At 45.2% G+C, this 72,089-nt stretch overlaps 1 protein-coding gene across 1 annotated transcript; it reads left to right on the top strand.

The window, feature by feature from the left end:
* The first annotated feature begins 44,326 nt into the window (after nucleotides 1–44,326).
* Nucleotides 44,327–58,080, top strand: LOC147683358 (uncharacterized). The gene is made up of 3 exons (XM_086944826.1): nucleotides 44,327–44,452; nucleotides 56,071–56,114; nucleotides 56,340–58,080. Exons 2-3 carry the CDS (start codon nucleotides 56,093–56,095, stop codon nucleotides 57,548–57,550), a joined length of 1,233 nt encoding a protein of 410 aa, XP_086800952.1. The 5' UTR covers nucleotides 44,327–44,452; nucleotides 56,071–56,092; the 3' UTR covers nucleotides 57,551–58,080.
* The last annotated feature ends 14,009 nt before the right edge of the window (nucleotides 58,081–72,089 follow it).

Genomic DNA, 72,089 nt, shown 5'->3' with positions numbered 1-72,089 from the left:
GGAGAATATGAAGAAAGACAAGGAGTTAATTACCCTAAGAGACTACATGGAAAAAGGATGGCCGAATAAAAAGAATGAACTTGAAGCCAGCATTGGGGATTACTGGGAAGTCAGGAACGAATTAAGTGTCATTGGAGGAAGAATCTATCGCAATAACAGGGTGGTACCACCCAAGGACCTCAGGATGAAGGTCATTGACTTGGCACATAAAGGCCATCTGGGCCGTAGCACTACCAAAGCCAGGGTAAGGTGAAGTTTCTGGTTCCCCAGGATAGATGCCATGGCTGAACAACTTGTAAAGGAATGTGGGGCGTGTGCCAGGAGAGACAAATCCAAGGCAGTGCAAAAAGCACCTTTATCTCCAGTAAAAGTGCCAACTAAACCGTGGAGCAAGTTGGCCATGGACATCATTGGACCAATGCAGGATTTAGGAGAAAGGAAGAGACTCATGCTGGTCCTGATTGACTACACAACACATTGGATCAAGCAGAAGTGTGTTCACAGTGTCACCACCAAGTTGGTGATTGAGTTCTTGGATGATGTGTTCTGTGAAGAGGGTATACCTGCGACCCTTGTGATCGACAACGGGGTGCAGTTCACCTCAGAAGAAATGCGAGATTTCCTCAGGAAGATGGACATAAAGCATGAGACTACAGCCTTGTATTGCCCGAAGGCCAATGGCCTAGTGGAGCGTGCTAACAGGATCATCAAGGAACATATCCAGTTAGCTGCCACCAATGGACATGACATTAAAGGTTCACTTAAGAAAGGTCTGTGGGCATACCACACCTCACCTAATAAGGTCACAGGCATATCACCTTTTGTGGCATTGCGTGGTAGAGAACCCTGCACTAAATTTAATCCCAGTTGGTTAAGTGGGGGCGAGTATAGAGAAGTGGATCAGGAGGAAGTAGGAGAAAAGATCAGGCAACACCAAGACAACTACAAGCAGTGGTATGACAAAAACATGGGGTGAAGAGTGGCAAGTGGGAGGTAGGTGGAATGGTACAAGCCAGGAAGAACAAAAAATTGGGGGCCACTCAAAGCAAATACTATTCACCTTGCAAAATTGTCAAAGTGTTAAAAAATGTGATCCAACTTGAAAATGGTCAATGGTGGAGTTTTGATAACATTGTAAGTGCACTTGCGTAATGTACTGTTCCTGGTTAACCTCCTTTCCAGTCCCTTTTGCAATTTCTTTGTTCCCATGAATCTGGGTATTGGGTTGTTTTTCATTGTCACCCCATATGGAAGGGAGATGTGTTGTAACTGTATTTTCCCAGTGGTATCTTCCGTCCACCCCTTTCCCTTTGGCCCCAGTTGGTATTCCCCACGCGAAGCTGATAATAGAATGTTGGTGCACTCTTCAGTGAGGAGAGTGGATGGTCAATAAACAAGTCTTGACTTACCTTGGCGTCCTGTCATCTCTTTCGGAATTCCTACACTGGCGACGGATCTGCGCAGGGGGCAGTCTTGGCCATCTCCCCTTTGTGTACTCTCTTCACACGAGGAAAGATAGAAAAGAAGAAGTCACAGAGAATAGAGGTATTGTTGTATGAAGGGTACTCCCCTGTAAGCAAGCTTTGTGAGGACGTTCAGGAAACTTAATAAAGAAACTAAGACTGGAGCATGAGTAAATCTGTGTGGACTTTGAAGAAAAAGGACGACGGGAATGTGTGTGCAGCTTAGGAAAAGCATCCCGTGAGTTAAGAAGTGGGACGAGAGGTAGTGAGATAAATATCAAAGCATTGCCATCAGAGGGACTCTGAAGTGTTGTTATCAGTTCATCCCCTGCATATTTTTTATTCACACGGAATTCCCTAGAGCATAGATAAACGGAGTTGTGCGCTAGGCTAAAAGCAAGGGAAGTAGCAGCGCATCAAGGCTTTTGAAGATTGACTTTCGATGTTCTAGGGTGAATGTATTGGAAAATATGGAATAAGTAAAACCATTACCACGTAAAGTCAACTCTGCTGGAGGAAAGCTTACCTCATAGTGGAGTGTGTGAAGCGGCAGGAGTAGTCAGTCGGAAACTAGGCACGTCAGGGAGAAGAGTCGCGAACAGCTTCAGGTGTTTGAGTCAGCGGCTCAACGTCTTTGTAAGCAAGTCACAGTCATCGTCTCATCATCGGTCGCAGTTTCTATCAAATCTCCAGCGTCAAGTTGGTCAGGCAGGCGTCAACGAAGCGTGTGGGAAGCGAATCTTGTCAGCAGCCGTGGCGTTCTCTGGCAGCTTAAGTTCAGTCAGGATGTTCTAGGGGGTCAGCCGACAAACCGGATTTAATCGATGTTCCCGGTGCACCAGCCACTTTGAACGGGGTGTGTTCAAACCAGGAAGCAGTTTTGTGTCGGTGACAACAAAAAGAGGAGCCGGCTCGTCTTTTGGTGTTTTACAAGGTGAAATTTTGCGCAAAGATGTACTTGTCACTTAAAAGAACAGCTGAGTTACCCCAACTGGTTGTACTTTTATTCAGCTGTATGCAAGGTGGTGAGTGTACTGCATGAGACCTGACCTTGTGGAAAAGGAATCTGTTTAATCTACCCTCCTTGGGTCAGGAACTGCAAAGTTTTCATGGGACCTGCATTAGAATTATTCTAATAATTCAGAAAGCTCGTTGGGTTCAAAATTTATGTGATGTTGTGAACTTCCCGGTTCCCATATTCATGTGTAGTGTGAAAGAGGTGTAATATTTTTCTTGTTGAAATCTTCCATTTTAGCCTGCCTTTGAAAGCCATAGTGGTTGAGTCCACTCTCCGTTTACCTATTTATCCAGGTAATCATGGCGGCAGCAAGAATGAGCCAACCCCCACTGTTTTTTAATGATATAGGTGAACCAGAAATCAGTTGGAAGGAGTGGGTGAAATTGTTCGGATCTTACCTAATAGCGGTAGGGGGTGAGAAATATAAGGCAGAAAGGAAAAAACAGATTTTACTGCACAATTTGAGCATACAGGGGCGCAAAGTGTATGAGTCACTGCCATTGCAAGAACAGGAGGGGGAGTTGGAAGTAGACATAGATGTTTATAAGCAGACCATGAGTAAATTGGAAAAACATTTTGGTGATAGGGTAAATGTGGTGTTAGAACGCCACAAGTTCTTTAAGAGATGCCAAGGAAAACAAGAGTCAGTGCAGAATTACATTGCATCGCTGTGAGGCCTTACTCAACTATGTGAGTTTGGTAATCAAACTGATTCCCTCATAAGGGACCAGCTTGTGAGATGCACTAATAACCCACGCATCCAAGAGAAATTACTGGCAAAAAACCCAGGGTTAAGGGAAGCTATCGAAATAGCTAAATCAGTTGAGCAAACTGCAAGATGTATTAAAGAAATGAAACCTAGCAGCGAGGTTGTGGCTTCTATTAATGATGAGGAGGACAGGAATGATGTGTTCAAGGTGAAGTTAAAAGAGAACAGTAGCATTAGAGGAGAAACCAAAGAGAGGGGTCCCAAATGCTACAGGTGTGGCAGCAATAATAATTTTGCCACCTTTTACCAATGCCCTGCCAGGTATGTTACCTGTAAAAAATGTAATAGGAGCGGGCATTTGGCGAGAGTATGTAGAGATGGGGAACTGCACACCAGAGATCAGGAGAGGAACATGGAGAGGGGTACAAGTAAGGCAGTAAAGTGCATAGAGCAGAGAGGCAGTAAGATAATTTTGCATTTAAAGGATCTTAATGGTACCATAAACTCTATATATCCAAAGTGCGATGTATTCATCGATGGAAAGTGTGTAGAAATGTTCGCTGACTCATGTTCACCGTACACCTTATTGAACAAGGATGATTGTGTGTCTATGGGTAATTGCAATGTGAATGAATTAAAAATGCCTGATATTTCTCCCACAGGATACAACAAAGGACGTATACCCCTGTTAGGCATGAAAAATGTACAGTTACGTTTTAAGGACAGGAAAACTTATGGAACAGTGTATGTGGTGAAATCAGGGTCCAATCTTCTGGGGTGGGTCCACCAGAAAGAGCTGGGTATCATCTTAGACCCTAATAGTGTTGAACAGGTTTTGCTCACAGATAGGTCCCAAAAAGGTGAAAACATTTGTGAAGAGTTCAAACAGCTATGTAAAGAGGAGCTGGGGTGTTTGCACAAGTTCCAACATAGGATCAGGTTGAAATACAATGCGAGACCAGTTGTACATAAACTACGCCCTGCGCCACATAAGTTAAAAACTCCCTTGGAGGAGGAGTTGCGCAAGCTATGCGACTTACAGATAATCCAACCTATAAGCTGCTCAGAATGGTTGGCCCCGATTGTTATCGCGGCCAAGTCCAATGGGGAAGGGATTCGTCTCTGTGTGGATTTGCGCAGTCTCAATGACAATATATGGGTGGAACGACATCCATTGCCAATAATAAATGAAATGCTGAGCACAATGGGTCCTGCAAAATACTTTATAGTGTGATAGATCTAGCCATGGCATATCACCAAATTGAGCTTCATCCAGAGTCGAGACCACTCACGGCGTTCATCACCCCTGTAGGGGCATTCCTGTTTAAAAGGATGCCTTTTGGGCTGCCGTCTGCAGCAGCCATATTTCAAAAAGCTATGCAGAAGATCTTGGAAGGAGTCCAACGTACCATGTGTTTCCAAGATGACATACTGGTCTATGGTCAGACCGAGGATGAACATGACACCGTAATAAGACAAGTCTTCAGTAGACTCATGGATGCTGGTCTAACTGTGAAGAAGGAAAAATGCAATATAAAAGTAAAAGAAGTAGAATACTTGGGACATTCGATATCAGAAGATGGGTTCAGACCCAAGAGCAGTTTGATCCAGGTGGTAAAAGAGGCTCCAAGTCCCAAGAATAAAGAGGAACTAAAGTCCTTCCTCAGACTCATGGAGTATATGTCTAAGTATGTTGACAATTTTGCTGCCAAGTGTGAACCGATGAGAGAGCTCTTGAAGAGGAACAAACAATTTATATGGAATGAACAACATGATGCGGTGGCGAACTCATTAAAGGACGATTTGATAAACTCACCGGCGTTAGGTACCTTTGATGCATTCAAGAAGACAATACTGGCTACAGATGCTTCTAACAATGGCCTGGGTGCAACCTTGATACAGAAGGATGGGCAGGATGAGAAGATCATCGCTTTTGCATCCAGGAGTCTCACAAATCCCGAGCGGAATTACTCAGTAATCGAAAGAGAAGCCTTGTCCTGTTTCTGGGCTGTAAGACATTTCAAGTTTTTCCTGTGGGGCTTAAGATTCACCATCCGAACTGATCATAAACCCCTTCCCTTCATATTTTCAGTGAAGGGGCTGGAAAATTGCACTCCTCGTAGCAGCAGGTGGATTCTTGGACTGGAACATTACAACTTCAAAGTAGAATATGTTCCGGGCAAGGAAAATAAAATTGCAGATTTCCTGTCGAGGTCACCATTACCAGAAGTGGAGGCTACAGAAGAAGCTCTCGACAGTCCCATATTAATGATGGAGATACCTGCGATCACGGAAAAGGAATGGGAGGAGAATATGAAGAAAGACAAGGAGTTAATTACCCTAAGAGACTACATGGAAAAAGGATGGCCGAATAAAAAGAATGAACTTGAAGCCAGCATTGGGGATTACTGGGAAGTCAGGAACGAATTAAGTGTCATTGGAGGAAGAATCTATCGCAATAACAGGGTGGTACCACCCAAGGACCTCAGGATGAAGGTCATTGACTTGGCACATAAAGGCCATCTGGGCCGTAGCACTACCAAAGCCAGGGTAAGGTGAAGTTTCTGGTTCCCCAGGATAGATGCCATGGCTGAACAACTTGTAAAGGAATGTGGGGCGTGTGCCAGGAGAGGCAAATCCAAGGCAGTGCAAAAAGCACCTTTATCTCCAGTAAAAGTGCCAACTAAACCGTGGAGCAAGTTGGCCATGGACATCATTGGACCAATGCAGGATTTAGGAGAAAGGAAGAGACTCATGCTGGTCCTGATTGACTACACAACACATTGGATCAAGCAGAAGTGTGTTCACAGTGTCACCACCAAGTTGGTGATTGAGTTCTTGGATGATGTGTTCTGTGAAGAGGGTATACCTGCGACCCTTGTGATCGACAACGGGGTGCAGTTCACCTCAGAAGAAATGCGAGATTTCCTCAGGAAGATGGACATAAAGCATGAGACTACAGCCTTGTATTGCCCGAAGGCCAATGGCCTAGTGGAGCGTGCTAACAGGATCATCAAGGAACATATCCAGTTAGCTGCCACCAATGGACATGACATTAAAGGTTCACTTAAGAAAGGTCTGTGGGCATACCACACCTCACCTAATAAGGTCACAGGCATATCACCTTTTGTGGCATTGCGTGGTAGAGAACCCTGCACTAAATTTAATCCCAGTTGGTTAAGTGGGGGCGAGTATAGAGAAGTGGATCAGGAGGAAGTAGGAGAAAAGATCAGGCAACACCAAGACAACTACAAGCAGTGGTATGACAAAAACATGGGGTGAAGAGTGGCAAGTGGGAGGTAGGTGGAATGGTACAAGCCAGGAAGAACAAAAAATTGGGGGCCACTCAAAGCAAATACTATTCACCTTGCAAAATTGTCAAAGTGTTAAAAAATGTGATCCAACTTGAAAATGGTCAATGGTGGAGTTTTGATAACATTGTAAGTGCACTTGCGTAATGTACTGTTCCTGGTTAACCTCCTTTCCAGTCCCTTTTGCAATTTCTTTGTTCCCATGAATCTGGGTATTGGGTTGTTTTTCATTGTCACCCCATATGGAAGGGAGATGTGTTGTAACTGTATTTTCCCAGTGGTATCTTCCGTCCACCCCTTTCCCTTTGGCCCCAGTTGGTATTCCCCACGCAAAGCTGACAATAGAATGTTGGTGCACTCCTCAGTGAGGAGAGTGGATGGTCAATAAACAAGTCTTGACTTATCTTGGCGTCCTGTCATCTCTTTCGGAATTCCTACACATCTCCAAATCATTCCACCACTGCCCCATGGTAATCAGATTAACTCAGGAAGCAGAAAAGTATCTGTAAAAGTCAAGAACACTCACAGAGAAAGGAATATAACAGCCTAGAAAATGAATATTACAAACTATGATTGACTATGTATACATCTTTACTAGTTAAATAAAAGTCACCATATTACACTCTTGCAGGGATTCTTCTCTGGAACAGAACTATGCTTGGAACCATAGAACATTAGCAGCTAGTCATTGACTCACCATACCACCTCAGTATCTATGAGTCTGAGTCCGACTAGCTATAGTGCCTCACTTACCCTCCTAACCTTACCAGATAAGCAAGTGAATTGGCACCCCAGAACACAACCCTCTTAGGAACCATGGTAACAGGCCCCATCCTTTCACTCTCTCACTCGTACGTGTCTGCAATAAAATAACCAGGAGACAGGAAGGAAGTTTAGAATATTTATTTAAACTATTATGCTCTGAGATGCAGTATACATGCCACAATTAGAAAACAAATTCATACAAAAAATATTGTTAGCATTATTAATAATTCATACACCATAAAAAGACCTGTCATTTTATAGGACATAGGAACCTAACCCCTCCCCCCCTGCTACTGACGCTAAATGATTATATGTCAAAGATCTCTGGGATTACTGGCGGACCCCATACCTTAGCATTCACAGATAGACGTGTCTTCCTGGCTTATGTGCTCATCTATATGAAAGGACATGTGTGCAGACAAACAACAGCTGCATTCTTGTATTAGGCTAGTGCCTGGCCATAAAGAATAATACAGACTTGTTGTTTGACCTTGTCTATGGTGTTCAGACTAAATCCCAGGAAAAGAACAAAATGTAAAAACATATGCAGGTTCCGTGTGAAAGTACAATGTGACACAAAAGCAATCGTGTTTATCTAATAACGCGTGTGAAGGAAAAATTAGGCCCACAACGTGCACTGTTAAGCTAACAGAGGGAAATCTACGCGGGGCCATGCAGAAAACACACAAAAACACTAATCAGATAGATGCCGCTAAAAATTCCTCCAAAGAATTGTTCAGGATTTTGTTGAAACTGGCCTTGCACAACTAAGGCCACTAGCAATCAAGCACTTTGCAACAACATTATTATTTCTAAACAAAGTAAAATGAATTTCCTATGATTTCAAATATCCAATTGTCATTTCAGATATTGCTCAAACTCAAGTAGGAACTGAAATAGCACATACTACTCAGTGTCATCAGACCACCTTCTCTGAACTCGCCCCTCTTCTACCAAAACAAGTCATTGATTTATTTCAAGTTGTTAAGTCAAGATCCCCTCTGGATCCTTGTCCTGTAGCAGTATTCAAAATGGTCTCCGAGTTAATGGTCGAGAATCTTGCCACATGTTTAACTCTATGTTAAAAACTGGCCATTTACCAAAGGCATGGAAGAAGGCTTCTAATTTTCCACTATTAAAAAAACCCAACCTAAATCCCAATAACTTCAATAATTTCTGACCCATCTCGTGGCTCCCCGTCCCAGCAAAGTTAGTTGAAAAGGCCAAAAAAGCTCAATTATCCAACCTCATACAGGAACATCAGTTGTTAGATGTCACACAATATGGCTTTAGAGGAGACCAAAGCACAGAATCTGCTCTGATTAAATCTTTGGACGAAATCAAAGAGGCCTTGGACTCTTTTGTCCCTGAGCTTTTCTCACTCCCATGCAGGGTCCTCCAGGGGTCCTCTCTCCGCCCTACTCTATTTAATGTTTACGTGTCATTAATGGAGTCTCTTAATTGATCATTTGGTTCCTCTCTTACCTCGTATGCCCATGACATTCAAATTGTTGTGTCATTATCTATTCAGGAAATTGAAACAGGGGTTACATTTTATGGTTGCATGCTGGCCATTAGCACGTGGATGAGCAATAACTGCTTAAAAATATATTTTGATAAAATGTAAAATGTAAGTGATTATAATTCTGGTCTCCATCCTGGTGGACAGATGAATTAGGATCCCTGCCTACTCTGGCTAAGGAAGGAAAAATAAACTAGGTGTCCTAATGGACGATAAACTCACCTTTGGTGACAAGGTTAACTCAGTGACGGCCTAACCTTCTTCACACTGAGGAAGATTAAAAATTCTTTAATCTTTAATCCGATATTGCCCTCAAGCTGCCCACGCCTTCGAGCCGCCAACAGTGGTATACAAGTCACCACCTGGTTGAGCCACAAGACATCAATAGCCACATCCCGGGGTCAACATGGCTGATGTGCAGGTCCAGACTGGGATTGCCAACCAGCCCTGGTAAATTACATCCAACCTGCCCCGGTGGGGGGTGGGAGGGTTGGCGGAAACACTGCTGCTGCGCCTTTGTTACAAGAGGTCGAAAACCGGCCTCCAGTAACAAAAACAGCCCCCACTGGTCCAAAACCGGCCCCACTTCCAGCCCATCGGGGAAACGCCTGATGCCCGCTACGGCCAGTCCGGCTCTGCTGAAGTGGCTGTTAGGGCTGGCAGGTTGATGCATGGGTCAGATTCTCCAATATTGAGGGTCCAAAAGAGTGATTTTTCCATTACTCAGTCACTCCAATGTGCCACAACCTCTGTGACTGGCATGCAGGACCGTCGTTGCACGCTGGAAGGTGGGCACAAGCCCAGTGTATCAAGAACAGCTGAAGTCGCTCGAGGGAGGAACATTGATGTACAGCCTATTATGAAACAAGCCCCATGCTGCTAATGTGTTTTCTTCCAAGTTGAAGCAATTCCTTCATTTTGGCTCCTACTTCCTGCTGGTAGTCCCTAGATTTAGACAGGCTCTGTGTAGTGGGGGAAGGGGGTGAAAGGATGAGGTACATGCTCCTTCTCTTTCTTCCTGTACATGAAATGTACTCTGTCTTAGCCTGTGTGAAATAGAGGACCACTCTATGTTTAGTAAAGCTCCTAAAATTCATCTATTTTATTGATTAAATTCATATGTTGTCAGATGTTGTTAGCCAGTTTATCGTCAAGATGCCTTAGAGTGTTTATTGAACTTTATAAGTGCAAACTCAAATCATGCATGTATAGATTTTCAATATATTTAGTTTGTGCTCTCAGGCACTAAAAGCAGGGCTGGGTGCTATCTAAGAAGAAAATCTAGCAGAAATGGAGATGGAGATGGTGTCTGATGTCTTACTTAAGGGTAGAATCAGAGACAGCCCAGCTATGTGAAGGCTGAATATATCATTACTGACTAAGTAGAGGCATACCTCTGCCACCTATAGGAAACTCCTTTATGATCAGTATATCAGAGTGCATTGTAAGACATATGGAGAGTTTGGTTTAATATATGACTTGTGTGTTTCATCTCTGGGATCGTGTCTATGCAAAGGCAGTACACTCGTTTTCCCCTTGTGTAGGCACTTGAATGCTGTGTCCTATCTCATTTGCAGCAAAATGCTCGCGAAATCCTGTTCTGCCGTCAAACTATGCATGGATTTATCAAAAACAGCATAACTCTCAGATTGGATATAAAAGGTTAGCATTGAAAAAGCATTGCCCATGAAAACAATGCTTTGTAACATTGATAAACTGGTAACCATGTTGTTTGCCTGATGTCTACCTTGTGCCCTATATTTATAGCCAGGATAATTGTTATAATTAGCGTAGACATTTAGAAACAGCCAATATAGAATATATGGACATTCTCAAAGGAGTTTTGGAGAAATGTTAAACAAATGTTGCAGTTTATAATTCACATTTCCCTTGCAGGATTTAAAAACATTGATATTTTAGTGAATTTGACACTTTATATACCAGAGGCTTCTGAACAGCATTGAAAGCAACATGTTTGATATTATAAGATATGATATTAAGAGACGCTGTTTCTGTTGGAGTGACCACTTTTCAGGTTATTGCTCATAAGCCACACTCTGTCTGTGTTTTGGAGCTTAAAGGAATACCTGCATCCTTTGTATGCTAGAACACCATTTGTTACAACGTTATTTCAAGGCAGTTACATTTTATAACAGTTCTTTAGGCCTGGCAGCTTCCAGCTTGGATATGGTTCTGTCATCACATATAAGAATTGCTTGCTAAAACAAGACTTTTTTTCATTTAGAATAGTGCAGATGCCTGGCAGAGTAAACAACTGAGGGTAATATTGTCAACTGATTGGCATTCATGTGTTCAATTACAGAAGGAATGAAAGGTGCATGAGGAATCCAACGCAAGACTTGTCAATCACACATCCCAAACTCAGGTCCATTAACCCAGTGAGCTCACTATTCTGAGGTACATGCGTGTAGCCTCAAAAAGTATATGCTGGAACGATTTGAAGAAGCAACTGAAAATGGTTGTATGATGGTACAACGCATGCCTCAGAAACGCGTGCCTGAACCACGCGGTCTCAACCACAACCACATCTTTACCACGCATGCCTTTACCACACATTTCTTTACCACTCACATTCATGGTAAAGACATGATTGGTGAAGGGACATGTGTGGTAAAGATCACACCCCTGACACCAGCTGTTAGACCTGACATCATTGGCTTGAGTCTCTCCTCCATTTTTTTCTGTTTGCCTCCACTGTTTTTCGATGTTTTGCTGGTATATGCTTTGGGCGCCGTGCCACTGCTGATCAGTGCCACAGCGCAAGTGCTCCCGATGTTAAATTGATGTATCGATTGTATCCATGTTTGGCTTATTTGGTTTACTGTCAGTCCCTAGTCTAGTGCACCAGGAGTGCCGGGGCTTGTAGATACAAATGCCGCTCGTGGGCTTGCAGCACGTGTTGTGCCACCCACAAAAGCGGCCTCGTAAAAGAATGTCTACGGGTGGGTCGTTGCGAGACCCACGTGCAGTCTGGTACTGTCACGCTGACTGCGCAAGTATACCTACTTGCCAGTCCCCCAAACCTTCCCTTGACTTCATGTGAGTCACCCCTATGGTAGGCCCACGGGCAGGGTGCATTGTAAGTATAAGGTAGGACACGCCTGACTAAGTTGGCATGTCCTAATAGTGAATTACAGCCATCGTCGTTCTTCACTATTGCGAGGTAGCCTGTTCTCCATTAGTTAGAATGGGCCGCCGGGATTATTAATGCTATGATCCTAGCTGGCTCGGGGAGCATGGTGCAATGTCGAGTTTGGAATCCCTGAACTCGGGGTTTAATTACGCATCCGTTGGTGTGGATGGTTTTTGGACTCTGGGTTTGAAAATAGCACTTTTAGAAAGTGTCTATTTTCTTGTCTAACCATTTCTGGTTTCTGCTGGTCTTGCGTGTGTGTGACAGGAGCTGGGTGGCTCCAGAGGTCTGGATGAGTCAGTGTGGATGAGTGGGACATTTACGTTGAGAGTAGGGGGAGAGTAGTTGCTGATAGCCTGCCCTGCCTGATACAATGCTGGCTCCACCTCCTGCCAAGCGGCTGATGGCTCTGTGCCTGCCATGGACGATCCTAGCCCCACCTCCTGCCAGGAGGCCGATAGCTCTGCTCCTGCCAGTGTCGATGCTGGCTCCACCTCCTGCTGAGCGTCTGAGGACCCAGCCCTGCTCAGTGAATAAGCCAGGTGCTTCTGCCTGGCTCCACCCACAACAGACCCAGGATGTTGGAAAAGTCCCCGGCATCGACAAAGGGATCAAAGCTGAAAAGGGGTATAAGAGAAGGACCCCTGAACTAAGAAATCAGATCACTTCTGACAAGGAACCCTGTAACCAAGGACAAGAGGCCTGCTGATCTGAGGACTTGCCTACCCCTTCTGCCAGAGTGCTGTTTGCTGGGGGGAATCCTGCAGTGCTTCTTTATTTTTGCCAAGGAACCAGGAGAGAGGAACTGTGTGTGTACTCTCACGCTTGCTAAACAAATCTCCAAGGACTGGAAGAGTGCCAGTCTCCTGCTGAAGTCACAGGGCTAAAAGACTTCATCTGCTTAAAGTGCTATTTGCTGGAACCTGTGAATCCAGCACCTCTGAAAGAACCAGCAATCTCGACGCCGACGGACGTCGCCGAATCCAGCTCGACGTAGTGGGTAACGGCCCCAGTGGCCCGCTTCCTCGACGACCGGCCGCCGGGCCCGATCGACGCCAGCAGCAACGCCAGTGAGTAGTGAGTTCGGCTCCAGCTCCAAGGGACCTCGTGTCTGCACCGCTGCTGATCGCATCGCCCTCGTGCCCTCTCGACGCCGTGAGCGCTGCTCACACTTTGCAACCGCATCATCGACAACGACGACTGCTGAGGCCTGATCGACACCGAAGATGCGACGCCGGATTGCTCGACGCCGCTGATGATCGTGTGCTTCATTTCCCTAAGGTACTGTGTTGTTGGGGGTCCGTGTGACTCCGGGCTCGACGTAGCGCTCCTCGCGGTCGACGCCGAACCTTTGGATTAACTTTGCCTCGACGTCCTGTAGCCCCCGCGTGGGTTACCTTGTTGCTAAGAACTGTGTTTCCAAGAAGAAGATTTGCTTTGATACTAAAGACTTTGTGCTAAAGAAGAAACTACCTTTGAACTATTTTTCCCTTCCCAGAGTATTTATTAAGATTGTGTACATTTTTGTGTCGTTATTTGGTCTTGTGCTAAGCCTTATATAAAAATACTTATTTTTATAATACTACTGTGTCGTGTCCATTTGTAGTGCCTTCACTTTATTACTGTATGTGGTCATAAATGCTTAACACACAGCCTCTGAGATAAGCCTGTTCTGCTCTGCCAAGCTACCAAGGGGGTGAGCAGGGGTTATCAAAGGGTGATCCCCTTGCCCTGACTGGAAAAGGTGTGTCCCTATTTGTCAGAAGTGCATACCTCTGCCAACTAGAGACAGTCGGTTCTAACATTGGACACAGCGGTGAGGATTTGAACCTTGCATTTATGACCCATGTACAGTGATTAGTGTGCGCTACATAGTGAAAGCAGACCATAGCGCAGTCACAATCTAATTTGGAAGGATCCTATTTTTGGTTCTCCGCTTTTCTGAAGCTTGATTTTTTTAACACTGCCAGTTTTGACCATGAGTGACACCGGAGTCACTACCCCTGTTGTTGTTGAGGAGGAATTCGACAGAGCGAAGTTAAACGACTACAGATTGGAGGAGTTGAAATCCTTTTGCAAGAAGTTTAAAGTTCCTACCAAAGGTCTCAAGGCTAAGGAAACCTATCTCAAAGCATTGCAGGCCTGGTTGGAGGCCAGAGATCCCACTGATCCGGTGGTGGTACCGCCAGTGGAAGGGGAAGAGGAGGCACCAGCGAATGGGCCTGAGTCCTCTCCCGGAAGCAGTGTTTCCTCCAAAGGTCTTTCCCCTGAAGAACGAGAAGAAAGGGCGAAGGAGCGTGCATACAACATGGAAATGGCAAGGCTAAAGATAAATGGGCAGTTGGAGTTAGAAAATGCAAGAGGTAGAAGAGAAGCTGATTTGGAGACCAAAAGGTTAGATTTTGAAAGAGAGAAGTTAGCTTTGGAGCGTGATACCAAGTTGAGGGAGTTGGACATCCAAGCTAAGAAGTTAGAGTTGAATCCCTCTGGTGGCAGCATCCCATCTGGGCCTGCAGAAAGTAAGTTTTACTTTCCCAAAGATGTGATAAAAGATTATCATAGGAACAAAGATATTGGTCAGTGGTTTAAAGCATATGAGTTAGCATTGTTGGCCCACCAGGTCCCTGAGAAGAATTGGGGAGCGGGGTTGTGGGGTCGCTTTGTGAATGAGGGGAGAGATACCCTGTTAGACATGCCTGTTGCGGATAGGATGTCGTATGCTCATATGAAAGATGCTTTAATGTTGCGGTATGGCCTAACCCCCGACAAGTACAGACAAGCTTTTAGAGAATGTAAGAAGTTGCCTGGTACAACGTGGGTTGAATATGTGTCTTATTTTTGCAGAGCCATGGATGGTTGGGTAAAGGGCAGCAAAGTGGAAAGTTATGAAGCTCTTTATGATTTGTTTGCTTGGGAGCATTTGTCTAATAACTGTTTTCCAGAGCTGCGCCAGCACCTTATTGATAGCAAGATATCTAACCCTAGAAAACTTGCTGAGGAGGCGGACTGCTGGGTCAGTACCAGGGTCCACAAGGGTCCAGTGGGAGACTCAGCCAAAGGTGGGCAGGGTCCCCAGCAGAAGAGTGGGGGGGACAAGGGTAAACAGAAGGAGTCCCAGAAAGGGCCCCAAAGTAATCCCCAAGGGAACCAAGGGAAAGGTTCCCAGCCTCCCCCTGAGAAGAAGCCAGTGGCCCTGACGGGTAAACCTGTTCATAGGGGCCCCCTAACCTGCTACGGTTGTGGGCAGGTGGGACACCGGTTTTATGACCCCCAGTGTCCCAAAAAGGATTCGAATGCACCGCCGCGTGCACCCCCCGTCAGTTGGCGAGTGTAGCCCTGGGAGGGGAGGAGATGGTTGTCCATGGTGGGAGGGGTCCCGCAGAGATGTCCCTGATCTCGCTAGGAGACATGCAAATGGTCCCTCCACCCCCTCTGCCTAGTAACACTAGTAAATATAGGCAGTGGGTGACCATTAATGGCCATAGAGTGGAAGCTCTCAGAGACACCGGAGCGAGTGTGACAGCTGTCAAGTGTCACTTAGTGTCCAGAGAGCAGGTGGTTCCCCACGCATTCCACCCTGTGATAGCTGCTGACAACTCCCAGAAAGAGTGTGAGGTAGCTCAGGTTTCCTTTGAATGGGGGGGAGTTTCAGGTACTCTTCAGGTTGCTGTGAGGCCCGCCATGCCTGTCGATTGTCTCCTGGGCAATGATTTAGAAGACTCCCCTTGGGCTAAGGTGGAGAGAGAGGCGCACTTGAAAATGTTGGGTGTGCCAGAGTGGGTGTGTGCAACCACTCGATCGATGACAGCAAGTAAAGGTGTTGATGGGGTCCCGGAGCCTGAAAGTACGGCCCAGGACCCCGCTGTGAAGAGAAGAGGCAGGAGGCGCGGGAAACCGGCCCCCGTAGTTCCCGTGGTCCAGGAGGAGGTAGACCCTGAGGGGGATGCCCTGGAGCCCACAGGGGAACAAATTGCCGAACTGGGAGACCTACCCGAGCTGACCCATTGGCTGCAGGATAGTGGTCCCTCCAGGGAGGAATTCTGTGCGGAACAGAAAGTGTGCCCTTCTCTTGTGGGCATGAGGCAGCAGGCCTCAGCCCAATCCTCAGGTGATCAGTCAGGATCACATTTTGTGTACTGGGAGAATGACCTCCTGTATAGCGAGCCTAAGGCTGCTGAGCCTGGGTCAGCCCGTGTGCTGGTGGTACCCCAGCGCTTCAGAGCCTTCCTACTGGGTTTGGCTCATGACGTTTCGTTAGCTGGACATCTGGGGCAGGACAAGACCTATGACAGGCTTGTCACCCATTTTTATTGGCCTCAGATGCGTAGGGATGTAGACATCCATTGCAAGACTTGTCACACTTGCCAGGCAAGTGGGAAAAGCGGAAGGAAGCAGAAGGCTCCCCTCAAACCTTTTCCGGTGGTCAGTACCCCCTTTGACCGGGTGGGTATTGACATTGTTGGGCTCCTGGACCCCAAGACAGTCCTGGGCAACAGGTTCATCCTGGTCTTGGTGGACCATGCCACACGGTACCCGGAAGCCATCCCTCTCCGAACAGTGACGGCCCCCGTGGTGGGACGGGCACTGATGGGTGTTTTCTCCCGGATGGGGTTCCCCAGAGAGGTGGTGTCGGACCGAGGGACCAACTTCATTTCGAACTATATGAAGTCTCTGTGGAAGGAGTGTGGGGTAACCTACAAGTTCACCACTCCTTACCACCCTCAAGGAAATGGGCTGGTTGAGAGATTCAACTGGACCCTGAAAGGCATGATCATGGGTCTTGAAGAACCAATGAGGCGGAAATGGGACGTCCTCTTGCCATGCCTGTTGTTTGCTTACCGCGAGGTGCCGCAAAAGTCTCTAGGGTTCAGCCCCTTTGAGCTCTTGTACGGTCACCCGGTAAGAGGGCCTTTGAGTCTGGTCAAGGAAGGCTGGGAGCAATCTCCCAGGAAACCTCCCCAGGATGTATACAGCTACATGCTGGCCTTTCGGAACCAGACTCGGCGCTTCAGAGAACTTGCTCAGGCAAATCTGGAGGCCAGCCAGGAGGAGATGAAGCGATGGTACGACTGGAACGCCACTCTGGTAGAGCTTCAGCCTGGTCAGGAAGTGTGGGTCATGTCCCCTGTGGAACCTTGTGCGCTCAAGGACAGGTGGACTGGACCGTTTAAGGTTGTGGAGAAGAAGAGCGATGTCACCTACCTGGTGGACTTGAAATCTCCCAGGAACCCTTTGCGGGTCCTGCATGTCAACCTTTTGAAGCCCCACTTAGAAAGGTCCGAAGTGGGCATGCTCCTAGCTACAGATGCTGGAATGGAGGAGGAGAGTGAGCCTCTTCCTGACCTCCTGTGTGCTAAAGAGCAAGACGGGTCAGTGGATGGTGTGGTCCTTTCTGACACACTGACCCTTGAGCAGAAACAGGATTGTCGCCACCTGCTGGGACAATTCCCAGATCTGTTTTCCTTGGTTCCGGGTGTCACTCATTGGTGTGTCCATGACGTTGACACCGGAGACAACCCTCCTGTGAAGCACAAGGCTTACAGGGTGACTGACAAGGTTCGAACATACGTTAAGGAGGAGGTCTCCAAAATGTTTGCGTTGGGGGTGGTTGAGTCCTCTAGCAGTCCTTGGGCTAGCCCAGTGGTCTTGGTCCCGAAGGCTGCAGCGCCTGGTGCTTCACCGGAACTCCGGTTCTGCGTGGATTACCGAGGACTCAACTCGGTCACGAAGACTGACGCGCACCCCATCCCCAGAGCTGATGAGCTCATCGATCGGTTGGGGGCTGCCCGGTACCTTAGTACGTTTGATTTGACGTCTGGGTACTGGCAGATCGCCTTAACCGATGGGGCAAAGGAGAGGTCAGCATTCTCAACACCAGATGGGCTATACCAGTTCCGGGTGATGCCCTTTGGGATGAAGAATGCCCCTGCCACCTTCCAGAGGTTGGTCAACCAGGTCTTGGCTGGACTGGAGGATTTCAGTGCCGCCTACCTGGACGACATCGCAGTGTTCAGCGCCAGCTGGGAGGAACACTTGCGCCACCTCCAGGAAGTGTTGTTGGCCCTGCGCAGAGCAGGCCTCACAATCAAAGCCAGTAAGTGCCAGATTGGGCAGGGTTCTGTGGTGTACTTGGGGCACCAAGTAGAGAGCGGTAAGGTTGCCCCCCTGCAACCCAAGATTGATACCATCCTGGCTTGGGCGCCGCCCAAAACCCAAACTCAGGTGAGAGCCTTCTTAGGACTCACAGGTTATTACAGGAGGTTTGTCAAGGATTACGGTAACATTGTGCACCCCTTGACTTCGCTGACTTCCAGGAAGCAGCCACGAAACGTGATCTGGACTGATGCCTGTCAAACGGCCTTCGACACCCTGAAAACTGCAATGTGCACAGCACCTATACTCCAGGCACCCGACTTTTCGAAAGAATTCATTGTCCAGACGGACGCTTCAGAGCATGGCGTGGGGGCTGTTCTAGCTCAGGTGAATGAAGAGGGCCGAGACTTGCCTGTAGCCTTCATCAGTAGGAGGTTACTTCCCAGGGAAACGAGGTGGAGTGCGATAGAGAGAGAAGCATTTGCTGTGGTCTGGGCGCTGAAGAAGCTAAGACCCTACCTGTTTGGGACTCACTTCCGGGTTCAGACAGACCACAGGCCCCTCAGATGGTTGATGCAGATGAGGGGTGAGAATCCGAAACTGTTGAGGTGGTCCATTTCCCTACAGGGGATGGACTTTACGGTGGAACACCGCCCTGGTACAGATCACGCCAATGCTGATGGTCTGTCCAGATTTTTCCGCCTTAGTGATGAAGACTCCCTAGGTCAAGGGTAGTTCTCCCCACATTTCAGCTGGAGGGGACACGTGTTAGACCTGGCATCATTGGCTTGAGTCTCTCCTCCATTTTTTTCTGTTTGCCTCCACTGTTTTTCGATGTTTTGCTGGTATATGCTTTGGGCGCCGTGCCACTGCTGATCAGTGCCACAGCGCAAGTGCTCCCGATGTTAAATTGATGTATCGATTGTATCCATGTTTGGCTTATTTGGTTTACTGTCAGTCCCTAGTCTAGTGCACCAGGAGTGCCGGGGCTTGTAGATACAAATGCCGCTCGTGGGCTTGCAGCACGTGTTGTGCCACCCACAAGAGCGGCCTCGTAAAAGAATGTCTACGGGTGGGTCGTTGCGAGACCCACGTGCAGTCTGGTACTGTCACGCTGACTGCGCAAGTATACCTACTTGCCAGTCCCCCAAACCTTCCCTTGACTTCATGTTAGTCACCCCTATGGTAGGCCCACGGGCAGGGTGCATTGTAAGTATAAGGTAGGACACGCCTGACTAAGTTGGCATGTCCTAATAGTGAATTACAGCCATCGTCGTTCTTCACTATTGCGAGGTAGCCTGTTCTCCATTAGTTAGAATGGGCCGCCGGGATTATTAATGCTATGATCCTAGCTGGCTCGGGGAGCATGGTGCAATGTCGAGTTTGGTATCCCTGAACTCGGGGTTTAATTACGCATCCGTTGGTGTGGATGGTTTTTGGACTCTGGGTTTGAAAATAGCACTTTTAGAAAGTGTCTATTTTCTTGTCTAACCATTTCTGGTTTCTGCTGGTCTTGCGTGTGTGTGACAGGAGCTGGGTGGCTCCAGAGGTCTGGATGAGTCAGTGTGGATGAGTGGGACATTTACGTTGAGAGTAGGGGGAGAGTAGTTGCTGATAGCCTGCCCTGCCTGATACAATGCTGGCTCCACCTCCTGCCAAGCGGCTGATGGCTCTGTGCCTGCCATGGACGATCCTAGCCCCACCTCCTGCCAGGAGGCCGATAGCTCTGCTCCTGCCAGTGTCGATGCTGGCTCCACCTCCTGCTGGGCGTCTGAGGACCCAGCCCTGCTCAGTGAATAAGCCAGGTGCTTCTGCCTGGCTCCACCCACAACAGACCCAGGATGTTGGAAAAGTCCCCGGCATCGACAAAGGGATCAAAGCTGAAAAGGGGTATAAGAGAAGGACCCCTGAACTAAGAAATCAGATCACTTCTGACAAGGAACCCTGTAACCAAGGACAAGAGGCCTGCTGATCTGAGGACTTGCCTACCCCTTCTGCCAGAGTGCTGTTTGCTGGGGGGAATCCTGCAGTGCTTCTTTATTTTTGCCAAGGAACCAAGAGAGAGGAACTGTGTGTGTACTCTCACGCTTGCTAAGAAAATCTCCAAGGACTGGAAGAGTGCCAGTCTCCTGCTGAAGTCACAGGGCTAAAAGACTTCATCTGCTTAAAGTGCTATTTGCTGGAACCTGTGAATCCAGCACCTCTGAAAGAACCAGCAATCTCGACGCCGACGGACGTCGCCGAATCCAGCTCGACGTAGTGGGTAATGGCCCCAGTGGCCCGCTTCCTCGGTGACCGGCCGCCGGGCCCGATCGACGCCAGCAGCAACGCCAGTGAGTAGTGAGTTCGGCTCCAGCTCCAAGGGACCTCGTGTCTGCACCGCTGCTGATCGCATCGCCCTCGTGCCCTCTCGACGCCGTGAGCGCTGCTCACACTTTGCAACCACATCATCGACAACGACGCCTGCTGAGGCCTGATCGACACCGAAGACGCGACGCCGGATTGCTCGACACCGCTGATCATCGTGTGCTTCATTTCCCTAAGGTACTGTGTTGTTGGGGGTCCGTGTGACTCCGGGCTCGACGTAGCGCTCCTCGCGGTCGACGCCGAACCTTTGGATTAACTTTGCCTCGACGTCGTGTAGCCCCCGCGTGGGTTACCTTGTTGCTAAGAACTGTGTTTCCAAGAAGAAGATTTGCTTTGATACTAAAGACTTTGTGCTAAAGAAGAAACTACCTTTGAACTATTTTTCCCTTCCCAGAGTATTTATTAAGATTGTGTACATTTTTGTGTCGTTATTTGGTCTTGTGCTAAGCCTTATATAAAAATACTTATTTTTATAATACTACTGTGTCGTGTCCATTTGTAGTGCCTTCACTTTATTACTGTATGTGGTCATAAATGCTTAACACACAGCCTCTGAGATAAGCATGTTCTGCTCTGCCAAGCTACCAAGGGGGTGAGCAGGGGTTATCAAAGGGTGATCCCCTTGCCCTGACTGGAAAAGGTGTGTCCCTGAAAACTGTTCCTTTTCCCCCACCCACACCATAAAAACGATGCCAACTCCGCCCCCTGATCCCTAAAAACTGCCCCAACACAATTATGTAATATGTTGTTTTGGGTAGTGCTTACTAAGTTGATTATTATGTAGCTCCAAATAGCAAGAAGACTGTTGATCCTGTCCATTTAGGACTCTGGGCACTTTACCACTGCTATTCAGTGCTAAAGTACATGTGCTCTCTCCTTTAAACTTGGTCAGATTGGCTTACACCTGTTTGGCATATTTAATTTACCTCTAAGTCCTTTGTTCAGTGGTAACCCATATAAGGAGGGCCTGTAAATTAAATGCTACTAGTGGGGCTACAGCGCTGCTTGCGCCACACACAGAAGTAGCCTTTCAAACCTGTCTCAGGCTTCAGCCACTGCAGGGCCTCTGTGCTCAGTTTACTGCCACATTGACCTGGCATTGAATGTTACGTGCCAAGTCTGGAACTCACCTTTTACTACAAAAAGGTCACCCCTAAGGTAGGCCCTGGGTAGCCCTATGGGTAGGGTGCTGTGTAGGTAAATGGTAGGATATGTTATATTATGTTATTTAATCTTGTACTGCGAGCAGATACTCCGAGGATTGTCCTGGTGCGAGCCCAAAAAGAGGGAAATAATAGATACAGAGAAGTTAGGTTCAATTAGTCAAACAGGTAGGTCTAGGTCTTAAGTTTTTTTATAATAGACCAAAATCCTGAATTCTGTGGAGAGCCAGTGGAAGTGAGTTCCAGATTGTAGCCTCTCTAACAGCAAGTGAGCTGCCCCTCATTCTTGTGAGCTGAAAGAGAGGAATATGGACCAAGAAATGAGATGATGATTGAAGGTGTCGGCCGGGGGTGTAAAACAGGAACCTCTTCCAGAGGTAAGAAGGGCCAAGGGTATACAGAGCGCGATGGACCAGAGTCAGTGCTTTAAATTTGACTCAATTGACCACCAGCAGCCAATGTAGTTGACAGAGATACTGCCAAACACTGCTTCTCATTGGGATGTTAAACACAAGTCTAGCAGCAGCATTCTGGACAGTCTGCAGTTTCCAAAGAAGATAACACGGCAAGCCGGTATACAGAGCATTCGCATAGCTGAGTCGAGCGAGTATCAAGGCCAAACTACAATGCCTGCAGAATGCAGCCGCAAGGCTGGTGCTTGGCATCCCTAAATATGAGCCAATTGCCCACAAACTTAAAACCATACACTGGCTCCCAATAGTAAAAAGGGTGCAGTTGAAATCGTTGTGCCTGGCCTATAAGGCGCTTCAGGGATCAGGCTCACAATTCCTGAAGACCCACTTGAAACTGTACGAACCGGCCAGACTTCTTAGATCCAGCCAACTGAAACTAATCAGAGTCCCGAAATGTAGACGGGCCAGTTGGGGCGGAAGAAGTTTCTTGGTGCACACAGCATGGGCCTGGAACCAGCTGCCTCTATCTATAAAAAATAGCCCATCTGTGGGGTCCTTCAGAAAAGCAGTCAAAACTTGGCTATTCACTGCGGTTATCTAGGTTGCCCGTCTCAGAGGTTTGCAGTCTGTCATAGTGCCAAGACGCCTCCGGGCATTCGCGCGCTTTACAAATGGATACATCAAATCAAATCAAATCTAACCACTATTTCCTTAGCTGCTCTAGGGAGAAACAGGAAAACATTCTTGAGGGTTTTAAGTAGCCCAAAGCAGGTCCCCATCAACTTCTAAATCTGGATAAAGAAGGATAGATATTTCTCCAACCAGACTCCCAGATTTTTTGCAGGTTGCCCCGAGGAGGCAGGCACGGGAAACTCCACTGGCCATAAAGAGTCTCGAAATTGGGGCGGGGAGATCCCATACAGGAGAATTTCGACTTCTCCTTATTGCAATTAAGCTGTGCTGAGGAGAGCCACTGAAAACCTGCTGTCCATCAGTTTTTGTTTTTGTATTTGTCACCGCGAGTGGGACGGGTATGTTCAGACGTGAGTCATGTGCTCTCCATGCCACTGGAATGAAGCTATCCTGGCTGATGAGGGCTAAAAGCCCGAAACCGGTCCTAGGATGCTTGTTTCCAGTCCAAGGAGGACCTGGCTTGGCAGTTCGGGCTGGACTGTTCCCATGGGGCACAGGGTCAAGACTGATTTGCATATGGCTGGGTTCAAACTGGAATGGCATGGTGAGCAAAAAAATAGATGGATTTAGGCCTAAATCTCTGTACTGGGGTGAATGTATGACATTGTTCTACATTCTGTCCATCAACTGCTGTTTTAGCACTTTTAGAAAGCAGGCATTTCTATGTGCCTATAAATCTTTGTGCTTTGCAGCCTGACTCTCAACAATGTCTGGTTTAGACTGACAGGAGCTGCTTGTGCATCCACTCTGACAGTCACACAAAGGAAGCTGAGGTGTGCCATGCATATCCTGATGGCCCATTACCAGACTGATGGGTCTTTCTGTTCTAGAGTGGTGGGAGTAGTTGTCACTGACACTTGAATAGGGCTGTGCCTGCCTTCTCACAATGCTGCCTCCACGCCCTTTAGTGTGTCTGGGGCCAGGGTTGGGATTGAATGAGGGCAATTTGCACTTCTAAAAGTTCTTTTAAAGTTACCTCCACATCAAAGATAATTTTAGTATAAGTACAGGGGCTTTGATGCAATGAATTTAGACACTCTGTTCATCACCACCCCGTTTTCTGAATGAATTTAGACACAGCATGGGACTTGTAACCAATCGCTGCTGGCTTTACATGCTGCACATTTCCAGGAAGAACTATTATGCTTCTAAGAGGAAGCGCCATTGTACTTTGCTTTGTTGTGCTGACCTACTAAGAAGGACGGCCTCTTCCCCTACAAAGGACTCTGTGTGCTGGCCTGCTGCCTACATACCGGCTTGTGTTCCCAGTGATCTCCCTGGTTGTGGTGGCCTGCCCTGTGTTACTGACAACTTAGTACATGGGGAGCGCTTTGTGCTTCCTGGTGCTGGAGAAGGGTGAGAAAAAGATCCCCCTTTCAATAAGGAACCCTCTAAGACTAGAGTGTGTAGACCACTTCATGGGGGATTTGACTATGGCCCCAAGAGATAGCGCATGGTGTGCACTTTCTTTTGACCCTAAAAAGGAGAACCACGTAGTGAGTGCTTGGTGCTGCATGATATTTCCCCAGAGAGATGCATTGCATGCTGGTAACACCGTAGCCGCTATGGAAAAGCAGTGCAGCAGGCTCTCCACCATTGTTGGCCCTACCCTTCTCGAGGAAGCCAGGGGAGGGGAACTGCAGGTACAAGGAAGGCTGTGTTCGTTGCAGCGCTGCACCACACGCTCGTGGGCTGCCACCATGTACTCCAGCACACACAGGGGAACCAACAAGGTGGCCCGCCAATTTGGTGTGTGTGCCACTTCACTCCCCCTCTCAATGTGGCACACCTGTGGGAAAATTTCGACTTGGCTCTCAGGATGAGAAGGAATCCTTGACGAAGAGCCTTTCTTGCTGAAGCCAACAGTCCCTGTAGCTCCCAAATAGAAGAGCAGGAGCTTCTGTACCATGTGTAGGGGTTGCTCAAAGGAAGTACCATAATACCGCAAGAAGGAGCACAGAGGCTCCTGTGCCTGACGAGGCACCATCAAATTTCCACATAACATGTAGTAGGTACCCTGTCTCCTACGCTTGTGTGGTGATGTTGTGTAACTTATGTACTGCTAGTGATATTTAATTATGTAAATTGTATTATAAGCCCTAAATATTATTGTATGTAGTGTTCATGCCTGTTACTGACAGGATAATGACTACTCATTCAGGGGTTGCTTAGTGTGCACAATAATGCTTTCTTTCACGATGTTTGGTGTTATGCCTCAACCTAACTACTGCATTTTTATGGCCTGATGTTACAATACGTTTGTAGTTTGGATGCCTGCTTTGTCAGGCTAATGAGTACGGATTCAGGACCTGCTTAATATGTACTGTGATGGTGTTTTGATGACATGTGCCACCTAGAAACCTTTCTCTTATTGCACACACTGATTGGCCTGGGACAATTGCCTAGTTGGCAATGTGATTATTGGGTTATGTGGATTTGGTTTATGTTTATATGCAATACAGAAACATATTTTGATATAATATTGTATGGAGTCTCTTTTTGTAGTGTATTCATTGTGTCACTGGTGTGTGTTGCACAAATGCTCTACATGTTGCCTCTGGGATAAGCTTGACTGCTCTGCAAAGCTACCAAGGGGGTAAGCAGGGGTTGGTTGTGTAATTCCCTTATCCTGACTAGAGTGGTGGGTTCTGCCTGGCTTAGGTGCATACCCCTAGCCAACCAGAAACCCCATTTTGAACACAGACCTAAATAGAGAAAAAAATAAAGTCTTATTTTAAACTTATGTTATTATTCTTATGATATTTTTTTTAAATATTTTTTATTGCAAAGTCATATAGATATTTTCAATCACAGTACATAATTGGGCCTACAACCCTGAGGCCGGCATGCATTATGTCTTATCTTATCTTATCTTATCAAAATTTTATAAAGCGCTCGCACACCCAAAGGTTTCATGGCGCTGACCAACAGGGGAACTAACTTACAAGAGGCCATAAGCACTAGGCCGCAACCTGGGTGAACAGCCATGTTTTTAAGAGCTTCCTAAATGGAAGAAGGGCGGTGCATGAGCGAAGCTCCAGGGGGAGAGAGTTCCATAGCTTGGGGGCAAGGGTGGCAAACCTACGGCCTCCCTTGCGCACCAGCTTGTAGCGAGGGACAGTCAGGAAGATTTGGGAAGCAGAATGAAGGCTGCGAGAGGGGGTGTACCTAAGAAGAAGTTTTTGAATGAACTGTGGGCCAGAGTTGTGAAGGGATTTGAAAATCATGCAGGCCGATTTGAAACTGACATGGTGTTGAATCGGAAGCCAATGGAGCTGCCTCAGAAGCGGTCTGGCGGACTGCCATCGGGGATGGTGATAAATCAGTCTCGCTGCCTGGTTTTGTGCCAACTGTAGACGTTTGCTGAGGGTGACAGGCAGACCAAGATAGATGGTATTGGCGTAGTCTAAGTGAGACAACACCAATGCTCTTACAACCTGCGTCAGAGCAGATCGAGTGAGCATCCGACTGATCTTCTTTATTTTCCGTAATTGAAAAAAGCAGGTGGACACAACGGAATTGACCTGAGGTTTTAAGGAGAGCTCGTCATCGATAACTACCCCCAGGCTTTTGACTGATCTAGATGGCGCAGGTGGGGACCCCAGCTTAGATGGCCAGTATTGGGGGCCCCAGATACGGTGACTATCGCCGAACAGGACCAGTTCCGTTTTTCCCGGATTCAGCTTGAGTTGATTCACATCCATCCACCGGCAAATGTGGAGCATGGTGTTTTGAAATTGGTGGATTGAATCAGGGGAGTTATCAATTGTGAAAGTGAGCTGCAGGTCATCTGCGTAGTTAAAGGTAGTGACTTTAAATGAATGAAGGGACTGAAGCAGAGGAAACATGTAAATGTTGAACAATAGCGGTGAGAGGGAAGAGCCCTGGGGAACTCCACAGGTAGTGTGGAGTTTGTGGGAGGAGAAAGGGGGGAGTCCGACCGCTTGAGTGCGGTCGCAAAGAAATGATCTGAGCCAGTCTAGGGCACGGCCGCAGATGCCCACCGATCTGACACGGTCGAGGAGGATGTTATGGTCGACCGTGTCAAACGCGGCCGACAAATCTAGCAGGACCAGCGCTTGAGGTATTCCCAAGTCAGCACTGAGGCGTAGGGAGTCCAAGACCGCTACAATAACTGACTCGGTTGAATGGGCTGGTCGAAAACCGGCCTGTGACGGATGTAACACACCTGACTGTTCAATAAATAGTGAGAGGTGGGAGGTGACGTGCGCTTCCAGTACCTTGGCCAAATACGGAAGCAGGGAAATGGGTCTGTAATTCGAAAGGGTATTGGGATCAGCTCCTGGCTTTTTCAGGAGAGGCAGTAGGACTGCATCCTTAAACGATTCCGGTACAATCCCTTGGAGCAGAGAGGTGTTGAGAAGACTCAACGCCGGAGTGGGGGCAGCGGTAAAAACCGTCTTTAGTATGTGGGGGGGGCAGCAGTCATGTGGGGAGCCTGATTTTACCCTATTTAAAAGGGATGCAAGGGTAGTAGTGTCCAAAAGAGGAAAGCAGTCCAAAATTGGATGGTTAGGTGGATGGGCCAAGACAGGCAAGTCCGGGACAATGGCAGGAATGCTGGATTTGATTAAGGCAATTTTATCCAAGAAATATTGATTCAAGGTGTTACAGAATTCTTGACTGGCAGCAGGTTTACACTCAGTTCTACCGGGGTTCGAGAGTTTTTTAACAATGGAAAAGATCTCCTTAGGGCTGTTGTTTGATTGTTCAATTAAATTGCAGAAGAACTTAGATTTGGCAGACAGGATAGCTTTCATATAGTCTGCGCGGGCAGTCAGGTAGCTGGCCCTGTCAGGGGAATTATAGGTTCTCCTCCATGCACGCTCTTTTTGCCGAACAAAGAGCTTTTTTTCCCTCAGATCCGATGAGAACCATTTATGGGCTTTGGAATGCCGAATGGTGTTGCATTTAATCAATGGGGCGTGGGTGTCGCTAGCAGCCTTGAGCCAGTTAAAGACATCTGACTCGGCAGAATTGAGGTTCAAGTTTTGGGCTGGTTGCGAATCAATTAGACTTTCCAAGAAAGCAGGGGTGTCTAAAGTACCCCATTTCCTGATGAGTCCCTGTTCAGTGACTGCCTTAGTTGAGGGATCAGAAATGGAGATGTTGAACTGGATCAGAAAATGATCTGACCAGATGCACGGCGAAACTGTGGGGGGAGAGATGTCAATGTGAGTGCTCCAGACTTGGTCCACAGTGTGCCCTCCGACATGGGTCGCGTCATTGATATGAGGCAGAAAATTGAGTCCAGCAAGAAGCTCCGTGAGCTCCGTGGCTGCAGGGCCTCCCTTCGTACAATTGAGCCAGTAATTAAAATCGCCAATGAGCAGTATATTGGAGTAGTCGGTGACCAAGGAGGACAATTGATCACATAAGGAGAAAGGAAAAGACGGCATGTTTTGGGGGGGTCTGTATAGCAATATGCATACAAGAGGTCCCGAGCTGGATTCAAGCTTAACGACCAAGTTTTCAACTTCGGTAAAATCAAGCGGTGCCATCTTAAAAAAGGTAAGATCCTTATTAATAATCGCGGCGACTCCCCCACCTGCTTTCCCTGTTGCACGGTCTGCCTGGAGGATGTAATAATTGTCGGGTAAGGCAGCTAGAACATCAGGGGATGAGCCGGTGTTGAGCCACGTTTCCGTTAGGAAAAAGATGTCCGGTTTATGATCAGTAAGAAAAAGGAAAATGTCCAGGTGATGTTTGGGGAGTGACCTCGTGTTCAGATAGGCAATGTTAAGGTGTCGAGTAGTGGTAGAAGTGGGCTTCAGAGATAAGGTGTGATGACACTGGGGGGACGAAGAAGGATGAGTGCTGGTTGAGGGGAGAGAAATACCTAATGAGTTCAGCATCCCTTGGGTTGCCCGGGGCAGAGAGCAGGCAGACCCGCGGAGACTCAGCAAGCTTTCAGAGGAGTAGGCGATACGGGCAGCGGATGGCCTGGGCCCTGGGCCCGTCCTGGCGCGGACGGGCGCAGACGGGCTTTCCTTAGGCGCGTCCGCTGCACGCGTCCGCTGCGCGGCCGGGGAGGGGGGCACATTATATACAGTCAGGCGAGCGAGTTACAAAAGAACTACAGCGCCGACCCTGGGCTACTCCCAAGATGGCTGCTGCCCTCCCAGTCCCTATCCCTGTCACAGCGTTCAATCGGCTGCAGCGAGGGAGAGACAGTAAGAGAGAGGGAAAGTCGGGGAAGGCGGGCAGATTCAGAGAAATAGAGGCGCAGTGCAAATAATGTGCAATAACACTGTCAGAGCGGTAAAATGCGGATAAGTCCGCCGAAATACAAAAACAAAGTTAAAATGTACAGCAGTAGTTTTTAAAACATAGAACAAGCAGTGACACACAAATGCTCCCGGCTTTTCGCCTCAGGAGTGAAGAAAGTAGCCTGCTAGGTTGTGCGGATGATCCAGGTACAGATATTCTAGCCTTCCCCAACCGTTGAGGCATTATTGGTCATTCAGGATACCTATTCATAAGGAACGGATACAATATATACCAAAATACAATTTGCATTTTGTGTTTTATGTATAACTAATAAACTTCACACATAAGTCAGTATGTCAACAATTTATACATGGTTTGCTATCTGGTATCGACGCTGCCCTGCAAGAGATCAGTTCTGCAAGTCTCACTAAGTTACATCCTGCCTGCGCACCCCCCGTCACTAAACCTCGTTGCATTGAAAGCAATCCCGTACCCCTCACGTGTGCTGCCCTCCGTTGTCCTTGACCCCTATTCAGTGTCCTCTTCATCCCCAGAGCTATCAAGATCCTCCTCCGGCAATGGCTCACAAATATCCCCTCTGTACGTGTTCCATGGTTGCCAAACCCCATTCCATTTACGCGAATTATCTCTTAGTTTGTATACTGCCCTTTCCGTCAACATGAGCATATCCATGTTTCTGCTCCATTGTGCCAAGGTGGGGAGTTCCGCTGCCCCCCATTTTTGTGCAATGTCCCGTTTGGCTGTCATGAGGCCTATCGTGGTCCATAAAATGTGAGATCTGTAGGTCCCCATACATTCAATAGGCATATACGTGGGGCCAGTGTTAGTGAGGTGTTAAGTGTTTGAGCGATAGTGCGGAGTACCCGCTGCCAGTAGCCAACAATACGTGTGCAGCTCCAGAGTGTGTGTATGATTGTGCCCTCTTCCCCGCAGCCCCTGAGACAATAGGGATGGTCTGCCCTCTGCAATTTGTGTAATGTAGTTCTCGTATAGTATACCCTATGTAGGATTTTTAGTTGTACCAGGCGGAACTTAGACGATATGCCAGCCTCACGCAGGGATGCAATGGCAGCGTTCCAGTCGGAGTCATCGAAGTCTCCGACTTCTGCCGCCCATTTGTCCTTCAACTTTTCCAGTGGGTTAGGTAAGTTATTAATCAATTTACGATATGTTAAGGAGGTTGCGCCTTCCTGCATGAAGTCCGTGAGCAGACGGTCTTCCAGCGGGGAGGACGCTGGTGGTGTCACATTCAGTGGGATCGCCGCCTGAAGGGCATGTCTGATTTGTATATACCTATACAGCTCATTATCTCCCAGTTCGTACTGGTCCACAGTGGTGTGAGTTTCATGATGGTCCCTTCCCAGTGTAGCTTCGCTTGCGCCTTGTACCATAGCTGTACGGTATGTTTGGTGGGTCCTATGAGTTTCGCCGCTGTGCCCTGGTGATACAGAGGTGCTAGTAAACTGTTGGTACCTAGTTGTGCCCTGTCTGACTTGAATGCTGGGTCGTCCTGTGGGGCGTGTACCCACTGGTTGAGGATCTTGAGTTGGGCCACCCAGTAATACAACTGCATATTAGGCAGTGCAATTCCGCCATCGTACCAGCTTCTGTTAAGTTTCGTGTGAGATATTCGGGCAGGTCAGTTTCCGCAGAGGAAACTCAATATCAGTGCAGTTACCCTCTGGAGGAAGTTGGCGGGTACTAATGTTGGGGCGTTTTCAAGTACGTATAGAAAGCGCGGTAGCGCCATCATTTTAAATAATGCTGCTCTGCCCAGCAATGTTAATGGGAGTTCCTTCCAGTGTTGCACGTCATTACGTAGTCGAATTAGAGGGGGTTGCAGATTGAGTGTGGAAAACTCAGAGGCGTCTCGAGTGACATGTATTCCTAGGTATTTAAAGGAAGAATGAGCCACCTCCAGTGGGCAGGATTCCGGCAGGGGCGGGAGCGGCCCTCTGAGCTCAAAGAGTATCGATTTAGACCAGTTGATAGTGTAGCCGGACACTCGCCCATGTGAGTTGCATATTGCTAGGAGGTTCGGAAGGCTATTCTCTAAGTCTGTGAGGTATATCAACATATCGTCCGCATATAAGGACACTCTGTCTTCCCAGTGTTGATCCCATCTAATCCCCCTCAGAAGCTGTGTACTCCGAATAGTGACTGCCAGCGGTTCTAGGACCAGTGCGAAGAGGAGGGGCGAGAGTGGGCATCCCTGTCGAGTTCCTCGTCCCAGGCGTATGTCACGCGACGTGTGTCCATTCGCCACTACCCTGGCAACTGGGTCTTTGTATAGTAACCTGATCCATGAAATAAAGATGGGCCCGAACCCCATACGATTAAGCACCGCGAAGAGATAGCTCCATTCTACCATGTCAAACGCCATTTTGGCGTCCAATGGCAAGATCGCTGCTGGTTCCTTCAACAGTGGGATTCTCGCCAAAACTCTGTGCACCCTACGAAGATTCAAAGCCGTGCTTCTATGTGGCATAAAGCCGGACTGTTCCGGGTGGATCAGCTGACCTAAGCACGGCATAAGCCTGTTCGCCAGCACTTTCGCTATTATTTTGGCCTCCTGGTTCAGGAGCGAGATAGGTCTATAGGACTTACAGTCGCTAGGCGGTTTGCCTGGTTTTGGGATGGCGACTATGGTTGCCATCCGCTGGTCTGGGGGCAGCGTACCCTTTTCTCTACTCTCCTCATACATCTGAAGTAGGGGTTCACTCAGGGATTCCGACATGGTTTTAAACCATTCAATGGGCACCCCGTTAGGGCCCAGAGCCTTACCCGAGTGGAGGGAGTTAATTGCCAACTGAATTTCATCAGTCGTTAAGGGAGCGTCGAGGTCCTTCGCCGCCTCCTCTGTCAGCGCCGGCAAAGGCACACAGTCGAGGGCGGTTCGGGCTTCATCCTCCGTCACTACCACTGTCGGGGTGTATACTTCACTTAAGTGGTCGGCCAATGCATCTACAATTTCCTCCGGCTGGGTGTGTGCTATGCCATATGCGTCAGTGATTTGCAGTATGTTCCTGCCTCCCCCCTGTTTCCTGTCCAGCCACGCTAGGAGTTTATTGGCTTTATCCCCAATATCGTAGACTCTGTGTTTAGTCGCGGCGATGTCCGCCATGGTCACTCGCCTCAGATGGTCGTTGAGGCGGCGTTGGTGTATCTGCAAGGCGTGTAGTGTGTCTTCTGATGGGTCATCCATATGGGTGGTGTTGGCCCTCTCGAGGCCCAACTCCAGCTCCAAAGCTTCCCTTCTTTGTACTCTCTTGTGGTTTGTTATCGCCGCAATAGCCTGTCCCCTGAACACTGTTTTGTATGCTTACCATAGTATTGAGGGGGAGGCTACAGAGGACTGATTCTCTACAAAATATAGTCGGGTTGCTTTCTTCAGGTCTTTGCTAATTTTAGGGATTTTAAGGTACCCTGGAAAAATCGGATAGACCCTTGTACATTTGGTGCCTGTACTAGACATGGTCAGAGTGATCGGCGAATGATCCGAAATACCCCTCGTCTGTATCTGTGCTTCGACAATGTTAAGGAGGCCGTTTCCTAATGTAAGAAAGTAGTCTATCCTTGAGAGGCTATTGAGGCTATTGAGTGTCGCCGAGTAGTAAGTGTACTGCTGCTGTTCCGGGTGTAGCAGACTCCACACATCCACCAATCCCTGCGCTTCTAGAAAATTCTGGAGTTTGCTAGGGCCATCTGTGTGTGTTCGTGCGGGGAACCGATCAAGGGTATTTGTGAGCGTTGTGTTAAAATCTCCGCCTATGAGTAGTTTTCCTTCAGGGAGTTCTAATAGGAACTTGCCGAGGTCTGGCAGCGCCACGGCTTGTAGCGCCGGCGGAATGTAAACGGAGACCACGTTTAGTAGCCTACCCTCCCACTGGCCATGTACCGCTGCGAAGCGGCCCTGGTCGTCTATCTTCGTGGATTTCACTATGTATTGGGAGGATTTTCGCAGCAATATGCCTGTGCAACGTGACCCTGAGGTGAATTCTGCGTGCACTATCATGCGGTATCCTCGCCTATCCAGAGCCTGTGTGGCCGCCCCCACCAAGTGTGTTTCTTGCAAAAGAACCAGGGCGGGTCTCTGTCTCTTAATTCCTTGTAGCACCAGGCACCTTTTGATCCTATCGCCCAGGCCCTTAACGTTCCAGGACATAATTTGCAGTGGGGCTGGTGGGGTGTGACTATTTACCCTGGCCATAAGAATCGCTGGTGGCGGGGCCCGTAAGAGACCATAGTATGCAATCTCTCCCTTGTCCCGCGGAGGGATCTCGACAAGCAACGAGGCCTTCTTGCCGTGAGTGAGGTGTTGTGTGCGGGTATGCACAAAGCAGGTGCGACGTTATCGTACCCATTGCCATTCGGCCTCCCCAGTGACATGTGGTGCTGTCCAAAGGCAGTGTCATACCAATCAGCATGTGCGTGTGTCAAAACCATAACTTGTAGGACCAAGTGGTCCCGAACGTTAACCATCCCCTTACCCCTACTCACCCCCCACCCTGCCCCCCTGCTATACGGACTCAAAACTGCCCGCCCACCCAACTGAGCAGAGTGCATGCCCCAACCCCAAAACATTGTACTTGCGCGTCGGGGTGAGGGACTCTCCGCAGTCAGCGGTCTCTCAGTCTCACCCCCGGAGGTCCATCACCCAGTGTCCAATGGCGGGTGGCATGTGAGCAGCACAATAAGTCTAATAAATTGTGAAAACCTGGAGATCATTGATCTTCGTTGTCCTCTTGTCCACCTTCATCTCTTAGGGGTGAGCTGCTCTCCGGGCCCCCTCCCGATGCCTGGGATTCCGGATGTCGCCTTACATTGTGGCCCTTTGGATGTCGGTTGGTTCGCCGAGAGTGAGGGCCCGGCTTCCATCCCTCCAGCCAGTCTTGCACTGACTCAGGGGTGTCAAAGAACCATGTCTTATTTTCTGCTACCACCCTGAGCCTAGCCGGGAAGAGCATGGAATACGGGATCTCTCGTGTCCTGAGTTCTTTCTTTACCTCGAAGAAGGTTCTTCGCCTGCGTGCGACATCCGCATTATTCTTATGATTTAACGTGGGTTATGTTTCCAGTGTTATGCAATATTTATCTCAAATTGCTGTTTTGTTTAGGTAGGGGAATCTTTAGTAGATCCATTAGCTAAAGTGTAGTAATGCTTGATAATTAAAAGAATCAAATGTTGACACTATATCCTGGAATAATTAAGGGTCATATCCAGGAGAAATCATCCCAGACTAAAATGCTGTTGAAACGTCCTCAAATTCACAATGTGTTATAAATGCACCCACCATTGTATCGTAACCAGAAATATGCCAAAAGACGGACTGTGGCTAAGTCTAGCAAGGCTAGACATTCAAAAGTAAAGAAGCGTTTTTTAAGCCAATCCATGAGGTGCTGGCTGCCAACTTTTGACTTTGCCAGTGTTTGTGAATGATTTTTGTAAAACTGTACAAGGGGACTGTTAGACCTGGCATCCTTAGGGAGGTGTTTTCCAAACCTTTTTACATTTAGCCTCACCTTTCAGCCTCAGGGCTTTTGTTTGCCTTAAGACTATGAGCACTTAGCACATTACCACTGCTAACCGGTGCTGAAGTGCCTGTGCTTCTCCCCTAAACAAGGTGGCATTGGTGTATACCTGAGTGCCATGTTTGTTTTATTGATAAGTCCCTTATAAAGTGGCAATTATATACCCAGGGCCTGTACTCCAAATGCTACTAGTGGGCATGCGGCACACGAGCCAACCACATAAGTAGCCTTTCAAACCTGTCTCCAGACTGCCACTGCAGTGCCTATGTGTACAGTTGACAGCCACTTCGATTTGACATTTAAAACGAATTGCCAAACTTTAAACTCCCCTTTTAACAGATATAAGCCACCCCTAGGGTAGGCCCTAAGTAAGCTTAAGGGCAGGTAAAAGGTAGGACATATATCTTTATGTTTTGCTTGGCCTGCCAGTGACAAACAGCCTATTTCATATTTCACTACTTTGAGGCCTACCCCTCTCATACGCCAGCTTTGGGAATTCCTTAATATACTTTTGAGCTGTAATTCCTGATCAGTGAGGATGAGCATTTTCATATTTGATATGTTTAGAATGGTAATCATAAATCCTCCTCACTGTTGAAGTTGGATTTAACATGACTGTTTTTAGAAATGCCACTTTTACAAAGTGGACATTTCTCTGTACTTACTGTTCTTTGTCAATGAGAATTAAACAAGGACCCCCTGGGTAGTGAGATACACAGACTCCTAGGGCAGGGTAAGAACCAGTATGAGAAAAATAACCTAGGCCGTCAGCAAAAGTTAGTGAACAATTTGTCCAGACTAAACAGAGAGAGAAAAACAATGACTTGTGATTCTATATTAAAAATATATTTAATTTGCATAGATAAAAATCATATAGTGACTACAACACGTTGAAACTATATGATACAATGAAAACGACATAACACATGATAATTACCATAAATAAACAAAAAATGTAAATCATAGTCAGTACAGTTAAAAACAATTCATACATAAAGTATAGAATATAAAAAGGTGACAACAGAACTCCTGAGTTCTGTTGTCACCTTTTTATATTCCTGAGTTCTGTTGTCACCTTTTTATATTCTATACTTTATGTATGAATTGTTTTTAACTGTACTGACTATGATTTACATTTTTTGTTTATTTATGGTAATTATCATGTGTTATGTCGTTTTCATTGTATCATATAGTTTCAACGTGTTGTAGTCACTATATGATTTTTATCTATGCAAATTAAATATATTTTTAATATAGAATCACAAGTCATTGTTTTTCTCTCTCTGTTTAGTCTGGACAAATTGTTCACTAACTTTTGCTGACGGCCTAGGTTATTTTTCTCTTACTGTTCTTTGTGCCTGACAGCCTGTCTCCATAACTCTTCTAGATTGGGTGACAGCTACACTCTGCATTTTGAGCACTCATCCGCATTCTGATAGCCTTCCTGGGCAGGAAGGGGGAAAGGTGGCTCACATTTACATCTGAATAAGATGTCCTGTCCTCACACGCAGAACTGATATAACCCTCAGGGATATACAAAAACTTCACCTTTCTGCCTTTGCAGTAGGACTCGGTCATTAGCGAGTCCGGCAGTTGGCAGTTGATAAAAGGAGCAACCACTTCTATTTTGCTGCGGATCGAGTGCTGACGGTGGCAAGGGCCAGCGCTCCCACCTATACTCCGTTGAGATTAATGTGTTTGCAATTGCCTCCTTTCCCAAGCAGCAGTGTCTACCTGAAATGCGCTGCCATGGTGACCAGGAAAAGCATGGCTCGTTGGCCGTCTATGCACAAGGAGCAGTGCAAGTACTCAGTCAGAATATCTTTATTCGACTTAATCAAAGTCATACAAAGAAACAAAAACAATAAAACATGACACACAAAATATACTTTGAATTCCTAACTAATAAAAGGCTACAAGCCCAATATACATTATAAATACTATTTACACAAGTTAAAAAAGGTACATTTGGGTATACATGTAAAATTCATTTAGTTAATAATCTCTTCAGGCGGGCGTTGGCCAACAGCTTTCGTCCTTACTGCAGCGACTAAAAAATTGGCAAGACTAAATGCTGTACTTGGATTAGTCATGAGCTGTAGAAAGAGCAGCGCGGGGCGCACCTGTGTGAACCCTGCGTCTTTAAGTACGGGGAACAGATGTTTTTTCCTCTGCTCATGATATAAGCTACAGAACATGACGAAGTGCATTGTGTCCTGCACTGAGAAATGATCACAGCTGCAGGGAGCGGCTAGCTCTGGCTTCTGCCAACCCTTAAAAGAACCTAGGTGAAAGTGAATTAAGTTAAACCTAAGTTTGGTTAATAAAACCCTATGGTAAGGGATAGTTACGAAACGAAGGTAGGGCGCCAAATAAGGATCGCTGACAAGTAGATAGTGAGCCCTTACTGCGGGTTTATGTAACTCGACTGACTCGCGGCATGCTTCCTTCCTTTCTTTGAAGGCTTTTTTTGTGTTGGCGATGTCCTGGGCCGTAATTTTCTCTGGGGAACAGAAGAGTTCTGGACGACCTAGTTCCATAAAGGATTTCCTTAAATAGGCCAACCAAGGAATTTTACAGTGGTGGTCCAAGGATAAAACATCCCTCAGGATTTTGTGATTTAATGGTAGATCGGCATTTAGCCACATTTTCAACCACAAAATCAGTGGTGCGGCACTTAGAAGATCTGACAAATAAGGCAATCCCACCTCCTTGTGGATGGAGTAGGTTGGGGTTGATTGAGGGACAGAGAGGAGAGATCTTATAAATCTATTTTCTGCTCTCTGGATGGGGTCAAGGTTAACATAACCCCACAGAGGCGATCCATAGGAAGCGATGGCGACAGGTTTGCTCTTATAAATCTTCAACATCGCTTCCATGGGCCTGGCGCCTAGCTTACCCGCGAAGCCCAGAAGTGCAGAGGCGGATCTGGTGACGGCCAACCTCTTCGCGCTTAACTGTGGACCCCAGGTGCCTTTCTGATCAAACAACACTCCCAAGTAGGGAAAAGTGGTTACCTCAGTAACAGGGATCCCACTACAAAAAAAAGATTTATGTCTTCTCTTCCCGCACTCTTTACCCATTATCATTGTGTGAGATTTAGACGCATTGACCTTTAGGTCCAAATTTTCCATAAAGGAACCGAAAGAATTAAGAAGGACCTGCAGGCCAACTCCCGTACGGGCCATCAACACGGCATCGTCCGCGTACAGGAGTGCCGGAATATGTGTATCCCCTGCACGCGGAACATCCGCGCCCATGCCCCGCAGGTGCGCACCCAGACCATTGATGTAAATGGTAAATAGCGTAGGGGCCAATATGCAGCCTTGCCTGACCCCTTTCAAGGATCTAAAAAAAGGGGTGCACCTACCATTATTGGACACACGTACAGCTGCGAAAAGCTCCTGGTGCAGTGAAGCCATGAACGCGACCAGGGCTTTGTCAATTCCCAGATCCAACAGAGTTAACCATAATTTGGACCTATTAACGAGGTCGAATGCGGACGAAAGGTCCATAAAAGCCAAAAACACCGAGCCCTCCTTAGCCACTGTGTATTTAGAGATGAGTAGGTACAGGTTGATACATTGCTCAATCGTACCTTTCCTCTCTCTAAATCCATATTGAAGTTCGCACAGCCCACCACAACCCTCAACATTCTCCCTCAACCTAAATAAAAGGACTCTCCCCAAGATTTTTACAGTGGAGTCCAAGAGGGATATAGGCCTGTAGAATGCTGGGTCGTCCCGCTGACCTTTATTTTTATATATGGGAACGATGGTGGATTTGGCCCATGAGGCTGGTGCTGAATTATGGTTAACTGCATTGAACACGTTGGACAGCACCCTCGACCACATTTTAGGAGAAAACATAAAAAAGTCGGCCGGAACTCCGTCCGGGCCAGGTGCCTTGTGTTTAGTAGTTTCCAAGAGCGCCCTTTCTACCTCCTGGGGGTTGAAAACAATAGGGCTTACTGGCCCGCTGAGCAGAGGGCACCTGCTAATGTCCTCATCGGCTACATCCTCACCATATACGTTTTTAAAATGAGACAGCCATTTGTCCTCGGTGATCACACAGTCCATTGGGGAGTTATTGTCCTCCGAAAAAAGGGGCTGCTTAATGATTGACCAAAATCTTCTACTGTCCTTCAATACCGCTGCTGATAGAAGGTCGTCCCAGGTTTCGCGTTTAATGCAGTCTTTGCGGCTTTTTACTGCAGACTTGTAGATTTTCCTTAGTCTCGCAATTTCCTCTTTATCTCTGGGAACCATTTTTAAAGCCACCAGCAAGTCTCTGTGTGCCTTTGAGCATGCAGAGTTGAACCAACGCTTATGGCCTTGGGACCCCTGCAGAGGTTTAGCTAAAAGCTCTTTGGAGACTTGTGCGCATAAATCCTCATAAGCTGGCACCATGAGGCTCCCTTGAGTATCCGGATTTTGGCACAACTCGACTTGAATTTTTATTTTAGGGAGGCATTTTTTATAAAAAGTTTCTGGGATCACCTTCGCCCATTTTAATCTTCTGTCTTGATCTTTGGTCCTTAGGGGGTGTGCTCGTTTTACAGAAGATGGCGCCACCCCCATCGAGCTGCCCCACTCCACTTCAAGTTGTACAGGGTTGTGATCGCTGAAGTGGGTTACGACCGTACTGTAGGCAGTGGTAGAGGTTAAAATGCCAAGAGAAACAAAAATATAATCTATCACTGACCCTTGGTGACCGCCTGTAAAAGTCGGCATTCTCGGCCCTAAGTTTGGTTCGTAAAGATTATAGTTTGCAAGTAGATCTTCGAGTGCTGACGGTGGCAAGGGCCAGCGCTCCCACCTATACTCCGTTGAGATTAATGTGTTTGCAATTGCCTCCTTTCCCAAGCAGCAGTGTCTACCTGAAATGCGCTGCCATGGTGACCAGGAAAAGCATGGCTCGTTGGCCGTCTATGCACAAGGAGCAGTGCAAGTACTCACCGTCGCTCCCTGAAAGGAATCAGCCTCTACGACACAGACCGTGCCTACGAGGCCCGCCCATATTCCCGCCAGTCCATTTCCTAGCATCAACCTCGACGCTGGGCACTCTCCGGTCTTGGAGCCTCTAACCAGCCAAGTATAGTTTGTAGCAGGGCCCCGGAAGAAAACATATAACCAGTGAGCGAGCACACATGCGTGGCTAAAACTGACTACGTTCACCGGTCTCGAGGGACTTGGAGCTACCTCGTGTTATTGATGATTCTATGAATGCATACTTCCTGATCCCTAACTGTGATTATCATTGCACTGTGAAAGTGCCATAAAGAAACTCACATAATGTTACGTGTGCAATATATGGAGCTGATCCGGGTTGCTAGGAAGGATTATAAGCTCTCCATTAGCAAAGCCAGGAAAGATTGGGAGGACCAGTTCTGGAGCAACCTAAAGGTAGCTATTGCGGGGAGGGATTCTAGTGGTTTCAGGAACCTAGTAAGGGCTAGGAATAGGCCTGAGAGCACCCTCATAACATGTAATATTACTGGTCAAACGTGGTTTGATCATTTTTCTCTTTTTTATACCTCCCATCTAGATGACAGGCAGGGGCCGACTATACCATCTCCAATGGGCCCCACTGGGGAGAGCGAGGCTCATCCCTTTACAGTCAAGCAAGTGGAAAACGTGATAAAATCAGTAGTGCCGAACAAAGCAGCAGGCCCTGGTGGGATACCGGGGATCTGCTCCGCCTCAATTGCAGTGAATGGGGGAGGCTTATTTCATCCTTACTCAATGCTATCCATAACGGTGCAGCAATTCCAGACTCATGGAAGGGGGAAGAGGTCGTCCCGATCTTCAAAAAGGGGTGTCGGGACGACCCTGCCAACTACCGTCCTATAAGCCTAATTGATTCTACACAGAAGGTTGCAGGAAAGGTGGTTCTTGGGAAAGTGCTGCAGTGGGTTGCTGATAATAAAATCCTTTTGGATTACCAAGCAGGATTTAGGACGGGTACAGGGACCATCGAGCAGGCATTCAGATTACTGCTCATAAATTGGAAGGTGGTTGTACTAGGCAAAGGCAGTCTTTATCTCGCTTTTATTGACCTAAAGACTGCCTTTGACCTGGTGCCCCGGGACCGTCTGTGAGGGGTATTATCCGAAATGGGGATGCCCGGATATATCTCGTCTTTATTAGTGAGGCTCCATACTGGAAACTTTTCTCAGGTGAGGTGGGGTACCCAGGGACAGAAGACAGCTAGAATTCCAGTGAATCGGGGTGTCCGCCAGGGATGCGGCCTTGCCCCTACTCTGTTTTCACTTTATGTGAACGGAGTGGTGGAGCATCATTTGAAAAATCCAGCTAACGCACTCTCCCTGGCGGGCAAGCGAATACCAACTCTCCTATTTGCGGATGATACCCTCCTCATCTCTAAGTCCCCCGTGGGTTTACAGAGCCTTCTGGATAGCTTCCAGTCATTCTGCACCTGTAGGGGCTTATAATTAACACTGACAAAACAAAATACCTGGTGATGAACCCCCCCAAAAAACCTGGATGCCCACATGTCCTGAATCTTATGCCTCTGCAAAGAGTTGCGGAATTTGATTATCTAGGTATTCGCTTATCTGACACCATGCAGTGGAACCCTCACCTCCAGAAGATGTTGTTAAGTCACGAAAGGGTAGTGGGGGTATAACCTAAGGAGCAGCGCTCTTCCTCTTTCAAACCTATTGCCCCTGTGTTAGATATATACAAGGCAAGAGGAGTTAGTGCAGCCCTCTATGGGGCAGAAGTCTGGGGAACCCTTAATATTGATCAGCTATCTAGATCCGAGAATAAATTCTTGAAGGATTTGATTGCCCTCCCTCAGAGTACCCTGACGCTACCTTTGCTACTTGATACGAGATGCTGTTCAATCAAAGACCAGGCACAACTCCGCCCGTTACTACTTTGGGCCCGCCTATGGAGAGTCCTCGAACTAGCCAACTATGCGGATGGGTTGTTGGAAGTATTGTTGACTCCTGGATGGTCCAAAATTAGGTGGCTCTAAGACGTTACATTTGTACTTGGCGAATTGGGGCTCGGGGATGCTTGGGCATCTAGATCTGCTCCCCCTAAAACTGTCCTTAAGATCATCTATTGGAGTTGGGTATCCAGTATAAAAAATTCAGACCCCAAATAAAGTAGAGCAACCACTGAGTTTCTTAGGATCAAGGACTTGCCTTTGCGGGAACCCTATCTTGATATGATTTCAAAACCCACAGACCGGGCTCTGTATTTTAAATTTAGGGTAGGCATGCTTCCAGTGGGTGAATTGACTGCACGCTGGAAAATTCCGTCTCAAACCTCACCCTTCTGCTTATTTTGTACGTCTAGGGTAGAGTCTGTTGCCCACCTTTTATTCGAATGCCCGGCATATAAATCCCCGAGAACTAGTTGGTTAAAACCAGTATATAGGAACCTAGGCACCAGACATCATATTGTCGCATTGCGAATTTTGATGTCTGACCCTCGGCCCTCGTATGTGTGTGGCTTATCAAAATTTTTAAGATGGGCATGGTCGATCAGATCCAAAAGGCTTAATGAAATTGTTTAATTATGGTCATTCTATTTAGACCTTTTTAATGTATTTTTAATGATATATCTACTATTTTAAACTGATCTGCTGAAACATTTTATATGTTGTGGTTTTTAAGTTGATGTTCTATGTAATGCTTTAAAAAATATGTCTTATAGAAATAAAGCCTCACTGACTGACTGACTGACTGGCAATATTTACTTAATACCAGTAATGTGATTCTTTAAAGGTGGGTAACTTGAAAAGTATACATGTGAATTTTACCATTTTGGTCTAATGTAAATAATACAGAAAGTTATTTCTCATAAACCTGTGTGGAGTCTTTTTATGGTGTTTTCATTGCGTTACTGTGTGAGTGTGCTGCACAAACCCTTTACACATTGCCTCTGTTGCTAAGCCAGTCTGGACTATACAAACTACCATAGGGTGAGCACATGTTATCTTCTTTGCGTATCTAGCTTACCCTGACTAGAGCGGTGGGTTCTGCCTGGCCAGGGTGTGCAGCTTACCCAATCAGAAATCCCATTTCTAACAGGGACTACTTTTGTGTATAAGTGCACATTGTGCAAGAGCTGAATGCCGTCACTCAAAATGAAGCTAGCCCCTGGCTGAAGTGGGCAGGCCTATTGCCCCATTCTGTATGCATTGGTGGGCAGAAGTATATTGTGAAGGACACAACATCAGGCCAATGGTTTAAAGCCCCTTTATGTATATTATAAACATAATCTTAATAAAATCAAAAGGTCTTTTCTAATGCTACACCTTAAGGCGGGACATAGAAGGAGAATACAATCGGCCTGCCAACATAGAAGAAGACCTACTCTCTTCAAGCAGACACAAGTCTTTGTTATATAATAAAGTGTATTTTGTTCAATATATAATACATATATACCAACACGTGTGTGCTCTTTTCATAGAGTGTCTGGTTAATCACAATTAGGGCTCCAGGTTTTATGGTATTTATTAATGTAATATTTGCATCTGTATTTATACATATTTATTTTTTTGTCATTTTATCAATAGTTATCCATATTTCTTTTGTGTTCTGTGAATAAATGAAGTTGTAATATGGTATATTTCCACATTTCATTAAGTAATAAATACTTTGACGCCTGTCATGCTATAGTAAATTAAGCAGCCAAATATAACATAACAATACACCCAGAGCTAAATATTGACACTATAATACAAATAGATGTTGACATATGTTGCTATTTAATGAAACCTCAGGCTCAACCTATTTTTCTTAACTCCCCATGACCTCTATCTGCTGAGTTGTTGGCCTGGAATTAATGGAAAGTCACTCAAAAGAAGCCCAATTCCCTGTATTTTTACATTTTTAAACATAAATATAGACAGGAAACACATTGTTTTAGGTCTGTATTTATCTGTAAAAATCAGTAAAAACGGAAAACTGGGAGCCTTATTCATAATGTGTCATGGGGTGTGCCATCACTTTAACAAATTAGTCTGTAACGAGACATGACCTTGCATTCTGTTTGCTCTGGCTTTAGATGACATTTCTGCTAGACTCTGCGCTCAAATGTTTCAGATAACCTGATACTGGGATTATATCTGCCATAGGGTTTACCATGGGTTAGGTGGTAAGAGGCTGGGGCTTGGATCGGCTCTACTACAACATGTAGCTGGAAATCCGTGTCCCCACAGTCTGTGCCTCGATTTGGTTCTGCAAATTTCTGGACCTGATATTTCTTCTCCCACAGTCCAAACCGTAGTTTAGTTCTTTAAAATCTAAATCTAGGCCTATGCCTGATCCAATAAGTTCTCTCATGCCCGTGATCTGTCTAACTAGAGCTTGAGTTGGAATATATTTCTGTGCACTGTAGCATCTTGGAGTTATTTTCACAACAGCTGGATCGCGGAGAAGCTACTTTAGCGATAGTCTGAAGAACCTGTGATTATTTCTGCCATAAGTAGGAGTCTGCACCTAAGATATACCTAGCCAAAAACACAGCCCTAAATTGACAATGCACTACAAGTACCAGAATGCAAAGAATAAGGTGGCCTGATCCGGAAACCCGAGAGAGCTCTCTCATAGTGTGGATTGACGCTTTAGTTCTTAGCAAATATAAATCGCTCTCCTTCTTCATGAGGCGCGCGTAGTTTATAACTACCTCCACACACATCACTAGACTTAAAATCACGAATTACCCAAAGCAAAATGATTCTCATATTAGCAAGTGGTGGCAGAATGATTACTTCCGGAGCACACAAATCAATGTTAAGTGTTTTCGTCCATCTGGCTCTCTCTTTTGCCTCAACGTCAGCATCAGTGATCAGAAACAGGTGATAAAAAGTCTCAGGAAGACGCAGCTCCCTCCACTTCTGTGATTTACGCTTCATCCTGTAGTGCGGCGTCTTTGCGTGCTCACAATAAAACCTCTGAGCTCTTGGTTTTCACGGAGACCGCCGGAACTGTAATATTCCCCAAAGGTCTATATATAAGGTAAGGTTTTTTTTGCACTGAGTGAAAAAATGATGCTTTGACTTGTACGTGTAAAAAACGGGAGGATTCCAGAGGTCGACTGTCCTACCCTATGCAGCCTTAGAGCATCACTTTTAGAAATGACCTTCCTGACCCAGCTCGTGAAAGAAGTTGAAACTGTTATGTAGGGTGACCAGATGGGGTACATGTTTCCAGGTCACCATTTTCCTTTCTTGCCCTTTGCGTTTGCATATTATCAGGTGTGTTAGTCCAATTAGCTAATTTAAAACGAACCAGAAACTCACTCCCAGAATGCACTGATACGTAAAACCAAAATCCAGGAATTGGACCGTGCTCTACCATGACCAAGAGCCATCTGGTCACCATCTGTGAGAGTTTAATGAACTCGGGGCTGGAGGGGTCATGAATGGTGCCATTGCCACATAGCCTCTTGCCACATGTGACTTCTTTTTAGATTTTCTGTCTTTTGACCACCGTCATCTTGCATTCTGGGACCTGTAGTTGTGCTTTTACTGTTCAGCATGGGCCTAAAAACCCAGCTTGGCATTTGATGCGGACTGTTAAGGCTTCTCGCATGGCATGGAGCAACTTTACAGAAAAATAAAAGCTTTCACAAAGACCTTCACACAGCTCTTTGCGCCTAGAATCTAGGCCCTAGATGTTCGCATGCTTGAAGCCGTAGGGTTTAGCTGATGGTGTTAGAAGATTATTTTTTCAAAACCTTTGGACCATCAACCAAAAGGCACCGAGTGCTAGCTTGTGGTGCAAATGATCAAGTGATATGTAATTTGCATTGCCTAAAGTTGTTTTTCAAGAGGCTTCTTCAAATTTTGAAAACATTTATCCGAGTGCACCCTCTGTAAGTTCGCCCAAGATTTCAAGCCTCCAGAAACCATTTACCAATTGTTAACATTCCTTTAATTATTGCGTTCTGGGAACTGCATTGGTTCGTGTTAGATAAACCAATTAGATGTCTCGCATGAAAACAATGTTTTTAAAATGTAAAGACTGGACTGGAACGTGACGTGTCTGACGGCACTGCTAAATTTTGAAATGCGTGGTTACTGCTAATACAGACAGATTTCATGGTTTGTCGTTTGTTGTAAATGTAAAAATACCAATAAAAATGTTTTTTAAAAAAATGCCAGTCTCTCACTATAGGGAAAGGGGAAAACATCACAACGTTATTGCTTAAAAAATATATATATATATCCACGTAAATTGAGGGAACGTACCCAAGGGACTGCATATTATGAGCTAGAAGGATATTACTAAAACCTCTCCAGCAAAGCACGTTGAAATTGATGTTCATGAGATTAATTCAGAGTTTGAGACACATTACAGAAGAAAATGTTTATAAAGTTATGCTGTTGATCATAATAAGTAAAAATTGGGTAAGGGCAAAGGGCCCCGTGGCTGGAGCGGTCAGGTGGCGTCTGTCTCTGGGTGCTTTCCTTGTGTTTCTGCCCAGGCTTCTGTGTTCCTCCCTCCCTCCCTACAGCATCCTATATGAAACGGTCATATTGGTGTTGAGTATGCTGGGTGTTTCATCCGTGCCGAGCAGGGAGATTGAAGGATAGGTGATAAGAAAAGATGGCGGAAGACTATCTAGAGAGAGGGGATGTGGTGTGATGCCGACTTTGGAACTGGGGAACCAGGTTCGAGTCTCCACATTCTGTCAATCTGGGAAAATCTCTAAATCTCCCAAGCCTAAAAAAACAAGTGATAGATGTGACCTTATGTAATGTAACTGGTGCTCGTGTAAACCACTCCACTACCTTCGGGTCCAGTTCGCTCTATATAAAACTGCAACAACAAAAAAACACTGGTAGCAGAGGAAGATGACTGAGTAATGGGTAAGGGAGATCCGGGGTCAGCAGCAACCAGAGATTGGGTGAGCATTCTTCCTCTGAACCTCGTCTGGCTCAAATGGTTCCTCTGTGACTGTCACCTTCAAGGGATCAGTTTGTAGTGAGCCGTAATACGATCAACTGTGAGTCATGGGGTGACCATCATCTGTGCCATGTATCGCACATCCAGAGGCCGCATTACACATGGGGTGCATTTTCCTTCATTGCTCCGGCGCACTTTTAAAAAGGTACGCCCGGTGCAATGAAGGAAGATGCGCCGTATTATGGGGAATAAACTGCCCCCAGCGGCTCCCTGTTTCACTGTGCAGGTGGCAACCCGCCTGCACTTTTAACCACATGCGTGCGGGGTTATTTTTGTGCTACGCGTAACATGACGAGCTCAGCATCAGCACACGACCACCATGGCTGATGACGAGCTGACCTCGTCATCAGCATCGAAGGGGTTAAAGGGGAAGAGAGATCCCCTTGCAGGCAGGTGCAGTCACTGACTGCACCGCCTGCAGGGTAATGTCTGGGGGTGCATAGGACCCCCTTTAGCCCCTGCAGAGGGCTCCTCTCAGGTGGTGCACCAACCATGCGCTACATTTTAGGTGATGCATGATTACTGTTGGTGCGCCTCCTGAGGGCTTCTTTCCCCTGCACCCACGCCGATAATACGGACGAGTGCAGAGGCAAAAGGAATCCCTCATTAGCATGGGGCACGCCCCCAAGCAAATGAGGGATCGCCCCCTTGAAGATAGCTCTGGCTCTTTGTGTGCTATTGGTATTACAGAAGGAGCCACACATCCATCTGCACCCCTTCTGTAATATCAGAGTGTCCCTGGGGCACACAAAGCGGGCGCAAATGCCTGTTGCGCCCCTGGAGAACTTTATGTAATACGGCCCCAGGGGTGCAACTAGACCTGAATTTTGGGGAGGCTGGCATGCTAACACATCGGACAATAGCGCAGAACAAGCATTTCCAGAAATGGGGTCAGCGGTATCCTCCTAGACCATATAAGAAAGACGTGACAGCTGATTGCTGCTTAATCTTTCCAGGCTCTCCTCCATGGGTTCTGCCCTTACCAAACTCCATCGGTTTTCTGTTGGCACAATAACTGCTTGAAAATCTATGTGCTTTTGCCATCCAATCCTTCACGGGAGAGGTTCCCAATACTAGACACCTTTAGCGAAACCTTACCATCCTGGAAGAAGCCTGACTTTTACAGGAACTGCTCTTGCAGAGATCCCCTTGGTCAAGAAAGCTCAATTAGGAGGATGTTCTTTTAGCTTTCTTGTCTCTAAAATCTGGAACTCTCTGCCCCCATCTCCAGTGGCGGTACAAAAGGGGGTGGTAATGGATGGAGCATCTGAACCAATCAAACACTCACACCCAGTCAAAAGATCTGGGTTTAATCCATCACCATTCTTTAGCCCACTCTGCCACCCCAGTTCAGACATGGCTATATGCAAATCAGTCTGACCCTGTGCTCCGTCCATCACCACCCCCTTTTGTACCACTTTTGGCCGCCATAAGTGTGGCAGGGTATGCTCAGACGTGAGTCCCTTGCTCACTTTGCCACTGGATTCAAGCAAGCTGGGCTGAAGACTGCTCTCATCCCACAAAGCCTCAGCCTTGACTTCCCACAATGCGTCATACAAAATCTTTTGTAACAGCAATTTGTACAATTGGAAGGAATATGCAGAGTGGGAACATAGGGGATATGGTAAAACTATCATTTGTAGTGCAGTAGGTTTGAGCTATTGGCGTCGCACACAATGATATTGGTTAGATTTTTTTTATGGAAAAATATCCCAGCAGTAGCATAAGTAATACAAAAAAATCCACGAAGCAAGACTGGTGTGCAGTACCCCAGGCTGTTACTAGGTGTCCCTTAATGCAATTATTGAGATAAACATTGCAGCTGAGCATACATTCCATTTTTTTTATATTGAAAGTAAGATTTGTGTTAGCTTGCGTTTTTTGAAAATGCACAATTGTAGATTTAGCTAGATAATCAAAAGGATTTCAAGGCCTTTAGTGGTTTTAGATACTAACAAGATATTGTTTGTGAACAGCAACGCTGGAATTTTGATTCCCCAGAGTACTGGGGATTCATTGTTGCAGCCCAATAGGTATTCAATACAGCCATTAATAAATAATCAAAACAACGAGGGGGCAAGTACGCATGCTTGCCTAGCTTCCTTATTAACTCTAAAGGGATCAGTAGTTCCCCTATTTCCTCCCCAATGGATTTGTGCAAAGTTATCACCATGGAGACAGATAATATCGAAGAGGACCAGGAAGCCCTAGGTCTCTGAGGGTCCACCATAATTATCTAGGGACCTTATCAAGTGCCGCCTTCTCAACAAAAGCGACATGGAGACTACCCCTATTTCGGTCAACCTCTTTCAACCTAATTAGTTGGAACCTGAAACCCTGGTCAAACATACTGGTTATGGTTCTAAATCCATCCTGGAACTGAGTCAAGATCTCGCTTTCATCGATACCGGAAAGTATCCAGTCATGTATTGGCTTATAAAAAAATGTTCTGGCTGGAATCAATAAGACTGATTGGCGGATAGTTCACTGGGTCTGAGTTTTGAGCCTTTCTTAACCACATGGCTGCTAGGCGTTTTCCCGTCCTGCGCTGAAGCTCCAAAATAACCATTATTCATGACGAGCTGGCCTTGTCATCCGCGCACGGCAGGTAAGCGCCATGACGAGCCCAGCTCGTCATTAGCTTCGAAGGGGTTAAATAAAAGAAGGATCTCTGCACCTTTCCATGATGGAGGCATGCACCCAGCATAAGGGTGTTAGCAACACAAATAAGGTGCCTAAATGACTGGCTTGAAAATGAAAAGGTCCACTGGAATATGGTCCAGCCCGGGGCATCTCCGAACTTCTGTTAACTAATGGCTTAGTTGGTTTATGACTACAAGAATGTGACTGTGCATTGTGATTCTTCAACCTATTTTTACGTATGAGTTGTGCTCCACAGGATTACTCCCCGCTCGGGAGTAAACAAAATTACTAGCAAAAGAAGCACAAACACTGTCGAGTGTCGGTGCTACTTTCGTTAGTTGGTTTATGGCCAGTAAAGAGACCCTCCACTTTGGGGGGTGGGGATCCGATTTATGAGATATCAAACAAAATGTTGGAGCGAGCAATGGACTAGACTTATCAGGGATCTTAGAGTGGGGGAGAAACTAAGAACTACTATATAAAATATTTAAAATGGTTCACCCAATTCTGAGGGAGGATAAGAGATTCAGGCTGCACCCTGGTTGTGCTGGAGTCCTAAGTCCAGCAAAGTATGTAATCAGGCAAAATGTTTGGGGGAAAACAGCCTAGGGTTGACATCTCTACCACCTACCCTACCAGGAGGCTTGATTTCCCCCTTCTGGCACAGTCCAAGGTAAGCTAATGACCTATCCTCCACTGTGTCACACATTTACAGAAAGTGAACAGACTAGAGAAGGCAGACACCCTGATGAGGAAGGTGCAAAATCAGGTACCTGGTGTAGTGTCAATGGTCAAGCTGCCCTCAAAAGGTTACTTGCCAGGAAAAATAAATAAAATATGGCACTTTGTGTGGTCTATGACCGCACTCTGAGTATTTAAACCGATTTCTCAGAGATGAGCAGGAAGCGTCAGTTTCCATAATGGTATATTAACGAGACGCAAAGAAAAATAGATTGAGGATTACTATACTCCCAAGGGTGAACAGTTGAGACCGGAGATCATTGAAATGAAGCCTGCCAAATGCCAGTAGCTATATACTGCATCAGTTGTTTTTGGGGAAATTTCACCCAATAAACAAACTTGTCAAATACTCCAATCATCACGGGTCTTGAAGAACTGTATAAACATAATGTTAGATTGTGGTATGAGGTTTCCAGCGGCAAATTTATTGAGTATTAAACTGTTTCTTTGTTTTGGAATTACACAAAAGAGTACCCTGCCAGGGTTATCTCACAGGGGAATACCAGGACGGGTTCCCTAAGCAAGCGCGGAGATGCCCCAGGGTAAGTCGTGCGCTATATAAGTTTCATTCATTTCATTTCATTTCATTAATGTGTAACAATATAAACATGTGCGTAGCACATTTCACAGCCATGCACGCTTGCTTAGAGCTCTACAGTGCTGGATAAACTTCAGGATAGTTGCCTGTATCAGGAAATGCTTGTAATTTTGTGAGCGAACCTGGGGATGAATGGGTATTGATGGCCATATACGCCTTGACCTGGCTAAGGTCCCAGGCTGCAGTACTTCTCATGCATTTGAACCCCTTCGCTGCTGATGACGAGCTCAGCTCGTCATCAGCCATGGTGGTCGTGTGCGGATGACGAGCTGAGCTTGTCATCTAACGCGGCTTTTCAAAAAAAGCCGCACAGCGGAAAAATAACCGCCGCAGCGATGCGGTTAACCGGTGCCTCAAATTGTCAAATTGAAAGTTGAAGGTATTTTATGAATGAGATTTTTAGCCAACACTCCCAGTGTGTTTTTTATTGGTTTGTTTTTAGTTTTTTAAAACCAAACCTGATCAACATTGTTTGACTGTATTCATGCTGGCAAGATCTTTATACTGTATATCTGTAAACTTCGTGCAAGACCCAACTTATATGATTACTCTAAGGACCCCAGTCCTTGTTGTTATTCACCCAAGCTCAAAGATGCACACATTGGCAGCCTTCCCCCAACTATCATCCAAAAGGAGTGCTAAGGCTCTACCTCTGGAACCTTAAAAAAACTTTATTCAAAATGAAGGCTTGTCTAAGGTGTCATTGGTAGCTGTCTCTCGGAACTGAATTTTTTTAGTACCACTGATTTTGTATGTATAGATATGTTTGTTGCTATTTCAAATTTTTTTAATTATGTAGTCCATTTTATGAGTGCCCTGGCACTACGAAAACTCTTTTGTAAGTTATCCTTTTTAACTTTTCAGTGTTTGTCATCTTTTAAAACATTGAAATTTGCAGCCTAGATATGCATTTACATCGGAATAAACAATTCAGACCCAGTATTCTAATTTAACATTAATTTTACAAACCACCAAAGTTCGCCTTAGACTTTTGACACATGGTGTAAGTGGATTTAGCTGTGCTAGTTGTAGACCATGTGGTTTTTCTTTTCTTTTTCCACATATTTTGTAATTCGCCCATCATGTCAGTTTGGTTGCACCAGTACAGATTTTACGAAATTCTAATCGTCATACACTCTAACAATATACTAATCAAATATGTGCAATGCTCACTGCATGTGATAGAGTACCCTAGACCTGAACTTTTGATACTCTTTCATTTTAGCAGCTTTTTTTTAAAACAGATGAATATAGGTTTTGTATAGATGCTGCATTTGGAGACAGCTGCTGCACTATCAAACTCTGTAATCTTGTCTTCATTTAGGAACTGAGCTGCCCAATGAGTAACTTCCATAGAGTGCTGATCTGTGTTAAAAACCAGAGAGAGTCTCTCTATCCTGATTTTGTCTCGCAATATTCAATTAAAAAAATACATAAAAAGCATTTCTTTGTGAATTTGTTTGCTTAAGTAATCAAAGAATCAGGAAAGTGTCAATTTTACAATATTGATGAACAAAATCTTTGGGTCATGATTGATTTGGAAGTCATTGTCAAACATGGAGAATACAATCCTATTCACATTCACCACTAGGGTTTGCTTAACTTATTTCAGGTTTTATGTTTAATTAAAAATTTTTTAAAGTGGTACCCATCTTCTATATTGGGGCTCAAATCAAATGCAAATAATGTGTACCTTGCCCCATATCCTTATTGTGACACAACTCCAGAGTCGCTCAGGTTCATTTTTTTTTTAATCGTAAAAAATGTACCAACTTCAAAAATCGGTGTCTGCTTGTTTACAAGAATCATAGCTCCCCCTCATGGGGAACAGGGCAGTCTAGGTTGATATTGTAGTTTTTGAAATTGGAACATTTTCAGGTATAGAGGCCATTAAAAGCTGTTATCAACAAATCCAATGATGATACATTTAGGTAGTTGTCACACAAATAAATGTTGTTGTTCTTGTGTTATCCTTGTTCCTGCAACTGTTCCAAATATCTTCTGAGTTATACTTTCAATTGTATACTTGACATTCAAAAGCCTTAAAGCTTTGGCTTACATCATTATGCTATGTCACACTTTTACCCCTTTTACAAATAATCTAGCAGACAGCATGGCCAGTTGATACCATTCTGCATCAGTCGATAAGACTGTACAGGTTTTTGTTGCGGGCCAACTTGATCTTAAAAGCAATACTGTGGCTGAGCAGTTTATCATGCAAAAAAGGCCAGAATGCAGAAGGTGTGGAGGGTGAAACTGTTTACTTTTAGAAGTGAAGCTTGCGCTCTTTACAATACCTTTATTGTCTGCATCTAGCTCCTGGTCTTCAAATTTTGAAAATGTGTTCTTGTGGAAGAGCCCAACAAAGTTTAGTGCTCAGGGCGTTGTTGGTATACTTGAGCCTACTCTCAATTTAGGCTCTTTAGGCATATGTTTTATCACTTTAATGAGCTGGTCTTCTAGGGTAATGCTGTCTTGGTTAAACATGGTTGCTACGTGGTAAGTGAATGTTGCAACTTTATCATTGTTGGCTTTGTTGGTAATGTTAGCGTTTGTGGTTTGGCTGAACTGCATCTGGTCAGTACTTTTTAGATTCCGATACATGTCTCTGGACCCCTTCACACAATACCTGATTCACAAAGAACCTGGTTACATGTGTGGATTAAAAAAAACATGTTTACCCTAGTTGCAGACTTCTTGTTCTTTGAGGCTCTTTTGACCTTTGATTTTTTATTTTGAAGGATGCTGCTTCCCCTTTTTCATTTAGTATTATTTTTTTAATCATTATTACTATTCTTATTATAGGGAGCTGTCGGGTTCCTCAACCGTGATGCTTTTCACATCCTTTTACTACCTGTGTTTTGCCTGCACACAAGCCCTGCTCATACTTTAAGACATTTGAAAGAACAGGGGTCCACCATTTTCAGCCTAACTAATATTCCCTGCATAAAGACAGGCTGCTGAATGTTTTTATGAACAACCTGATGACTTCTTTAATATTTTCTGTTGCATAGTGGCCTACAGTGAACCTTGACAATAACTTTCCAGTAGTTAAAGGACAATGGCAGATACTAGACGTCTGGTCTTTAGAAATCTGTATGTAGTCATATTGATATTGAATATTGACCATTGTGTTATTTTTCCTCATGACCTGTACCCATCTTAAAAGTGGCAATAAATATCCCGATCCTCTGTTCTTCTAGAATATCCGTATAGATGTAGAGAGTATAGAACCTGTAGTTAAGATAGGGACACAAGTTGTCTCACTCTACTGTGCTTTTTATATGTTGAACGTTCCCTAAAACACTGCCTAATGTACCCATACGGATAAACTCTGTATTGAGTATGGGAATTCTAATAAACATCTTACTCTTGGCAGAGCTACATTTGGTATGTTTGGAGGTAGTTCTGGCATCTTGAACGTTGTTCAGATCCATAAATGCATCCCTGCCGTATGAGGCTGGCTAGGCTCTTGCATAATAACCGCATCAAACAACGATTGGTCCAGAAACCCCATAACTTCGTACTCGTGCGAGTTAGGAGCTGTTATAGACTCTTCTGCATCTTCATCTCTGGAAACTTTCAGCTGTTTTTTTTTTATCTAGGAGGGCTTTTGTAGTCCTTGTTGAGGGATATCCGTTTGCGGCTAGGATTTGCAGAACCCCTCATTAAAATCGGTGTTGTGACCTGTATCTTTAGAACTGCTTTACTGTGAAGACTGCTCTATTGGCGTAGGTGTCACCCTGAGTTAATATTTATTGATGGTGGCCTTCTATTTGTAGCAGTTATATTTTTAGCGATGTCGTTGAACTTCTTTGTAACAATGGTGCAGCTACTTTGCTGTAGGTTTTCTGAGGATTTGGCGTCGGCTGCAGAAGGAGAAACTTATGTATCCACTCCACAAAAAAGGGCGTACTTCTCTACATCACATGATTTTTAGGGGGTGGGATTTGTGGGTTATATCTCAAACTGGTCACATGATCTTCAGAGTCCTGGTGCATTGGTGACCTCACGGATGGGCCAGATGATGCAATTAGGCCACTTGACTAAGCCAATATCGCATGACCATCTACAGGCACATGACCACCATGGTCATCTGACAGAGTAACACCACTACCGGGGAGTGATCCCCCCACCCCAAGGCCTGGCTACAGAAGTGACATCACTTCCCAAGCAGGGTATAAATCTACAACACAATGGACCACCGACCCTTGCCATGAAAAGCAAATAAAGACCAGCAACAATTTCTTCTTCTTCTTCCCTGATGCCACCTTTTCCACTACCATAAATTACCTGTCTCTTTATTTCTCTTTTATGGGTTTATTTCATTCCTGCTTTCTCCCTCAGTTGGGTTTTTACCTTCATTCTCTTCCCCCTCCTTTCCTCATTTTGTGTCCCCTCCCCCCTTATTGCTCTGGGTCAAAGTCCGATTAGGTCAATTATATGCTGGTCCTCAAAAAAGAGAACCGATGGACACATGCGTACCCAGCTCAAATTAAACACTGCCTACATGCAACCCTTGGGGTGCAACCAGTTTATTAGCCTACAGCAGTGGTAAAGCTACTGTAAAACACACTGCTCACCAGTAAATGCCAGGGACTCCGTTTGAACTGCAATGCCTTTTGGTTTCTTACAGTCATTTTTTAATCTCCCTTTATGGTAACGTGATATTTAATGTAATTTCCATTATATGCTGTGAAATATACCAATCGATAAAATGCTAAGTGACGCAGCTGTTGGGTAGTACATCTGCTTTCATTTTCTAAATGTGTATAATAGACACCCAGACATACCTGCAATGCTTTTTCCATTGAACTCCTAATATTAGTTGTGATAAGTACACACTAAAAGCTTCTTGCCTTACATACTGCTACAGACAGCACTTCTTTCTCTCTGACTCGAGGGACTTCTAGTATAGGCCTAAGGTGCTGCAGCCTGGGATAGAACACACTTCTCTCTTTGTTCTTTGTTTTTGTTCTTTGTTTTTCTCTTTCTTTCTCCCTCTTTTTCTCTTTTTCCCTCTTGTCCCCTTTCTTTTTCCCCGCCCTTTCTCTCTCTCTCACGCCTCTCTTGTCTCTCTCACGCCTCTCTTGTCTCTCTCACGCCTCTCTTGTCTCTCTCACGCCTCTCTTGTCTCTCTCACGCCTCTCTTGTCTCTCTCACGCCTCTCTTGTCTCTCTCACGCCTCTTGTCTCTCTCACGCCTCTTGTCTCTCTCACGCCTCTCTTGTCTCTCTCACGCCTCTCTTGTCTCTCTCACGCTTCTCTTGTCTGTCTGTCTGTCTCTTTTCTCTCCCTCTCTCTTTTCTCTCTCACGCCTCTTGTCTGTCTGTCTGTCTCTTTTTTTCTCCCTCTCTCTTTTCTCTCCCTCTCTCTTTTCTCTCCCTCTCTCTTTTCTCTCCCTCTCGTTGAATTTAGTTTACACACTACTACGCTACATTTTACTATCAGTAATCCAAATCTATAAATTAGCAGGTTGCACTAATACTCATGTTTCACTGGTCTTTGTATAACCTCAGGTTCAAAACCTTTAATTTTCCAAAGACGATAAAATATGTTTAGTTGGCTTTTGGCTAATTGTAACGTTTGCTACATTTAGTGCGTAAATAGCCATATCACGTTTTAGCATTACAAGAGAAATGAAAGATTTTTCCTGAAACTCATTATGTTTTATTCTCTATTAGGATCTTGCAACACCTTCAAGAGATGCCACGCTTGCTGGAGGAAGGTGAGTATTCTTGGTTAGCAAAAAAGCTGTTGATTGCTTATGGGCTCAATTAAACTTTTCGGGCAGTAGACTTGATACAAAGAACTTAAGTTTCTCTTGATTACTGGTGTTGGCAAGGGGTTATAAATAAAGAAGAAATAACTTTTAAGCTAAACAGTAGCCTGCTTGTCTTTAGGCTGTATGATTCCATGAAGCAATACATGAAAAATCTTCTTCTTTCAACAGAAAGTGGGACCATTAAGACAACGGAGGGCTTCCAAAAGAACGATACAACATGGGATGCTCAGAGGAAAAGGAGAAACCCTGTAAAAGAAGAAATTCTTCCCACAGAAATGAAAAGGAGAAACCCTGTAAAAGAAGAAATTCTTCCCACAGAAATGAAAAGGAGAAACCCTGTAAAAGAAGAAGAAATTCTTCCCACAGAAATGAAAAGGAGAAACCCTGTAAAAGAAGAAATTCTTCCCACAGAAATGAAAAGGAGAAACCCTGTAAAAGAAGAAATTTTTCCCACAGAAATGAAAAGGAGAAACTCTGTAAAAGAAGAAATTTTTCCCACAGAAATGAAAAGGAGAAACCCTGTAAAAGAAGAAATTCTTCCCACAGAAATTGCGTCTGCAGAAGACCAACAAAACCACCCGCCGTTACACATGTACCAACCGTATGAATGCTTTATATGTGACAAAAAATTCAGTCAGCTGTCCAGTGCAAGGCGGCATCAGAAATCCCATTCAGCGATAAAACCCTACAAGTGTACAGAATGCTGTCTAAGTTTTACTCAGCTTTCTTATATGCACAAGCATCAGATGACCCATTCTGGGGAGAAACCATACCAGTGTACAGAATGCTTTAAAAGTTTTACATGTAGCTCCAACCTCCATAAGCATCACAGGACCCATACAGAGGAGAAGCCCTATGAGTGTTCTGAATGTGGTAAAAATTTCAGTCAGATGTGTAATCTAAAGAGGCATGAGGAATCCCACAAAGAGACAGCCACTCAGAGCCAGCAACTGTATCGATGTGAAGAGTGTTTAAAAAGTTTCTCCTCCAGCTCCAGTCTCTATAAGCATCATAAGAGTCACACAGCAGAGACTCCTCATAAGTGTCAGAAGTGCGATAAGCGCTTCGCTTGGGCATCACAACTGATTGATCATCAGAGATCTCACACAGGAGAGAAGCCATACCCCTGTACAGAGTGCAAGAAAGGCTTCCTTTGCCAGTCTGATCTGACAAGACATCAGAGGATCCATACTGGGGAGAAGCCGTACCCGTGTACTGAGTGCAAAAAGAGCTTTGCGCAAAACACTGATCTTTCAAAGCATCTGCTGACCCACACTGGCGAGAAACCCTATGAATGTAAGGAGTGTGGTAAGCTCTTCAGTCAGATATCAAACCTGAGGCGCCATCAGAAATGCCACTCTCAACCGCTGCTTGATTAGTGAGACAGTACCATTGTTAGGATGTGTAATTAAAGTATCAATAGGAACTCAAGTCTCAGAAAACAGAAGATGATCTGTACTTGACCAGAAGATTCTTGTAACATTGACTAGGACAACAAGCAGACCGGAAATGGACATGCTATTCCTGTTCTGTGGTGAAGCCGCAGAATCGGAGACCAAAAACCCCTGTACACCGTTTTGATATGAATACAAGACCTTGGTTCATGTCTTTTTATTGATTAAATACAAAAGCAATATTATTCAAATTAATACGTAAGCAGGCCCAGAAGGAATTTGCAGTTGATCATAGCACCACCAATACAGATCACATCAAAATTTCCAGAAGATGTTTGGACTGCAGCAGCTTCACCTCAACCTGATCACTTTTATTAGCAATTTCCATAATGAAGGAAATGGCATGAAACCCTTCATGATTTTTAGAATAGGAAGCATTAATAAGATCAAGACTAAAAAGACTGACTTCTCTTTGTAAAAATAAAGAATCAATCATTATGATACAAATACGAAGGAAAAAATTCTTGATTTGTAGATTGCCCATCATTCTTGTTCACTACATACAAAATACAACTGAATGGTAAAGGATGGGATTCACACTAGGTCCGGTATGAGACTAAGAGCAAGAAGGCCATCCACTCGATAAGGGAAACTGCATAGGATATACAATATTATACATAGCAACAGCGTCCCAAGAAATGGGAGAAAGGCAGAGAACAGACACAATCCAATCAAATCCAGCGGGAGTGATGAGAAAGTAGTCTGGTAGAGAATGTCCCCCATTATGCACCAATTGTAGTTGATCTGACACACTGGCTAAAAGGAAAAGGTAATGGAGCCATCTGGAAGGAATTGCTAGAGTAGGGTTTTCATCTCGGTCTTGAAAACCTCAAGACTAGCTTAGATCTGCTTGATTGAGGGGGGGTGGACGGGGTTTGATTTCACAACCTGGTAGCCCATCCTGTGTATGCTTGTTTCAGGGTTCTGTTTTGCAGGGAGGAAGGAATTTCAAGTAGACTGGTACTGGTGTTAGAAGGGAGCTGATGACAACCGGAAGTGACCTGTTTCTTAGAGAGATGGATCATATTCTTCATGTGAAATGATTTGTAAATAATGCAGTCCACTTTCAGAATACTAATTATTTCACTCAGTAGCTATTTTAGTGAAACCCAGGGCTTCAATTGGGCCAGGGCACCCTGGGTCTCGGGCCCAGTAGTAATTATGAGTTAATATTGAAATGGGTACCTATGGGGCCCTGTATTCATGTCCTTTACTGGCAAAAACACTGATCTGTTTCTGTACAATGAATCTAAAATAGTTGAGGTAATCTGTCTTGCCTGTGTCCGAGACACGAGTGTAATGCACCCAGGTAAATTACTGTGTTCTTTATAAGTTCTCAGATAGTAAACTTTCGCTGAGATGGCGCGAAAAATTAAACTATATATATATATATGTGTGTGTGTGTGTGTATGTATATGTATGTATATATATATATATATATATATATATACACACACACACACACACACACACCACCTGTGACATCATTGGACCCTCACCCAGACACTGAACGTGAATGGGTGGGCTTGACACATTTTTAAGCTAAGCTATTTGAGTGGTAGCATTGAATGAAGGCAGGATTGAGTGAGTGTGTTAAAATAGCCTTAAATTCCTTTGTAACAAATGTATTATTCTATGATCTAGGGCTAGGTTAAAATATTTCAGCGTGGTACTTTTAGGAATTAATGTTCCAGGCGTCTGATAGTCCGATGCCTGTACAGTGGTTCTGGTGATGGAGATGTGGATGCAGAGGGGGTCAGTCCACAGGAGCTCGGTAGTGTGGCTGAAGGTGATGTTGTTGCTGGCACAGAACATGGGGTCAAGCGTGTGTCCAGCTGAGGGGGATGGGGCGGTGACCCATCTGAGTCAGATGGTGATGAGGTTCTCTAGCAGAGACTAGGTGTTTTTGTTTTTGTCATTGGAGTTGTCCAGGTGGAAGTTGAGGTTGCTTTTGTGTACAATGGTGTTTTCTCCCCCTGGTTTGTTGATGTGGTCCTTGTGGATGATCTTGTAGCTGTCCGGGATGGCGGTGACGATGCCTGGGGCTGAAGTGGAGTTCTTCCAGGTGTCTGTAAGGAAGCGATATGGGTGATCCACAGAGTTGAGCAGGTTCCAGATCTCTACTGCATGTTTGTGGCAAGAGCGTTTTTTGAGCAGTATGCAGTTGAGGTGGTTGAGTCATTTGTCTGGCGCTCTTGCGGTGGGGCAGCTAGTGTGCGGTGGTAATCAAAGGCGCAGTTGCAGTTTAGGCAGGAAAACGGGCCTTGGGTGGTAAGTGAGGCCTGGCAGTGTGGTGTCTGGTGTTGAGGGAGTGGAGGATGATGGCTTGAGAACTAGGGTCCGAGGGGCTGGGTGTGGTCCAGGCACAGACGGGCGTGCCTTTGGCACACCAGCAGCGCAACCGCCATAAGCAGTGTGAGGGGCTGTGAGGGACACGCAGAGGCATAGGTAAAAAAAGAAGCAGAAAAGGTAAAAAGCAAAATTAAAAGAGAATTTAAAATTGATCCTAGGGCAGAGCAATGGCCAAGCTGAGAAGCTCCCAACTGGGCTACCAGGGATGTGGTGCAGGCAGGTGCCTGTGGATGGAGGAGTGCCTTGAACTCTGATCAGCAAGTGTCGGGGAAGCAGGTACCTCGGCTGAGCTGTGTGGGAAGGGAAGCATTTAGCTGACTAGGTCAGTGACCTTGCTCCTTTCACCGCGCAGAGGCTGCCACCACAGAGCGGCCACCAAACAGGAGTATGTCCAATGACATATGATGTGATTTCTTCAACTCCAGGAATTGCTGAAGCTGGACAACTGGTACAGTACAGAAATCACAAGTTTAGACAATCAAGAATGGGGTAACACTTTTTTAACTTCAAAAATAAAATGTATGCAAGTATTAGAGTGGCAGTTATCACTGTGTAATTGTGGTTTAGCCACACTATCCTCTTAACATATATTTTTTTATTTGCCTATGGCTTTGGCCCCTATAGACAGGCATATAGCCACCAAAGTTGGTATTAGTACAGTGTCGTTGGCTAAGGGCTGGCATTCAATACTATGAAGTTCTGTGTAGGTTAAATTTAACTTGGGGGGCGGAGGTCACAAAAAGGTGTATTTTCCCATTACAGCTTCCATAAGAAATGTTGCTTGTTCCTACAGCTAAACTTTGCACGCAAGTAGAACTTTACCAAGAAAGTTTTTTATTTTTTAAATAAATCTGTTCAGGAGTGTTTAAAAGAATCTTTTAAAAAAAGAAGGTGGATGAACTTTAAAGGGTTAAGGATTTTGTATTTCTTTACTGGTTTAGTCCCCATATGGTTTGTGGGAAAATCTGAGGTCTGTTAGCAGACTACATTTTAAATAATGCCTCCCATTGACCAAGGGTACTTCATGCTCTCATCTGTTTATGGTCTGTGGAGTAGAAGCTGTGGATCCAAACAATAAGATTGGTTAGCTATGATGATAATGGAAAACTATCTCTTCCAGCCACAATTGCAAAATGCGGGGCATGCTTCCCGCATCATCTCTTAAAAAAGGTCTCCTATGTGGGAGAGTAGGCGGACCATGACCCAGTTGTCAGAGGTGGGAGGTGTCGGATCTCCCTGGTATTAGACTGTTAAAAAAAAAAAACACACACATGTTCTGTGAGCTGTAGACCTCGATGATAAGGTGGTTGTTACACCTAGGATGGTGACAGTAGTTTATGACTATTATAACCGAATAGAGAGGTGGAGAAAAATGCTCCAGTATGCCCTTCCAACACAAATCTAGTCTATTACAACAAGGTGCCGTGCTAGTGAGATTAACCAGAGTCTCACAAGGAAGACTAATTCCGAGACTTTAGGAAAGTAGTCAATCTATTTATAGTTATATGTAGCAGGATTTTCATTTAATGAGAGCCATTCTTTATAGCAGAGGATGCCTCACGCACATAATAGTGTCAGCCTTCATCATCTGCATCCTTTCTCCGCCAGGGCGGACATGACCTCCTCGAGGGACTTGGCGGTAGGAGAAAGTCCTTGAATAAAGCTACTGGACAAAACAAGGTCCAGATAATCTAAAAATGCCATAGAGTTCCTAGTTTATCATCTTTTATTAGTGAGGGCTCGAGGTATGTCTAAAAACACTGTATCCGGTGGGTAAATAGAGAACAATGACTCAAACCTGTTTTACAATTGCCAGCATGTTTCTGCCCACAATAACTAGCCTATCTGGTCTGGGGCATTAATCAGGGCTCTAGGATCCCTAAATCTAAGCAGTAGGCTCAATCTATCCTACAAGGAAATGCTACTACATCACCAATGCAACCACCCACGGGAATCCTACCAGAGTATTTATTTTAGAACGGATATGTGAAATCAATCTATTGGAGAGAAATTAAAGACACAAGCATATTTTATGTGATACAACAGGTAATTATTTTCATATTAGGCTAATCTACAAACGAAGGGATTATTTCCCGGATAGCCTCCCAATACTCGCCATAGGTGAGTCTTAAAAACCCATAACGTTAACAAATAAGATGGTGTCAATGAACAACATCTCAAGGTAACCGGAGGGATTGGTGAGAGGTAACTATGCCTTCCCATGCAAATTATATCACACCACTATTGTTGTTGTGACGTCTTATACTCCAACTCATTGAGTCATCTGGCAGTAAAAAGATTAAGTCAACACAAATAACCTAGACTTTAGAGGATACCGGGAGTTTGGTCAGGGTGGAGGTGGTGTCCTTTGTAGTCCAGCCCGGATTATGGAGTAAGGATCGGTTAATAGTAGATACATATGTCTTTGATATGCATGCCATATTTTCCAAAATCTTCAAGACATGATAAATGCCCTTTTTGAGCAGTGTTACAGGAGTATTTGCTTGGCCTAGAAGTAAATTGCTAGAATTTTTGTTGAAATTGCTCCTAGTATCACTCTTAGGTGATCTCATGTCCGGTCGATTGTTGGCAATGCTCTCACAAGAGCTCCAATGCAGAGGATACAAACGGTGAAACTAGAGAGGGGCAAGGCTCTGATAGTTCATCAAGGAAATTGCCTGCCTCTCATCCTCACAAAACATTTGTGACTCAAAAATAGTTCAGATATGCTCTCTTCTAGCTGTTCTCTCGGTCTGTTGCATCACTTCCTTCCAATGCATTTGTTTCCCTTTCTGAGCATCTGCTTTAGTTTTCTCTACTGAATAACTCCATATTTCCCCCATTCCTATGCTAACTGAAGGTTTCCTAATTAACTTCAGCCAGGGGTGCATAGTAAGTGCTATCAACTCCTTCAGTGATTCCCTGTAAGGAGCCAGCTCTCCAGTGGACCAGAGTCTGACCCAATAGAGCAAATGTTTAAGCAGGGTAATCAAATGTACAGTATTTAATGCCATATCTAGTCTCAAAGGTAGAATAAGCGTACTTACAGGCAAGTTAAAAAGGGCCCTATAAACTTTTTCAACCTTAGTAAGGGTTTCTGCTTTCAGGTAGCCCCATGCGTCAGCACCACAAATAGTGATAGCATGTGAAACTGAGCCCCAAGCGGTGGCCTTATATTTCCTCCCAATTGCTAAAGCTTTCTGGTGCAAGATTGTTTTGTTTTTTTCTATCTGGGTCCCCCTTGTCAGGTTATCTGATAATTTAACACCTAGATAGTCAAAGTGTGAAACCCAGTCAAGGGAAACCCCATCTATTGTCCCATTCCCTCTGTAAGATTGTGAGATAAGGGGCCTAGAATTAAATCCAACAAAATCAAAATGTAGGATAATATATCATCATCAAAAAGCTATAAAAGCATTCAGTTCTGATTGCATCCCCATAGGAGTTCTTGATATTAGTAGAGCGCCTTCCTCAAACTTAAGGATTGAAAGGGGGACTCCTGCAGATTTATGGGCATCATGCCTAATTTCAGCCAACCATTTGACAACTCCATTGATGTATGAACTGAAAAGCGCAGGAGCAAGGACACATCCTTGTCTCAGTCCTCACTTAGTATCAATTCCATCTAATAGGTCCACTGCCGTATTCCATCTCACTCTGGCATATGTATCTTTATGTAGCACCTTCAAAATCCAGGGTACATCTCTTCGGATTCTATATTCATCCAGGACTTCCCAGAGGTTGTCTCTCTGAACCAGGTCTTTTGCCGCTTTTATATCAATAAAAGCGACATACAGATGGTCCCAACTCAAGATGATATATTACCAACATAACACCTTGAATTGTAAGACCTGGTTGAGGGTAGTAGTCTTGGTCCTAAAGCCTGCCTGTGCACATTCAAGGATATTGTTCTCATCTATCCATTCATGAAGTCAGCACAACATCTGCCTAAAGAAAATCTTCTATGAGTTGTCCATCAGGCTTATAGGCTATTAGTTTGACATGGCATCCCGATTCCACTTTTATAAATGGTAATAATAAGAGCTTCATGCCAGGTTGGAGAATTGGTTCACCCTTTAGGTTGCTATTTCCCATAGCATTTAAATATGAGGACAAAATTTCAGGTTGGGATAGATGCAAGTCTCCAGGAACTCCATCGAAACCCAAGGGCCTTTTGCCTCTTTGTCTGCTTTAGTGCAAGGCTGTTGCAGCTTAGGTAAAATGTAAGGGGTCATCAGTTTCAATAGATAGACGAATTTCCACAGTATTAAAATTTCTCTGGGTCCCACCCATATCCTCTGCTGGGGGTCCATGAATATTTTTTCAAAGTCCAATTCTTTGTATAGGCTTTCATAATGGCCTTCCCATCTATCCGGTGTTGTTATTACTTCAAGGTGGTTGTCAATAGTTCGAGTACTAACTGCAATCCACTTCCAAAAAAGCCTTTTGATCCCCAATTTTTAAGGCTCCTGTTATTTCCACCCACTGCTTCATATCCCATTCCCTTTTAGCTCTATTCAGGAGAGTCTTATACCTATTCGTTGCCTTACCTATTTCTAATAAATTGCTCTTTTTTATTGTTCTCAAGAAACTGTTTCTCTAGGCGGCAATCTTTGAGAACTAAGTGGGGACCAGTTTTTTACAGGCACCTCTTTTATTCCTTCACAAAGAAGGGTTTTAGTTGGTTCATTAATTCACAATGGAGTTTAACAAAATTGACATTATCAATATTAGTAAAATTGCTCAGTTTTTCCACAAATAAATCATATAACTGCGTCGGTATTCGATGCAAATATTGGCCATTTCACTTTTCTTCTATTATTGGTAGCTTCCAATTGAACTTTTAGTGTAAAAGGTGCCAGATTTATGGTACTGTATGCAACTGTCAAAAAAATACACTTAAGGCCTCATGATTGCTATCTAGTTTTGGAATAGCCTTCATATCCTGTAATTCCGTCCATAAATCAGTGTTCGGAAATATATCATCTATACTTGTGGTCAATATTTCTTTTGAAAGTTGGGTGAGATGGACAGTCAGATAATGTATTGTCATTTACAATTTTCAGACCGTGATTAATAGGTCTCTCCAACAACTGAGATGCCACCTTTGTTAGTTTCTTGCCAGCCAGGACTGGTCTGGATGTTTTTGCTACTCCATAGGAGTGAAATGCCAATGAATCACAAGGCTGCTCAATAGGTATTCGTGTATTGCAGTCTCCTGCTATGATCTTTAGTGCCCTATAAATAAACTGCCCTATCAATTAAGTTAAGTTGTCCACTATGTTGTCATTTTTAAGTGTAGCTCTGAGAGTACTACTGGTTGCGCACATGTTTCACTGAAGACATACCCATCTGTGTATCGAGCACTAATGCCTTTACCATTGGTCCGTAGATTAAGATGGAGCTGCCATATTGTACCACCAGCATAGGGGCAGCGCTATCGTTAACACAGTCTGGTGCTCTTGTGCCGGAGCATATGTCTCTCCCCCATTCATTTACGCCTCCTTACTTCATCAAAAGTCCACGTCGTCCGGGGACCTACGCGTTCCCGCTCCTTGCCACTGGTACAACAGGCCGAGAGCGTGAGTTCTTTTTATGGCATGTTGCTGTCTGGCTGCCTCTCTATCTCGACAGCCTGTCGCTGTGAACCCGCAACTCAATTGTGAAACCGGAAGTTCATTCATTCAGGCTCCGGGGCGATACTGGAAGGTGTAGTCCCTTCATCGATACCTACCAGTTTGACAATAGCCAGTGAATCCTACGAGTACTTTCGTTTTTTCATTAATTTATTTCTTACCTTGGGTTCCCAGTGGAATAGCGCTTTGATCTGTATATCCTCTATATTAAGGCAATTATTTTAGATGTTTAGAGTTGTTCCTCACTATGTGTGTGTTGCACATAAATACAATTCGCTCATTATAAGCGAAACGCAGAGGCCCACATTCTGTGTTAGTACAAAATAGGCATGTCAAACTGAGGTGGTGGTCTCATTTTTCTGAAAAGGACTAGATGTACTGCAATAATTACACTCCAGCTCACTTACTTCCCTCGCAGAGGTAGATGTATGCAGGATCAGAGATCTGCCCGTATCTACAGTTGTGATAGTGGGCCCATGAAGGCTTGTAGACATAGGGTCCAGCTCATCTTCAGTTTTAATCACTCATAATCAGCTGATAATCAGCTGATAATTAGACGTTCAGGCTACCCAAGGGGATATCATCATTGAGCCCAAAACTGTCCATTTGCAATTTATGTACCCATCTTTGCTCAAAGATGAGCAAGGGTCTTATCATATCTGTGTGACATGGTTTTGGTTTTCTGGGACATACCACTCCATTTCGACTCTTACTATGTCTTTTCTCAATGTAGTGTGGGGTAGGTTTTGTGGCATCCCTTTTGCATCTAAAAGTGCTTCTGTATTAAGGAATTCGAGTCCGCACTTTTCTAGTCGTCATGCCGATGTACATGAGTGCATGAGCATTTTATTAGGTACACAGTTGTGGTTTTACAGTTGGTCAGCCCTGCTACTTCCCAGAGTGTCTTTAGTTCTGCATCTAGTACTTTTACTCTTCTGGTGAAGGGGCACACGCAGCAGCTGCCACAAGAGTAGTGTCCGACCGGCGGTGGAAGATTCCACAACGTGAATTGTTTATTTTTGAGTTCCAGTTTTCTAGGTCTGATATGAACCAACAGATCTTTAAAGTTTGGTGCCTTCTTGAATGAGGGCATGGCCAAGTTAAGCCCCCCAGATTGGAGGATCCCCAAGTTCATATTGATCAGTTTTTGTAGTGTGTATGACATAGTGCTGTAAGTTGAAACACAAATCAGCTTGTCACAAGTAGTTTTTTTTTGGGGGGGGGGCATTAGTCGTTGATGTCTGTTGTTTAGGGGTTGCATATTTGCTTTTCTGATTAGTTCTGAAGGGTCCCTGTTCTTGATAAGTGTGTCTCTTAGATGATTTTTGGCATTTGTCCAGTAGTCTCCCACGTCTGAGCAGTTAACTCTGTCACAGAAACAACCCCACTGACAAGTTTTCTTGCAGGCCACTTGGGTGATAACTCTCAAACCACAGTTGTTTGTTGCAATCAGTTGGTTTATATAATAAAACTTACCTTCTCAGCTCCCCATAATTTTCTTCGATCTCGATCAAGTCTAGCAATGGTAATTCACTCCTGATTGTAATGGTGAACCCCAGGAAAGGATTTTGTGTGGTTATGGCCTTATTAGACTATGGCCTATGGTGTTACTTTAGGTGTGTCGAGTGCACAGTCTTGAGTCTGAAGCGGTCGATTTGCTGCCATGGACTGACAGTACCGTCTTGGGAGTGTTGCGAACGGCACCTTGAAATCCAGTCTTTTGGCTACCGATACATTTGGGAGGCTTTTAAATTTTACAAAACTAATCTTTAATTTGATCTACATATCTCCACCTTGGGGTGTCCTCCCTCTTCAGTTATAATCACTCCTACTCTGCTGCAATCTATGTACCCATCTTTGCTCAAAGATGAGCAAGGGTCTTATCATATCTGTGTGACATGGTTTTGGTTTTCTGGGACATACCACTCCATTTCGACTCTTACTATGTCTTTTCCCAATGTAGTGTGGGGTAGGTTTTGTGGCGTCCCTTTTGCATCTAAAAGTGCTTCGATGTTCAGGAATTCGAGTCCGCACTTTTCTAGTCGCCATGCCGATGTACATGAGAGTAGATGAGCATTTTCTTAGGTTCACAACATTTATGGTGTTACAGTTGGTCAGTCCTGCTACTTTCCAGGGCGTCTTTAGTTCCACATCTAGTAATTTTACTCTTCTGGTAACTGGGCACACGCAGCAGTTGCCGCAAGAGTAGTGTTCCGCCGTGATGGAAGATTCCACAATGTGGATTGATTATTTTTGAGTTCCAGTTTTCTAGGTCTGATATGAACAAACAGATCTTTAAAGTTTGTTGCCTTCTTGAATGAGGGCATGGGCTTGGCCAAGTTATCTCCTCCCCCCCCCCCCCCCCCCCCCATATGCCCCCCTCCATTGGTGGATCCCACAGTTCATATTGATATTTTTTGTAATTTGTTAGACATAGTGCTGTAAGTTGAAACACAAATCAGCTTGTCACAAGTAGATTTTCTTGGGGGGGCATTCGTCATTGATGTCTGTTGTTTAGGGCTCACTTATTTGCTTTTCTGATTAGTTCTGAAGGGTCACTTTTCTTGATAAGTGTGTCTCTTAGATTTTTGGCATTTGTCCAGTAGTCTACCACGTCTGAGCAGTTACCTCTCAGTCACAGAAAGAACCCCACTGGCAAGTTTTCTTGCAGGCCACTTGGGTGATATATAAACCAACTGATTGCAACAAACAACTGTGGTTTTAGAGTTAACACTTACCTTCTCAGCTCCCCGTAATTTTCTTCGATCTTGGAAGAGACTTTGACCCAGACACAATGCTACTTGTAGGGTTAGATGTTGAGTCGTTGTACACCAGTCTCCCACAGGATGAAACACACAAATGTTAGAAGATCTGCTATTTATGGAGAACTGGACACATAACACCCCCAGACACTTCGCACTAGAATGTTGTTGACTAGCTTTAAAAGAAAATTATTTTGAATATAATGGTGACCTCTTCCTGCAATGCCATGGCACATCCATGGGTAGTGGAGGGTCAGAAGATATGGAATTCACAAGAGACGACTATGTGATGGAACTGGTAGCAATAGTCCACTAGACAGGGTACATCATTCGTGGTTTTTGAAAAATACCCATCAGTAGCTCTTCCTAGGCGCCCTTTTCATCATGTGGGTTCCTTCTAACCATGAAGGGTGGTATATTAGTTTGGTCAAAACTGACAGCATAAGGACCAGTGATGATATATCTGGGTCGCAGGGGGCTACTGAAAAGCAGTGCGAGGGGGTGTGAAAAAGTGCAACAAGTGCAAGGTAGTGGTATGTAAAATTAGATAGCTCTGGGGAAAAATTATTTATTGCAGACCTCAGAGTTTCTAAGAATTAAAAATAGCGAAATTGGTAGTTTCAACTAATAGCTACCAACAGGTTGGTCGACATGTTTCAGCAGGATTTCAGATCACACAGGTATCCACTGCATTCCTCAGGACCTGTGTCGCTACTGCTAGTGTAGTGTAAGAAATATAAAAAAGGAAAAGGTATCACCTGGGTATTAGTGAAGGATCATTCTCCCAGCATATTACGCAGGAGAGTACTGCCTCACCTCACCTGGCAAACAGCTCAGGTAATTGAAGCACCGCTCTGTCCGTCGGTACTTCCAGCGTCCCTCTGGCTGTAAGGGGACAGCCAGAGGGACGCTGGAAGTACCGACGGACAGAGCGGTGCTTCAATTACCTGAGCTGTTTGCCAGGTGAGGTGAGGCAGTACTCTCCTGCGTAATATGCTGGGAGAATGATCCTTCACTAATACCCAGGTGATACCTTTTCCTTTTTTATATTTCTTACACTACACTAGCAGTAGCGACACAGGTCCTGAGGAATGCAGTGGATACCTGTGTGATCTGAAATCCTGCTGAAACATGTCGACCAACCTGTTGGTAGCTATTAGTTGAAACTACCAATTTCGCTATTTTTAATTCTTAGAAACTCTGAGGTCTGCAATAAATAATTTTTCCCCAGAGCTATCTAATTTTACATACCACTACCTTGCACTTGTTGCACTTTTTCACACCCCCTCGCACTGCTTTTCAGTAGCCCCCTGCGACCCAGATATATCATCACTGGTCCTTATGCTGTCAGTTTTGACCAAACTAATATACCACCCTTCATGGTTAGAAGGAACCCACATGATGAAAAGGGCGCCTAGGAAGAGCTACTGATGGGTATTTTTCAAAAACCACGAATGATGTACCCTGTCTAGTGGACTATTGCTACCAGTTCCATCACTTTGACCAAACTAATATACCACCCTTCATGGTTAGAAGGAACCCACATGATGAAAAGGGCGCCTAGGAAGAGCTACTGATGGGTATTTTTCAAAAACCACGAATGATGTACCCGGTCTAGTGGACTATTGCTACCAGTTCCATCACATAGTCGTCTCTTGTGAATTCCATATCTTCTGACCCTCCACTATTATTTGTATTTTGTCCAGTTACCTTCGGGGAGTGTAGTGCTGAGTGGTCATTAAAAATAATCCCTGAGACCCAAATCTACTCTTATTTATTTGATACATCCATGGGTAGTGCCTTTGCCCCTTCGGTAGCGGGACTTTATGTAAGCCAGTTCGAGACCCAGTTCGTACTAAATGACAGTAACCCATACGTTTCCAGTATTTTATACTGGAAACGTTATGTTGATGACATCCTACTGATCTGGTACATTGACAAAGACTTGAACTTATTTATGGAGTGGCTGAATGGTAGAGATCGGTGGCTAAAATTCACATTCATCTCAAGTAAAGAAAAAATTGATTTCCTTGACCTCACCATCTTCTGTGAAAAAGGAAAACTGGAAACTAAAACATTTACGAAACCCACTGCAAAGAATAGTCTTCTGTCTTACAAAAGCTACCACCCAAAACCCTTGCGGGACAACCTCCCATACAGCCAATTTCTTAGGCTAAAACGCAATTGTAGTAAAAACAGCGACTACCAGCACAGGAATTGAGCCAAAAGTTAAAAGCAAGAGAGTACACTTCCACCACCATTTCCAAGTGTGGCAAGCCAGCCAGACACCAACCGAGGGAGTACATACAGCCACTAACCCCGTTCTAATATGGTGCCCGTAGTAATACACATACAGCCACTAACCCCGTTCTAATATGGCGCCCGTAGTAATTGACACATACAGCCACTAACCCTGTTCTAATATGGCGCCCGTAGTAATTGACTGCATGCAAATAAGACAATGTGATTTTTTTTCTGTGTAGCGAGGGATAGAATGAAGCAATCACCCATAGTTATATGCCTATCCTGAGGAAAAAGGTCTCTGAGGTTGTATTCAAAAAGACTATTTAAATATTGGGAGTGCATCCCCAGAATTAGAACTGGCGTGGGTTGTTATACAGTTAGAAACTCCATTCTAAGATGGCGCCCGCAGTAGTTAGCTGTTTCGTGCTGTTCTGTGGACCGGGCCCTCCCATTCGCGCGTCCTTCCGATCAGGGGATCGGACGCACACAGGAATCAACACCGGTGTAGGATCTTTAAAAACCGGGGATTCGTTAATGTTGGTGTTACTGGGATGAGATACGGTCCTGGTTCCGATCTGTACGGTGAAGAGTAGAGGGTGGGAGACTCTAATCAGGCCCAGTTCATTTCGACATTTTTGTCTTTTTTCGTCTTGATACAGAGACTAGAACATCCCGATTCTAATGTAGAGAGGGGTTGTGCTAATTCCACTCACAGTGAGTGCCATAAGAACTTGTTGAGCGATGTACCCGGCATTGAAGAGTAGGTGCTGGTGATATGGATTTTTAGACAATAGCAATGCAGTGATCCTTCATGCACTACGTGCTCGTCATTGCGAAGTATGGCCTTCGTGCACTACCTTGCACGTCATTGCAAAGTATGGCCTTCATGCACTACCTTGCACATCATTGCAAAGTATGGCCTTCATGCACTACCTTGCACGTCATTGCAAAGTATGGCCGAAAGAGGATTGGGTCAATTTGTACATAGCTGACCACAATCCGATTATCCATGCATTAACATCACAGCACAAGTGTGTTTAAGTCCTTATCGATTTTCAAGCCTGGGTCCAACACCCAGCGCATCTCACACACAGCTTGGGAACAAGCATGGTTGATATATACAGCTAATGGTGTGCTGTTTTGTTGAGTATCAGTGCCTTAGTTGGGACACCACTGTATAATAAGGCAGAAGACAATATAACTCTAACTACGTTTTTATTCACAGATTGATATAACAATCTACAGCAGGACGGAGAATTGTCCTGACCAGCTGGTATGAGAGGACATGGCTGGTTGAGGGTAATGACCCCGTCTTTCCCTATTCTCCCCTATTGGGTATGAAGGGGAGGTGTATTTGGTCCATAATTAATTTTATGTAGGGTTTGTTTTTCAACTCGACAGTTTCCTATTTAAAGATGTCCAACACTGGTGCAGTGACAGAGTGGTGAACCCTGATGAATCTGCCATAAA

Source organism: Lissotriton vulgaris, chromosome 11 (genome assembly GCF_964263255.1).
Source record: "Lissotriton vulgaris chromosome 11, aLisVul1.2, whole genome shotgun sequence".
NCBI classification, from domain to species: Eukaryota; Metazoa; Chordata; class Amphibia; order Caudata; family Salamandridae; genus Lissotriton; species Lissotriton vulgaris.
This window is presented reverse-complemented; position numbering and strand designations above follow the sequence as displayed.

Bases quoted from the DNA above. Each gene is read 5' to 3' on its own strand.
- LOC147683358 (XM_086944826.1), top strand. From the start codon at position 56,093: ATGCCACGCTTGCTGGAGGAAG. The intron at 56,115-56,339 runs GTGAGTATTCTT...TTCTTTCAACAG, and splicing joins GCCACGCTTGCTGGAGGAAG to AAAGTGGGACCATTAAGACA.